This window comes from Asterias rubens, chromosome 11, assembly GCF_902459465.1.
Source record: "Asterias rubens chromosome 11, eAstRub1.3, whole genome shotgun sequence".
Classification (NCBI taxonomy): domain Eukaryota; kingdom Metazoa; phylum Echinodermata; class Asteroidea; order Forcipulatida; family Asteriidae; genus Asterias; species Asterias rubens.
In genome coordinates, this window is record NC_047072.1 from 5,730,460 (window position 1) to 5,802,548 (window position 72,089).

Sequence of the window (72,089 nt, forward strand, 5' to 3'; positions counted from 1 at the left end):
TATACTCTTATGTTTGAAAGAAAAAAAATTATATTTCCAGGTGACTTTAAATATTTATAAGCATTTTTCATTTAATGGTCCTTTCATCATTGCGAATAATGAAGCCTAATTAATTTTTAGCACCGAGCCGACGAATTATGACGTATGATGTCTCATCCATTGTATACAAAATAATGCCATTAATATTGTTTGATAGGTACATAATAATTATATTCATGATTATATAATAAGATTTGAACAATCGAGGTAACAATAATAATTATAATATACAAGGTTTGCGGTAACACCATGTGAGCCAGCCAACTGCAGGTCTCCTTTCAAGATAACCAATGTGAAACCCTGATAAATAGACCTTTATTATGGTGCAGCCATCTTGATTTTTTCCCCGTTGACATCACAATGTAACCGAACCGAGGCAGGAAGAACAAAAAGTCTGGTTCCATTTGCAATTATAAGCATACATTATTGTTATTAGATACAAGTAACATGACCAAGATGGAGACGGCCTGATAAAAGTCATAATAAGCCCACTTCTCTCACATTTCTCGAAACGGTGAGACCAATAAAGAACTGACTCCGCGGCAATGAAGTTTACTATCCTCTATAAGCTTAAGTAGTAGTCCCACCGATTTGTCTTCCTCTGCCCAGTTAGTAGTTAAACAGCAGGACAGTTCTTTTAGAACTGAGAAGCCTCTCGAAATCCTAAATGTGCTCAGCTATGGTATAATATAGTAAGAAGAAAAAGAACAAAACAACAAATTTTGGCAAGTAGACATACACATGGTGTTACCACAAAACCAAATGATTATGAGTCGTAGTTTTAACTTATCAATATTGTGATTGTCTTGCTATTCTCAACATCACAATAACGCTTCGGTAAGATCTCATTATATAAATAAACAATCCTATGATAAGATGAAGTGTCACAATGAAAAGGTGTACATTTTGTTTTTATTCTATTGAAACTTTTTAATGTTTTTTTTTTTAGTGGTGATCAGAATTTACGTTAAATCGTCTTATGTAAAGGAATTAACCGTGCTCGATACATTTCTGTGTAGCTTACTACAATACAGTCAGAATAAGAGCAAATCAAACTTGAGCATATCTCTCTTATGCAAAGAAGATTAGCCCTTATTTTGAATTTATTGTATATATTATATATAAAAAAAACTTTGGTGAATAAAACGTTTACACTCACATTTTAGTCGAGAAAATAGAAATTAGCTGGACTTCCGTTTTCCAACAAAAATGACCTAAAAAGGTTTCAATACAAACATAATGACACAAGGTTTCGACCCTACAGCGGATTCTTTATCGAGACCGAATCTCGACAGAATTCTCACGATTTTGAGAAATAATGAGAAGACAAGAACGTGTTGGTCAAGTACTTTTTGCTCACTGGGGCGTGAGATCGACTTTGAAGACTTCCCCCCCCCCCTTCTAGTAGCCTTGTCTCAAGGCTCTTCACGCTAGCACCCCGCTTTGAAACCGCAAAGTAGCATGATTCACCCGTTGGACGACTGCACGGTACTGCATGCAGTAATTGATACAGTATACCGTGGGGTCGAAGCAGGGTTTTTCAACCTCGTGCAACGAAGCTGTTCCTCTTTTCAAACGTCGTACGCCACAGTCCGAGGCCGAGTTCGGGGCGGTGTGTTCTTGGATGCTCGAGAACAAGACGGATCGCTGTTCTTGTTTCATCCGCTCAAACGACGATGTGATAAAAGCGCCACGAAAAGAGGTTCGGTACTGGTCATGTGACATAACGTGGTTCGTCAGTTAAATAGGATGTTTTTTAACAGTTGGAAACCCGACAGTAGAAAAGAGACCACACTTTCATTATTTTCTTTGGGATGACTATTAACTTTCAACTGATCAATAACAATCTATTTGAGAGTCATTTTGCATTACTTATTCTCTTGATGTTGTGCTGCCAATTTGTAAAGTGTTGTTCTCGAAACCCCCGATGAATGAAAGGTGGTGTGTGATCTTGTTCTGAGTGAATCATTCTTGGGTCATGCTCTCATCGTTCGGGCGTGAGAACAGCCCACTCGGGCCAAGAACACACCGCCCGAACTCGGCCCGATGGATAAAGATCCTTTTCGGTTTCGTCTTACGAGGTTGAACCATTATTCGACCCCACGGTCCTTTGGTGATGACTCTACTGTTTATTTTTTTGGGTAGGCCTACTTTCATCTGGACCCACCGTGCGGAACCACCGTGCCCCCCCCCCCCCACCCCACACACCACCACCACCAAAACAAATCATACGCCACTGCACATGGGGTAACAATTTTTTACATCTAAACCGGTTTCCATGGAAATCTGTCCCCGGAGATTTTGTTCCCCCTGATGGGAAAAATCGTGGGTTGAAGGAGGATGATTTAAAAGAGGGCGCTATCAGAAGAAGTTATAGGCTACGTACCAAACTTTGGAATTACAAACTTTGGGTTAGAAGCCTCCATAAGCTTTCGATAGAATACAGCCTTTGTGTGCAACAATTTACTTCCAATTATGGTTATACATGTATTGTAAGCAGATATCAGTTTTTATCTAAAAAAAAAAAAAATGAATATGAGAAGCGTTACTTGTCATTAATGTTTCTCAAATTTAATTTTAGTGATTATTCTTCATGTGCGTGGACATTCGCTTTGCGTTGGTGGAGATCCTGTCCCCCAACTGTGTACTTCTATAATATCGCCCCTTTTAAAAGCCTCCTCCTCCATCCAGCCCATTAAAAACTCCTGAAAGGAATTTTTTTCGCCAGAGAAGTAAATCACTCCTACCAGCCACACAACCAAGGATCGAGAAGTGGGTGGTTGGTGCGTCAACAAGGGAGATTCAAATGCATCGGGCTGAGAGGACGGCGCTATCAGAAGAAGTTTGTGCACATTTTGCCATTGGGGGTGGGGGTGGGGACTGAATTTGGGGGTGGGGGTGAGGACATTATTGCATATGCAATAATGTCCGCCGGACGGTTTTGCATATATGCAATCGTATCCGCCCGGACGTTGGTGCATAATGCAATTGTGTCCGCCCGACACATTTGCATAATATGCGCAGTTGTGTCCGCCCCCGTGCAAAACCGCCCTTGCAGTAAATTAATGCCCTTGATCGACGGAACACGTTCGCCATTTTTTTACAAGCTAAAGTAAGTGTCATGAACGACATGGGAATGGGTATTCGCTGCAATCATCGTGAATATCCATGCTGCATACACGTAGATTCAGTGCATGCACGCTCGCTTACGCGTGCACATGTACAGAGTCAGTACATGTCCACCGGACGGTTTTTGCAACGCCCCGGACACGATTGCATATGCAAAAGTGCCCGGAGCGGACAGTTTTGCATGGCGGACACAACTGCGTCTGACACTGGGGCGGATTGCAATAAAACGGTCTTAGTCAGCGGTCTAAGACCAGTCAGTTATAGCCGGCTATCTGCCTTAGACGGTCTTAGCTTGTCAGTCATATAAGACTGTTGCAATAAGCCGGTCTTAGATAAGTCGGCGAAAAGTAATGCAATACGAACAAATGTCCCATAATACTTAGCACATCTGCAGCACTGGCGTTACGGCATTGTTCTTATTGCTTAGGTTAAAATCATAGGATATCCAATCATTTTCACTCTTGGGAACATCAATACAATGTATCATCATCATAATGCCTCTCATGGGTGTAATATATCTCTAAATATTCGGTCTCGTCGTAGAGCTCGTCACATCAAATCGTCTACAACTAACAAATGCAGTGCCATCTTTAAAAAACAAACTAAGACCGATTATAGCCAGCTCAGAGCAGGCTTAAGATTTAAGACCGGCTATAATTATAGACCGCGCTATTGCAATCGGTCTACATTAGAGTCACCTGAAAGTGGTATTTTTTTCAAAATAAAGCTTTTGCCACTAATATATGTGTTCGAGTGGAATGTGAATAAACAGTCAACTAAGGTTTTACAAAATCAGTTCTAATGTTATTTACAAATTTAAGAGTAGACCCCGACCCGAGAGGGCGCTGTTCGTGACGTCAATCGAGGCAGACTTTGCCTGTAATGCGTAGAGTAAACACAATTGCAAAGTACATGTACGGACCAAGTCGTGAGTTTGTACGTTTAAAAAAAAATTTTGTTTTGTTTTTTTCCGGCAATGCCGACCAGGTGTATTGCTGCTGAATGCAGAAAAACACTTTTTGAAATGTACCAACTCACGACTTGGACGTACATGTACTTTGCACGTGTGTTTACTATACGCATTACAGGCAAAGTCTGCCTCGATTGACGTCACAAAAGGGGTAGGCGGAGTCAGCCCCCAAAACAACTTTATATATTTTTTTAACATATAAATCGTGACAAACAATTACTAAACAAATTGTATTATTGTTCGTAAGCATATACTCTTATGTTTGAAAGAAAAAACATTATATTTCCATGTGACTTTAAAGACTGTCTAAGCGCGTTTCAAGTTAGGCGGCTATTTATAGCGCATAGACCAGTTTAAGACCGCTTGGTGCAATCCGCCCTGAACACGGCCTTATTGTGAGCGCCCTCATGTGGTCAAAAATAACATTGGTCAAATCCACTACATGCGCGTGCGCACACAAGGGGCATGTGTAGCAAAAAGGAAGACAAGCCAAAGATCTTCTGCTTTCTGCCTGCGTCGTCTAACTACAAAGCTTTCTTCTGCCAGGAGCCAGGTTTCTACCAGCGAAGCCTCTTTAAGCAAGTAAGTAGCAAGGAAAATGTAGGAGGTTAATATTGTGAGATTTCTTCATCATATTTGCTGTTCTAAGCTATCTCTGGTGTTTGGTCTAAAGTCTAAAAAGTTGTCGACCAGCGTAAAAATATTTATTTTGAGTATGCCTAGTCCTCCAATGAGATGAGTAGTGTGAGTCATTTTCTGCAATGATGTGGAAATGGCGTGTTGTCGAACCATTTCGTAAACATCGGACTGGTTGTGATGGACCATGGAGGTAAAATTAGACCTCCATGGATGGACTTGTGTATATCGAGAGAAGGTGAATACATTCAGGATTGGTCTTGGAGTTGGAAGAAAACATTTTTACATTTTAATAATATTTTATGTGTTGTTGTTGCCTAGCGTCTGTACAACAAAAGGATTTTAAATTTCGTGTATTTTTATACTTCCTTGACTTGACGAATAAACCATTCATTCATAAATACCTCAGACAGTTTCGCTATTCCTATTGGTGGAGAGCGCGTCACCCGGGTGTGTATAAACCTTTGTTTATGACCAGTAAATAGTGTTGAAACATGGGCATGACACGCGAGGTTGCACCTGTGCTTATAAGACAGTTTCTTCATTCCTTTTGGATGAGAGCAATGGCTGGAACAGTTGTGCCACATCACGCGACGCGCACAGTATTCCCTTATAAGGAGTTGTTTACCCGAGGGCCTTACCATTTCATAGCTGGAGGGGTGTTGTGTTGAAAGAAATCATTCAACAATTATAATTTTTGACCAAAAAGTGTTGATGTTTTTTGACCGAAAAGGTATTTTATGAATGGGAATCAAAGTGTGTTGAATGGGTTTTCAACTAGCCTGGTTCTTGATAGTTTACCTCCACTTCGTCTCGGTAAAATTATTAAGAACCAGGCCTCGATGGGTTTTAACCAAGTGTTAAACCTCTTCACCACACATTGATTCCCTTAATTAAATTCAATTCAATTCCTGTATCCGGCTACCACTTACTAAGAAAATTATATATAAAAGTCAAATAAAGAGTCAGATAGGGCCTAGTATTTATTGGTTTGCAAAAGTTTTAATAAAATATATTTTAAAAATAATAAATTTGAGTGGAAATTGCATTGAACATTTCTACAGGCTCCAACCAGTCCATGATTCTATTCAATGATTAAAGACACTGGACACTATTGTTAATAGACCGATCCATTAAGCTCCGCCCCATTGCGTATTGACCAATCACAACGCAACGAAGGTCTGACACTAAGGCCCGACATGCATGCGCGTATCTTGGCGCGTGCGGCAGAGTGGTGCAGAAAGGCATTGGAGAGCACGTATTCTTGCACACACGTGCGTCGTGGGCGGAGCCTACTGGATCGGTCCATCGTCAAAGACATTCTCACTTAGTGTATCTCAACATATGCATAAAATAACAAACCTTTGAAAATTTGAGCTCAATTGGTCGTCGAAGTTGCGCGATAACAACAAAAGAAAAAACACCCTTGTCACACGCACTTGTGTGCTTTTAGATGGTTGATTTCGAAAAGCAATTGGGAAAGTACTGAGTATGCAGTGCTGACACTTACTGTGTATAACTTATGGGTAAAACCAAAATGAACAGTACAGAAACCTCGTTACACAATAACTTGTTTGAACATTAATAGTAGCTTTCACTAGTTATGCTGAGTGTCATCAGGGCACATACTTTTGCCAACTTTGTACCCTGGACACTTTGTATGTTTTGTTTCATGCTCCTTCGCTGCGCTCATATGCATGAAAAACAGTTTCACTTTATTGTAGGACACACAATGATACACACTTTGAAAACATTATTTAGTTTCAGAAGTTATTAAAACATGGGAGTGGGCCGTTGTTAAACTGCATACTACTTCTACTATCCTTGCTGCAGTTTGGCTGTCAGTGAACACTTTCAAGTAAGAGTGGGAAATAATAGGTAGAAATGAGCTAAAAGCAAAATCAATAGTATTCAGTTCTCTCCAAGTTCTAAACCTGAGGTCTCGAAATCAAATTCGTGGAAAATTACTTCTTTCTAAAAAAACTATGGCACTTCATAGGGAGCCATTTCTCGCAGTGTTTTATACCATCAACCTCTCCCTATTACTCGTCACCAAAAAAGGTTTTATGCTAATAATTATTTTGAGTAATTACCGATAGTGTCCACTGCCTTTAAATGTAGGGCCTACAAATTATAAATTTATGTATTACAGTTGTTAGTGAAAAATGTTCACCACAATCCTCCCACACTCTCACATGCTATTGTATGCCCCACTCTTTTGCTGGTACACAGAATACAATGTCCACTGCCATACCAATGTAGTTCACCAGTACACTTCGTAGTCTTGTCTAAACACTGTTTAACCAGTTATAGCTCCATGGTGCTAACCATGGGGGGTTTAACCAAACCTGAACACTGTGTGTTTGTTCTGCTTTGTGTGTTCCCTACTATAAAAGACTTGTTCTTCAAATACAAAAAACAAACAAACTTGCTCACTAGTGAGTAACCAAGGCCTATTTATTTATAATAGTTTCCACTGGATCCACAATTGCCAGATCATGATCCTGCAAACATGGCAAAAGGATAAGTCGCAGCTCCGAATTCTTAGGTAGCGTTCCCACTTGAGTATGATCGTGCATTGATCCACCTTTTGTGAACAGAAGTGGACCAAAAGTTCAATGACCAATAGTGTCCACTGCCTTTAAAGAAGCTGTTATAATCCACCTCTAAAGTAACTTAAAACTACGGGGCAACAAAAGTGACAGGAACGCCTAATATGGCATCCTCCACAAGGTTCCAATACAAACTAACATTTCCTCGATTAGCCTTTTTGAGATGTAGTGGACACTATATGAGTGCACTGTAGGATTTGGGTGTATTGACCCATCTCACCTGACGTCATCATCAGAAAAATCTTGAATGTGCCATACTGGTGGGCAAGTTCACTGTGCGTTTTCATATAACTCTATGCATAGAGTATGCTGTGCGTTATGCAGTGAAGTGCGCATTTTAGGCGACGCGGCGTTAATACACGTAAACCTAACTTGCCAACCAACATGGTGAGCGTGGCACCAGTCGCCGCGTGTGAGGCTCGTGCAAGGGGTCAATAGAGACAAATTTACCCCAACCAGATAGTGTTTTAAAATGTGTCCACCATGTATCTCAAAATGGCTTACACGCACGTCACGCGGCGACTGTGCCACGCTCACCATTATTTGGTTGGCAATTGATTTATGTGTAAATGCTGCTTCGCCTAAATGCACACTTCACTAAATAACGCACAGTGACATTGCGCAACAGTATGGCGCATACAAGAATATTCTTATGATGACGTCGGGTGAAATGGGTCAATATATAGAAGTGCACATAACCATGAGGAAATGGACCCTTCCCATGAAATATGCGAATTACATTCACGCATGCGTACAGACCCTGTTGGTTGGCAAACGCCATAGAGTTGTGCACTAAGCAGACGCGCAGTCGCGTCTGCGTCACCAACCATTAGCCGTGTACAAAACAGCCCGATGTTCCCTCATTTTGCCAACCAAAACGTTAGTGCGCACTCGCTACATGTACGTGCAATTTACATATTTCATGGGAAGGGTCTGTTGCTGTAGTCCTTCAAGAATGAAGTTGAAGGTCCTGAAGTTGAATACAAGCTAACTCTCCAGCTGTTAGTGTTTGTCTTTAGTTGATAATCAATAACCGTGCAGCTGCATTGTTTGTCTAGATTAGAATACAGCTGTATGTGTTTACCTTGTTTACTGTCTGGAATGTTTCAGTTCCACCCATACATGTAGAGTTATATATAGTGACTGGAGCGCTAACTTGCTCTGCGACTATAGAAGCCTCCGTGGTCGCAGACATGTCTAATGTGGTGCGTGACTATGAAACGATTTTTAATTTAAAGACTAACGTATACGTGCAAACCATATAATAATATTATATTAAATATGGTGCAAACACGCCTTTTAAACATGACGCATATAACACTTGAAGTTTTTACCCTCATCAACAGATTGTGCCCGACATTTGCTGCATATTAGATTGGTTAACACATAGAAAAGAAAAAACTATCACGCAAATACATGTAGCTGAACAATTGCTGTACAAACTTTCAAGCTTTGTATTGGTTTGTACGCACCCACACACCCACATCAAAACCTTTGTGTGTGTATAACGGGGAGTTAGGGCTCTAAGAGCTCTACAGTGTATGGTTTTAATGCATCCACATGTATAGGCCTAATTGCAGGCAGGCAGAGTTTTTCAAAGCCAGTGGGGAATATTGAACAGTCAGACAGTAAGAGGGTTGACTGTGTACTACTGGTTTCATGCACCACATGATATTATTGCAAATAACGTACGCTGGCAAACAAATAAGTCTTGAAAAGTCTCTTGAAAATCTTAAGAGAATCAGCTTGGATTTTACTCTGGGATGTTTGGATATATTTTATTTTACATCATGTACATGTAGCTTAAACGCAAGTTTGATTTTTAATAAAGCTATAATAATAATAAAAAAATTAAAGGCTCCTTAACCTTGAAATTTATTAGTGGAAAAAAAGTAGTCTTAAAATAAGGGAACGGTAGCTTTTCACTTTTTCGTTCTTGTCCCTTCATTCAAGGTCAAAATGAGTGCAGGATCCAGGCGGATTGTGTTTGCCCTGACAATAGGCGTGTGCATTGGACTCCTCCCATCGTTACTTCATCATATGAACGAAGAGGAGCAAGTGCAGAGGCAGCTTTGCATCAACAAACAGGCTCTGTACAGCCGAGAAAATATACAAGCAGCTTCCCAAGTCCAGTCGCTCAGCTCGGCCAAGTGAGTAAACAAAAAACAGGCCTGTTTTCTTTAACTATGAAAGGGCAAGGGCACCAAGGCATTTTCTCCACGACAAAAGGCACCCTTTGTGGAAATTGTAAATATCTACAGAGCATTTCAAGGGCACCAAGGCGATAACCAGGGGGCATCAAGGCAATTGCCTTTGTTGCCTTTGTGAAGTATCAGGCCTGGTTAGGCCGTTTCCGAATTCACGGCTACAGCTATGGCTACTTCATCATGCGTTGAGGTATAGGACGTCCTTAGCAACACCCTTGGCAACAGCCGTAGCCAGAGTTGTAGCCGCCATTTGGACGCGGCCTTACAATACCCGGGTTTTACTGTTATTTTCTCCCGACTCCCATGACCGATTGAGCCTAAGTTTTCACAGGTTTGTTATTTTATATAGACAGCCCTGATACTTCGGCTTTTAAGGGGCATGGCAGTTTTGCCTTGACTTTTTGTAAAAATTTAGGGCACCAAGGCAATTTTCAAAAATTTGGAAGGGCATCACGGCAATCATAAAAAGTTGCCTATAAAAAATAGTTCTTCCAATTTTTCCATTTTCTAACTGTTACCCAATGAAAAAAGAAAGCATTCATCTAACTAATTCAACAAAATAGAGAACAACTACTTACAATACACAATAAATAATTTTTGTTCAATACGTAATCCTACTATTGGTCATGCACGTTGTGTAGTTTTTCGTATAGACGCTAAAATTCCCACGTAGCTGCTCCATTTTGACACGATGTTGACAGAATAAATGCATGCGGTGCGCGACGACTATGCTGTACATGATGGTACATCACATGTACCAAGCATGGGGAAAACCACTATCCCAGCATGCACAGACACGTCGAGTCTTTTTCTCAAGGCGAGGGCGTTTAATCTCACGCTATCGCTCTCTTCCGAAAAGCCCTCTAGCGTTCGATGTTTCGAGTATTTTTTTGTCGCACGCAAAGAACAACGACTAACGGGCCTGAAATCTGCTGTTGTGCCTTACGTGCGTGAAATTGGGGTCTATTTCGTTGCGTGAAATTTACACAGACATCGGGACTTTTTGGCTTATTTTCGAACTTTGACAACGTTGAATATAATTTGTTTTCGGGAGGAAGGGCACGGCGGCAATGATGAGAAAAGGGCACGGCAATCATTGCTGTGAAAAATGGGGTTTTTGAAGGGCATTGCGGCAATCGGTAGGGGCAACGACGGCAATTGCCGTCGTTGTCGTCGTGAAGTATCAGGGCTGTATAGAAGTTGTGATAAACAAAGTGTGGGCCTTGGACATTACTGTTTACCGATAGTGGCCAATGGACACTATTGGTAATTACTCAAAATAATTATCATCATAAAACCTTACTTGATTACAAGTAATGGGGAAAGGTTGATGGTATAAAACATTGTGAGAAACAGCTCCCTCTGAAGTGACGTAGTTTTCAAAAAAGAAGTAATTTTCCACGAATTTGATTTCGAGACCTCAAGTTTAGAATTTGAGGTCTCGAAATCAAGCACACAACTTAGTAACACAAGGGTTTTTTCTTCTTTCATTATTATCTCACAAATTCGATGACTGATTGAGCTCAAATTTTCACAGGTTTGTTATTTTATGCAGATGTTGAGATACACTAACTGTGAAGACTAGTCTTTGACAATTACCAATAGTGTCCACTGTCTTTAAGCAGCTCTATGAAATTGGGCCCAGGGGTTAGTGACGAGAGGGTTCAATGCCGCAGTGCGCTGCCCTTGAAAGCACAAAAGGATGGGTGTGGATAGAGGCCATTTTTATGTAATTACCCCAGATGCCCATTGTAAAACAATTAGCCATTTGCAAGTTAGATAATGTCTGGTACAATGACTTGCTTAGTTACATTGTACCTCTTACATTTGAATTCTTCAGACTCTAAAGACAGTTGCTATGTCAGAATGGCTTGGGGCAAGCTTTTGTACAGCAACCTCCAGATGAGCAAACACTGGTACCACTCAATTTAAGTTTCAATTCAATTGTTTATTGTCACACATATACAGTGAAATTCACTTCGGCTTGCGAGCCTAAAAATATTAACAATTACAAAAATTACAAAAAATACAGAAAACCCTAAAACCACTTAGGCATACAATAACGAACAAATAAACAGTATGCGCACAATATGCATAGAGACAATAACATTGTGCCATACACATCCATTCAGAATCTTGTATGGGTTTTCACCGTCTGTTATGTAACTGAGCTCCCAATGAGCTCCCAATGTTCATAAGATCTGCTAAGTCGTTAGATGTTTTTAAAACTTTGCTAAAGACCCATCTTTTTATCTGTAATTAAAACCTGTTTCACTGACTGTGTATAGTTTCTGTGTAATTTTCAGCATTTACATGTAGGTATGTAATTTTAACTTTTTAGTGTAAAGAGTAATTTTTCAGATCCTTTAGTTGTTTGTAGTATTTTTAATGGTTTCATTTAATATACGTGTAGGTAACAGCTGGTCTGGCCTAATTTTTATAATTATTTGTTTTGGGATTTAATTGGGGTAATTAGGCCTGTAAGTTTTGTTTTCTTGTAATGCTTTTCAGTTTGCTGTTAAGCGCTTTGAGGAATGTAAATTCATATTGCGCTATATAAATACTGTTTATTATTATTACTATTATTATTAACTAAGCAAAAGCTCGCCCCAATCATGTGACATAGCAACTGTCTCGATAGTTTGAGGAATTCATATTTAAGTGGTAACTTAATTTAATGTTCACTGTATATTATTTTACATGTGAAATGCACTTGTTGTTTTCAAGGACTAATTTTGTTGTGTCTGTTTCTTTTTTTTTTTTCTTTTTTTCATTCTTTTTGGTTTTACTGCCCCTTGAACACCTAGCAGGGTGGATATGTGCGCATTACAAGTCTTAATATTAATAATAATAATAACTTGTGATCAAGCACGTCAATCAGGGATGAGATTTGTCAGACTTTTATCTGAATTCAGACTTTTTAAGTCAGCCTGGTGAAGAAAATCAGCTGTTACTTTGTCCATAATATAATAAAATCCTGCTCTTTGATCTACTTCTCTAGTGCTGAGAACACTGTTCCTAAAAGCTCAGTGGAATCTATAACTCCAGGGGTTACCATTCAGGTGGAAAAGCCATAATTTCAACATTACATCAGCAGAATTTGGATCCTACATAAAAAAGTGTAGTTTCAGACCTTTTTTTTGAGCAATGACTCTCATCCCTGGTCATTGTACCATGGAAAATTTTCAAATTTACTATACATATGTACATGTTGGCCTTACTCATACATATTCATGACCGAGAGTCGAGTTCTCATTGGTTCATTTATCACCACGTGCCAGGTGTTAATTTTGCTAGTTACCAAGCGCGCACATGAGTATTCACGCAAGTGGTAAATGCGCAAATATCGGCTAGTCACCCTCAAACCATGTTATATTTGTATACTTACACGCAAATGGCTTATTTACATGTTTCTATAGGAAAATTCTTTAGAATTAGGAGACTTAATTGTGTTCCATGTGATTGGAAATGAGGTTCCAAGAGGATTTGATCACATGTGTTAGAAACTTTTAAAGTACGAAGAATACATAATTTTGTACAACATTATAATTGTGTACTTGACATTTAACAGCAGGTGTGTTTGATGACTTTAATCATCTATAGGTTAAAAACAAAAATAGTCATTAAAAATACATAGTGGCCCTGAAACATGCATTGTGTGCAACAGTTAAAATCAACAATGCAAACCACTGATGCATGAAATTAACAATAAAGAATTATGGGATCCAAACATACGTAGCCAACCATGCATGCAAGAACATACAGCTGTTGCCACTGCCAAGGTGGCTCTAATGTTTAAAGGCACTAGACACTATTGGTAGTCACAGCTACATGTACAAACATACCTGTTAAAGGCAGTGGACACTACCGCTAAAGGTGTCCAATTTCTTTAAATCCTTTTTGGTATTACACGCAAACTTCCTCTTACTACATGTATGTTAAGTGGTGCGTGACTAACCCAAACATAAACGTCACTTTGATGTGCAAGTAAAATGATCAATTACATGTACTCTGACACAAGCAGACACTTTTCATGATTGTTGCAGAGATACCAACATACACGATTTGGGCGTAGCAAATACGATTTCGAGCCGTGACTACGACGCTACGATAATACTCAATAAAACACGCTAAACAAGCCGCCCAATATAATTTTATTAAATCGTACAATACATGCAAACAACGAATGAACTATTAAGTGGAAATACAAATTAAGAAAAATATCAAAACAATTGTAACAGAAAAGAAAACACACTTTTTATTTTAGAACGCAGTGTTGAATAATAGCGGCGAATTCACTCGAACAATGTACGTGTCTCGACGTAATGATTGTTGCGTGCCCTCCCCCGCTGGCTTGCCGGCTGAGTGTGCATTTTTTACGCTAGTGATTGCTGCTAGATCGTACCCATTGATCTCTATTACACGATGGGGAATAGTGCACACGTGCGTGGGGAATGAGGTTGTGTGCGAGCTAAACGTGTCACAGTAACCTCATTCCTCATGTACATGTATCCACTATTATTGTGCCCACGCTGTCTGTACATGTACTTCATCGAAGCTTGGCAAAAAAAGTACGAAATAATGGCGACAAAAAAAGGAGACCTTTTGAACAAAAATACCTTCAACTGAGTGGCCTGTGAGGTCTTAGCTAGGCAGTTTCCATGTTTTCCTACCAGTAATTGTAGCGCCGATGTCCAGACAATGCCCAAAATACGGACACGTATTTTTTGCCCAAAATCCGGACACGTTTTTTTTTTTGTTTTTTTTTTTTCTCTCTCTCCCAATAGCTTGTTGTTGCATTTCTGATCATTAAAACAAAAACATTTAAGTAAGGCCACCCTTTTTTATGTTACATTTAAGTAAGGCCACCCTTTTTTATGTTACATTTAAGTAAGGCCACCCTTTTTTATGTTACATTTATTTTTGAAACATAGTCAGAAGATGAGGGAAATCAGTTTTTTTGTCAAGTTTCTTTTCACTGGCCATTATAAACATTTGTAGCTGTTCTGTTGATGCATACAGGTAATTGTTATTTCACAACAATGCCTGAAAATGAGCTAATTAGCATTGTAGAGAGTAATAGAAAGATCGGTTTCGGGAGCCCAAGCTGCGCTCGCCCTTAACATTTGGGAGATGCTACTCTTTTTTAAAATTCAATGTTGGCATCTCTGTTGTTGGGTTAAAATCAAAGGAGATGGGTATTAGACCTCATTTTGTTTGGTTATGTGTTTATAATCTCTCCTCGCTATTTTTTCCCCCAGAATGCTTTGCATTTTTATGACCGCTGGGTGAAAAACGAAGACGGTCACTATTTATTTAACTTACAAAAATTGAACCTTTTTTCAGTGGTTACATAAATAATCTCGCTGTGCAATTTTTTTTTCCCAGAATGCCTTGCATTTTTATGACTGCTGGGTGAAAAACACAGAAGGTCGCTATACAGAAATCAAACCTTGATCTCAGTAGTATACTCACTGCACCGAGTCTTTTCAAATTTTAGTGATTGCTGGGTAAAAAAAAAAAAGAATTCTCTTAAAAACCATGTATAGGTCTTGTGTTAATTTTGAGCCCTGCTTACAGTAGTTTCAAACCTTTTTGTCCAATGACTCACACCCTGAATATGAAAACACACATTATGAAAAGGCGCGCCGTCGATTTATTTTATTCACGATACATGTATATCGCCGACAATATATCGCGATATTCGATATAATCGCGATTCATGAAATTTGACATCCTCAGTCTTAAAACTCCAAATGAAAGTTGTAGAAGAGACAGTCCTAGCATAAGAGAGGTGTTCTAATGACCTATTCTTCTGGTTTTACTCCAAACCTATGGGGTGCAAGATGTCTCAGTGCAAGATATCGCGATTATCGCAATATATCGCGATATATCGATATTTCGATTAAAACCAAATCCATCCGATATCGAAAACGTGTCCAAATTAATATCGCGATATTCGATAATATCGTGATATCGCCCAAGCTTACCGTCGATTTCACCAAACTTTTCCTAACTAAGGATTAATCTTCTAAGGACTTAGGACGAGTTCAGTTTCGTATCTGAAGACATACATGTACATAGGACGCATTGAACCCATCCTACAATGTAAGTTAGGACGGGTTACTCATCCTAACATGAGATAGGATTAATCAAGCGTTTTGTGAAAACGGCTGCTGGGCGACTAGTAAAATTAACTCCTCGACTAGTTGCACCTCAAATAATTTTTTATTCTCAAGATGCATTGTGGCAATGTGTTCTGCAATTATAGTAAAATTCAAGCTGAAAGGATTGAAGGATTTTGTCACTGATATCTGATTGTGTATTGTAAGTAAGTTTTGGTGTCATGAATAGTCGTGAGCAACACAATTTGTGTGCCGGGTAGTCGCGACTAGTTTTGAGACTATTTTTGTAGAAGTCGTGGCAGCATGATTAACCAAGTTGTTGAAAAACAGTAGTCCCGACTGGACTATTGATTTAATGGTTGCTACTTTGACGCTAGTTGACTAATCCACTAGGCCTGATACTTCATAGAGGTACAGGCCTGTATGCTTCGTTTTTGAAAAGGCAAGGGCACCAAGGCATTTTCTCTTTGGCAAAGGGCACCCTATGAGGAAATTGTAAATTTCTACTGGAGCATTTCAAGGGCACCAAGGCAATGACAAAGGGCAACGGAGGCAATTGCCTCCGTGAAGTATCAGGCCTGGAGGTACATGTAGTGAAGGTGATTGCCTCCATGCCCCCTGGTCATTGCCTTGGTGCCCTTGAAGTGCTGCAGTAGAAATATACAGTTTCCTCATGGTGCCCTTGCATGAAAAAACAAAGCATACGGGCCTGTAGGCCTAATTATGAACTGCTGTTTTGTTTCCATCCCTTGATTGTTTCTTTTTTTCTCTCGTCTAATCAGAGAAGTGGCTGTTGCATCCGGACCAAGGAAGATCCTTCTTGACTGTGGTGCCAACGTAGCGTCGACTGTACAGCTCTTCCAAGAGACCTACCCCAACGGACACGATTATACCATCCATTCGTTTGAGATCGACGACAGGCTCGCACCATATTTCAAACCATACAAGAACCACAATCTGCACTGCCCCGTTGGTGTTGCAGCAACAGATGGTGAGACTTTTGTTTGACCCGGTTGCAAAAAAGTATTTATCAAAACCGATGTTTACTTTTTGATTGAGTTTATCAGCATTCATATTTATTCAGTGATTCACATGCAGGAAACTGAAAATGTATTATTGGTAATTTTTTTCTGGTAAGGCCTTAATAATTTTTATTTTATTTGTTTCCTGTAACCTGACAGGATGTGCAACAAACTTTCAACAATTTTTGCAAAATATTTTTTTTCTTTCTAACCTCTGTTCAAAACCCCCGAATTAAAGACCCTGGACACTATTGGTATTTGTCAAAGACTAGTCTTCACTGTTAGTGTATCTCAACATATGCATAAAATAACAAACCTGTAAAAATTTGAGCTCACTCGGTTGTCGGTTTTTGAGATATTAATGGGGAAAAAAAACCGTACTTGTCGCACCATCGTCACACGAAGTTGTGTGCTTTCAGATGCTTGGTTTCGAGACCTCAAATTATATATCTGACCTCTCGAAAGCAAATTCGTGGAATTCAGAGGGAGCTGTTTCCCACAGTGTTTTATACCATCAACCTCTCCCCACTACTCGTAATCAAGAAAGGCTTTATGATCATAATTATTTTGAGTAATTACCAGTAGTGTCCACTGCCTTTAAAGGATGGATGAAAAGATGTAAATAAACAATTCAAAATTAAACAAAAAAATATAAAAATAAACACACAATGGTGCAAGGCAAAAAGACAAATTAAAACAGGAAAATGCAATTGGAACTCAGAACCAGAATAGACCAGACTGGGGTAGTTATATTAGTATAATTAGTATATCAGATAATTATATTAGTAAGGTGACATTGCCAAGTGGTTAAGAGCATACAATTCAAGTTCTGGTGCTAAGTCACCTGAGTGTGGGTTCGAATCCCGGTCGTGACACTTGTGTCCTTGAGCAAGATACTTTACTATAATTGCTTCTCTACACCCAGTGGTATAAATGGGTACCTGCGAGGGTACAGGTTGATATTGTGTATGAAAAAGCAGTCGGAGCGCCTCGGCAGCTCAGGGCTGTATACTCCGTGGGGAGCTGAGGAAGGTTAAAGGGTGGTTATTGGCCCATTGACCTGCAGCTGATTTCTCCAAACTCTTCGTCCGTTTCGTAACCATAGACGTTAGGACGCATTGAACCCATCTTAAGTTAGGATGCGTTACTCATCATAACTCGAGATGGGATTAATCCTAGCGTTTCGTGAAATCAGCTGCAGGGCACTAATAATGTTAAGTGCATTGAGACAGTTATTGTAAAATGCGCTATATAATTTTTTTATTTTATTATAATTATTAATATTATTATTATACTGTTGCAGGTAACATGACGGCGTACTCAGAGGCAGCGTGGGGTCCCAACAAGGGACTGAACAACGGTAAAGACATGCAGTGGGGAGGAGGCTCTCTCTTCGTCAACAAACAGGAAAAAGATGACGACAAAACAGGTAAGGGCCGCGTCCAAATCAGCGGTTACAGCTACGGCTAGATTTCCATTTATTTCCACCATGGATAATCACTATAGAAAAAACAAAACAATTGATACAATAAAACTAATAAGTGGAGGCATTACACAGGAAACTAAGCTTATAAACGGAATCCCTTCACACAAACAAAAAATATATTTAAACAAACAATAATGAACAAGGAAGACAAAATACAAAACAGAACAAAACAGTGAAACAGAAACAAACAAACAAACAAACAAACAGAGTGGACATAAACTTAGTAGACATCAGACCGACACATGAAACATACTAGTAAAACAATGAAATAGTTGATACAAGTGGTAAAGACCTTATCACAAATACTCTGCACACGCACAATAGACGTGGAATGAGGTGCATGCTGGTCTAGCTAGCTATCAAATTTGGTCACTAGCTAGACCAGCATGCACCTCATTCGACAGTTTGGGCTTGCGCAATGGTATTTGCAAAAAGGTCTATTATTGCAAGCAAAATAAAGCACAATGAAAGTGATTTCTGCGTCATCATGCGTCGAAGTATTGGATTTCATTAGCAACAGCCTTAGCAACGGTAGTAGCCGTAGCCTGTAGCCGTCAATACGGATATCGCCAAGGTTTCAGTTTTTGTAGTAATAACAATAAAACTTGGTTCTGTATTAGTTGGACTGGTTCCCTGTCTTTATCCGTAATGATAAAAAGACGGCCTTACCTGGTAAATAATTTCTCTTATCAATTCCTACCTCACAGTAAAATCACAGGGCACCACGGTAATTACTGTGTGTGCCGTTGGATGCAACAGAAACGTGAAGATAACATAATCCTGACATAAGAATTTAGTATAAACTAATAAAAAAATAAAAAAAATTAAGAAAAAACATTTATCAGACGCTTAATACAGCGAGTAAACTCAAGACGGGAGTCAACAAAATGATGTTCAAGTTTTGAGTCTGAGTCTCACAAATATCTTCAATTCTGCCGAGTATCACCAGAAGAGATCAATCTTCTCTCAATCTTTTAGTGTTTTGTTCAAATGAAACAGTTTAGACGATAAAACCGTGTTTTAATCTTGATTCTAGTCTGATCTCATTTTGCTCTGGTCTTGTTAATAAAATCCTGCTCAAGAAGAGATTGTGAGCTGAGCTACAAGTCCTATGGTCTTGTGGGTTTCCCCCCTCCCCCCAAATTTGAGCCCTGTATTAACAGGTGATGAGTTGATGCTGTTTCGTCTTATACAATGTCTTTGAACAGGTGGAGTTGTGTAATGCACATAAAGGATCCTAAGCGAAGGGGTTCGCCCCGGTGTTCCTGGCTGTGGCTGCTGAATGCGCCGTAGCACCTTGTAAACCCTTATAAGGTGCTACATAATTGGGTCTCAGAATTCATCACTGCAATAACCTCTCTTTCTGTAAAAATGCATACACCTTGGTGGTAGATACATGCGCCATATGATATATTATTATATTATTTATTTCTATCATTATTATAACACAATGTCTTTGAACAGGTGGAGTTCGTAAGCTGTCTTACCGGAAGCTCATCCCAACAGTTGACCTCGCTAGGTGGATAAAGGACTCCTTCACGAAAGAAGATTACGTCATCCTCAAACTGGATGTTGAGGGCGCCGAGTATGGAATTCTGCGCAACATGTTGGATCATGGGGCATTTGACTTTATTGACAAGTAAGGAAGGTTATGAGTTTTGTGTCTGGATGTTTTGCATTCTTCTGTGAGGACGGTTTTAATTTTTTCAATTGTTTGGTAATATTCATCCAATCTGATATTAGAATTGTCAAACAGCATACATGACCTGCCAAGTAATCTGATTTAGTTGCCATTTTGGGGCACGGGACTCAAGCTCCGGTGTTTCTGATCAGCAGAGTGTGGGTTCAAGACTTTTTTCTTCTTCTAGTACTAATTGAATTTTTTGGAAGAGTAGTATTGTAAGTTGCTTAGTCCTTTTTATTTCTATTTTAGACCCGTTGGTATGTTTGTCAAGGGCCATGAGCACAGGATGTGTGTGCTATAGAAATAAAGTTTGGTCGTATTTGTTATTGTTTCTAGATATTACGGTGAATACCACGATTCACAGCCGACCGGTTGGTCCCAGGCAGACAAAAACAAGATTCGAGCAGACATCAAGACAGCAGGGTTCACCATGATTGATTGGGTCGGAGAGCGCAGAACGTACACCGACTTCGAAGAGATCCACACAGCCAAGGTAATGTTTCAACTTCGAGTGTCATGCGGTCAGTTATATAGTGCTCATATCTGCCACACAGTGACGCTCAGTATTTTTTTCCGGCTAGGTATGTGAGGCTACGTTTCGAAGTATGAGACCTAATCCTTTTACATAGCACCATGTAACGGTTTACAAAAAGTACACAGACCCTTTAAAGGGCCTATGTACTTTTTGTAGGACAACAAGCATAATGTCCACAGATTTACATTAAACTTAGACAGTTTAAAGATAATGATGGTAGAAAGCTTCCCTAAAAATATAACTTGCTGAGGTGCTGTAGTTTTGGAGAAATGAGTCGAATAATGTCATGAAAATAATTTTTGTCTCAGTGATCATGAAACAGAAATTAATTTAGCATGTAAAAACGTATTTTCATGACATTGTTTTACTCATTTTTTGCAAAAACTGCAGCACCTCAGCAACTTATATTTTAAGGTACGCTTTCTACTATCATTATCTTCCAGCAGGGTGGATATGTGCGCATTACAAGTGTTATTATTATTGTTATTATTATTATTATTATTATTATTATTATTATTATTATTATTATTATTATTATTATTATTATTATTATTATTACTGTGTACGTTTGATGCAAATCTGTGGACGTTGTGTTTTGTGTTACAAAAAGTACCCAAATCCTTTAAAGCCATTGGACCCTTTCGGTAAACAGTATTGTCCAAGGCCCACACTTCGTGTATCACAACTTCTATAACAAACCTGTGAAAATTTGGGCTTAATCGGTCATCGGAGTCGGGAGAAAATAACGGGAAAACCCACCCTTGTATCCGCGTGTTTCGCCGTGTCATGACATGTGTTTAAAATAAATCCGTAATTCTCGTTAACGAGAATTGATATTGTTTTACTGTTTTCTCAAAAAGTAAAGCATTTCATGGAATAATATTTCAAGAGAAGTATTTCACCACTACCTTCTGTAAACCCTGTAAGTTGTTTGTAAATCTGTGATTTTTTTTTTTTTTTTTCTGTACCGAAAGGGTCCAATGGCTTTAAAAGGAAATCAAACTGTGTGATAAGGCTTAACCAATGTATGTTTTTGTTTTTAGTTACACTCCTAGCTTTTCGTACGACTTCTTCACTTATTGTTATTTATTATTATAATGATGTTACCCCCCCCCCCCCAGGGCTTATGGGGTTTGTTATAGTTTTGTAATAAAGTAAAACACAATACAATGCAATATATTCCTGTTGATAACATGCAGGTACCAGCTGACACACCAGGTGCCGCAGGTGTGACCTACACAACATGCGAGAGCAACAGGATCGCCCTCGTGGTCGCCATCGGCATGAACCTGAAGCGCGCCCACAAAGTGGTGTCCACCCTCGCCGGGTACCGCCTCGCCCTCCCCGTCACGCTGTTCGTCTACGGCGACTTTGTCCAGCAGAACCCCGAGGTGGTCAAGAACTGGGGCACGAAATTCCAGATCGGGATCAGGGAGGATGGCCATAATCCCGTGGGTCATTTAGAGATGATGCCCTGGGAGTGGGTCCGGATGGGGCTGGTCAGCGCTATCCTAAGGCTAGGGGAGATCGGGATCTCGACGGGGTACTATATGCCATCTGTACAAGGCACCATCGATGCTAAGTTCAACACGGCGGCAAAAGCACGTGGGTTACGAGTCATTAAGCCAGCCGTTGAATTCCCAGCAAAGTCGGGTAAGTTTTCTTTGATAGTAAGGATCATACATCCATAATAACAGTGTACTCTACAAAATTAATGACCATAACAAATTACTGGGTGAGAAGCACTGCAGCTGTTGATAGTATGAACTGTTTTGAGAAATGATTCCCATAAGTACAAATATCACCAAATGCCACCGCTCAAATGGTGATCAGGTTTCGCGGTTGTGATTGGTCAATGAGACAGTCAGACACATTAAAATGTGACTGTGTGTCACTGTTTGTCTCTGGATTATGGATGTTAATTTCGCACTGAAATGGTATGGAGTGGGATTGCAAAAAAGTTGTTTCATGATTGGTTTCATTAAACAACTGGTGAACTTTGTGTTCATTTTCTTGAGTACGTGTTCATTAAACTTGGGTTTTGTTAGCGAGAGCAAAACGCTCTCCTTAATTCATTTTCTTGAATTAAGGAGAGCGATTTACAGCTCTCCTCGGATTTATTAAAATGAAGGCCTGTTGTTCAATTGATATATTTCTGCTGTTGCTTGTGAATTATAAAGTCATGACGTGGCTTACTGAAACATCTGTTTCTATAATGACTATTAACAAAGCCATTAGAGGCAGTGGATACTATTGGTAATTACTCAAAATAATTATTAGCATAAAAACTGACCTGGTAATGGGCAATAGAGAGCTGTTGATAGTATAAAACATTGTGAGAAACGGCTCCCTCTGAAGTATACGTAGTTTTCAAAATTAGTTAAAATCTTTAGGCCTACATTTTAGGCCTACATAAACCAACAATAGGAATAGCTACATGTATCAAATTTATTGTCCGTCTGTATCAGTTTTCAAAAACAAAATAGCCATTCGAGGATGAATGCCATGAGATGGTCATTCAATGACCAATCTGAAAATCAATAACTTAGTATTCATCGTCAGTAATGGGGCGAACAGCTGTTTGGGATGTTTTTGTATTGTAATTTAGGCCAACATGTACATGCACAACAACTTACAATTAACTAGTTAGTATAATTGAATAGCTCTCAAATGTATTGTCTGTATCAGTTTCCATGAACAAAAAAGCCATTCGAGGAGCGTTGCCGTCAGAAAGGCACTGGACACTGTTGGTAATTACTCAAAATAATTATTAGCATAACAAAATTACTTGGTATCGAGCAATGGAGAGCTGTTGATAGTATAAAACTTTGTGAGAAACGGCTCCCTCTGAAGTAACGTAGCTTTTGAGAAAGAAGTAATTTCTCAGGATGCTTGAATTTGAGAATTCAATTTTCAAATATTTTAGTGAGAAATTACTTCTTTCTCAAAAGCTTCGTTACTTCAGAGAGAGCCGTTGCTCACAATGTTTTATACTATCAACAGCTCTCCATTGCTTGTTACCAAGTAAAATTTATGCTAAAAATTATTTTGAGTAATATTACCAATAGTGTCCAGTGCCTTTAACGATCAATCTCAAAAGTAAGTCTTTAAATAAAGAATTTAATTGAGTTGACTTATTCAAACGGCAGCGCACTGTGTTTGAGGAGATTCTAACCTCCCCCCCAGCATTCCAAGCCTTGAGCAGAATTACTATTATTATAACGTCAATTTTGTATCCTTTGACTCTCCCAAGTGCAGCTAGATTGACACGAGAGAACTACAAGTTTCGAGACGTCAAACTGAATGTCTAGTTTTTATTGTTATTACTTAATTTTTTTTCACCTTTTAACTCTTTTAGGTGCAGCTAGACTGACAGTGGATAACTACTACAAGTTCCGAGACGTGGAACGAGTTCCCAAGGCCCTGAGGTTGATCCACGATGAGTTGGTCCGTAACAACGGAGGCATCCTGAGCATAGACTCGGACCTCCCAGATACCTACATGAACTCTGTCTTTCTCATGGACTACCTGATTGAAAACTCCGGCTTCAAGTTGGTATACCTTAATGAATGCATCGGCGGGACTTAGTCCATTTTGTCTAAAGTTGTGTAGTTGTTTGTTTTAAAACCAGTTTATACTTACTGCGAATGCGCTACTAATAATAATAATACTGGGTTCTTATATAGCGCAATACAGATCCAAGACCCTAATAGAGTTGCTTAAAGGCATTGGACACCTTTGGTAATTTTTATGTCACAAACCAGTATTCTCAACATATGCATAAAATAACAAACCTGTGAAAATTTGAACTCAATTGTTCAGCGACTTTGCGAGAGAATACTGGAAGAAAAACACCCATGTCGCACAAGTTGTTGGCTTTCAGATGCTTGAATTCGAGATCTTAGCTGAGGTCTCGAATTACAAATCCGGCAAAACCTCTCGACCCCTCCATGCTCACACTGAGGGATCATCCACCGAGTAAGCTCATCGACACCACCGCCTTTTATTACTCGCACTATCTGTAAATACTTCCGCACATAACGGCACTTCACGTGAACACATGATTCACAAAACACAGTGCATCTTAATCTCATAATATCTAGATCTGCACTTCTACCCAGGAAGAAAGAGGGAATAACCCCCCCCTTGTTTTCCCACGGCCCCCTCCCCCAAAAAAAACACATCTTGTACATTAGTCTCCCCCCCCCCACCCCCCTAAAAACAAATCCCAGAACAAAATGAAGGCACATTAGGTCCCTTGTAATGGCCGCCATCAAAATGTAGACAAGACTTGAAGAATGGTACCTTTCATCACCTTCCACCTATAGGACCCCAGTTCGAATCCAGCCAGGGGAACTATTAAGACTGTTTTTTTTTTCCCCTACTGATTGCGTGGGTTTTCCCTGGAACATTTCTCTGGGGTTTTCCTCCCATGTATGTATCTAAAACTGAAATTTACTTTTTGTTTGTCTTCTCTCCATTGGGTTCTTGGTTAGTACAGTGATTAAATTTGCTTTTGCTGAGAGTTCTTGGCTTCAAAATCAGGGCCGAATTTCATGTCTCTGCTTTTTGAAAGCAAAATATCAGCGCTTGTGGAAGCAGGGAATTCTGCGCTTATGTCAAGCGTATTCCACTGGTTAGCAGGGATTTTTGGCTTGGTGCGCTTGCGTACTCCACGTAACTGGGCATTCACCGCTTTATACAGCTAGCGCAGAAATTCTGTGTTTCCATGTACAGTATAAGAGAGAATGGTGATGTTGAGTGCAGAATTCGGCGGTAACTTACCCATGCAATTGTCAAGACCATTGTAGATTTTGTTGGTTCTCTACTGTGCCACGAGGGTTTTCCAGACCATCCGGTTTTCCTCCCTCAAGAAAATCAAACACTTTTGATCTCTGGCTGTGCTCCGTGGTCATAATGGTTTGATGTGGCTGGCTGTCAAAGGCGCCCTTGCATGCCTGCTTCTCAAAAATGTTGTAGCCGTGTCCTTCGCAAATTCAGCTCTTAGCTGCGAGTAAGGACGATAAGCCCCCCCAAATTATATTATATTTAGTCTAATTGGATGAATCTCTTCATGTTTGAAGACACTTTAGGGGTGGTTAAACTCCCGCTCTTTCATTGATTTTCTCTATTTGATGCAACACTGTCTTGGATGTGTACATACTATTTGAAGGTAAAGCATTGATTAATTGCAATATTGTGCCGCGCCTACTCGTGACAGTATTATGTGTATGATTAATGAGCCAAGTTTCACATAGACCTTATGCACATGACGTCATTTCAGTACGGCGTCCTCACAAGGAGGTTGTTCATTGGACTAATCTGTGCGTTTTGATTGTTTCGTCACCGTTTGACCTCAAAGATGGCGGCTGGATGACGTCAATGCATAAGGTCTATAGAAAAGCGATCCAAAGGCACTGGACACCTTTGTTACTTGTCAAAGACCAGGGCCCAATTTCATGGCTCTGCTTATTGCCGAATTCTGCGCTTACGATCACGATTCCCCACTTATGTGCAAGCGCCGAATTTCCGCGCTAGCTTTGTAAGCCTAGAATGCCTAGTAACGGAGAGTACGCACGCGCAGAAGCCAAAATTTGTCGCTAACCGGTGAAATACGCTTGCCGTAAGCACAGAATTCCCTGCTTCTGTAAGCGCCGATTCTGTGCTTATGGTAAGCAGAGCCATGAAATTTGGCCCAGTATTCTCACGTGTTACAATAAGCATAAAATAACATCCTGTACAAATTTGGGCTCAATTAGTCATCGAAGTTGGAAGAAAATAAGGAAAGAAAAACGCCACTTCAGAGGGAGCCATTTCTCACAATGTTTTCTACTATCACCAACTCTACATTTTTATGCTAGAATGTTTTGAGTAATTACCACGTGAAGTGTATCAGACACTGTGATCTTTTTACACCATTTTATCATAATGTTGGAGACTTGTAATTTTGTTTCTGTTCTCATATGCACTTTTTCTATTAGAAAACTGAATTTGACTTTGGAGACATTCTGTGTCTAACAAAATGTGTTCTAGGGTGGATTTCACAAAGAGTTGGGACTAGTCCTACAACTTCAGACAAGTCCTAGGAGATACTAAAAACGTATGGCTAGTCCTAAGTTAGGACGAGTTACTCGTCCTAAGTCGAGTTAAGACTAGTCTTAACTCTTTGCGAAATCAACCCCAGGTATGTCACCTATACAACTGGGCCCTACTTCATGGCTTTGCTTTTAGCAAAGAATCAGCGCTTTCGGAAGCAGGGAATTCTTTGCTTATGTCAAGTGATTTCATGGGTAAGTAGGGAATTTTCACTTGTTCGGGTGCGTACTCTACATTACTAGGCATTCTTTGCTTACGCAGCTGGCAGAGAAATCCGGAGTTGCCCTGCAAGCGGAGAATGGTGATCGTCAGCGCAGAATTTGGCGATGCCATTATATTGGGCCCTGGTCTCCAGTTGATTGTCTGTTATGTAGAATTTGTAGCTGTAGTAGTTGAGAGTAGATAATGTCACCTATTGACGACAGTTTCTGGTGTATTTTAGGACTCGCATATTATTATTGTTATATTAATTTATTGTGTTATTACAAATATGAGCAGTGAATACATTTGTATATGATTGAAACTTGAACTGTACAACTTATCTATGCTGTGATAAGCATAATTTTTGATATAGATGTTTTAAATGTGAACCACTGAGTTGAGCCAAATTGAAAATGCCACGCCTTGGTAGGCCTTTTCTAAAATGAGGTGCTCTAGTTTTTGAGAAATTAGTAAAAGAAGCTCACAAAAATTTGTTTTACATGCTAAAATAACTTTCATTTTTTTGTGTGGGACTTGTTTTACCAATTTCTCCAAAAAGACAGCACTTCAGCAAATAATATTTCAAGGGAAGCTTTCTACTAACATAATTATTTTCAAACTGTGTGAGTTAGATGTAGATCTGTGGACATTGTGGTTTTTTTTCAAACAAAAAGTACCCAGTCCCTTCAAATTTATCATTTTGTGTGTGCAACGTTGAATTTGGAATTCACGCTCTACGGTATTAAAGAACCAATATTGTTTTAATTTGCCTTAAGTTCTAATTGTGTGTACAGAGTTTAATCTCTGCGTTTTATTGTACAGCCATCTCAACTTGTAACTTTATATATGGTTGTTTTAAGACTTTCTCTTCATTTTATTCTTTGTTCACTTGTCATTAATTTGCATAATCTTACATTAAAAATGTAACTGTTAAAGGGGAAGTGTACCTTTGGTTTTTGGAAATAATTGGTTGTTTGAATTCTACATAAATAAACATTTTACAACAAATTTCAAGAGATGGACACGTTTTTAAGATATCATCAGAAATCCTGAGCGCTTCTGGAGTGCGTTAAAGGCGACCCCAACCAGAAACATTGGTCATTGGTTGAGCGCTTTCGCGCTTTTGGTTGAGCGCGGTGACGATGCTGTTCAGACCAGCCGGTAACCGACTTGGTTGGGGTCGCCAAAACGCTCTGATGTCCACGCAGGAAAGTTGTAATTGAAATACACAATCTGAGAGATGTTACCGTCAGTAACACTTCTCAGATTCAAATTTTGTGGGATAAAAACTGATATGTTTCCCCTTACCACATTAGTTCAAAGTGAAATGACACTCAAATTACTTTATACTATCACAAGCTACTGTACTTCGAACCAAGTAAGTTTTGATTGGCATTAATTTATGAGTTGATTGACTTTTGATATGTTCAACAAGAAGTTGCATTAATGATGAGCTTGAAAAAGTAGTGACATTTTGTATTTCAACAGTGAAAGCCTTGGTACTTTTTTTAAAGGCAGTGGACACTATTGGTAATTATTTAAAATGATTATTAGCATAAAAACCTACTTGGTAACGAGTAATGGGGAGAGGTTGATAGTATAAAACATTGTGAGAACCGGCTCTGAAGTGACATAGTTTTCGAGAAAGAAGTAATTTTCTATGAATTTGCTTTTGAGACCTCAGAATTAGATTTTTAGGTCTCAAGATCAAGCATCTGTAGCACACAACTCCGTGTGACAAGGGATTTTTTTCTTTCATAGTTATCCTGTAACTTTTGCGACCAATTGAGCTCAAGTTTTCACAGGTTTGTTATTTTATGCATATATGTTGAGATACACGAAGTGAGCAGACTTACAATTACCAATAGTGTCAACTGTCTTTGATGGAGGTTTGCAAAAATGACGTCTGTAATGCAAAAGAAGGGTTAATTTATATATAAATGACATTGTTTCTTCGGCATTTTATTACATGGGATATGAATATTAAGGTTATAATTATTCAATTTGTTGATGTACTCATTTTCCAATAGATAGAGTCCTCATTGGTGAGTGGGAAAAATGATAAGTGTCTCACCTCGCATTAAAATGGTCTATATGGCCATTGCAGACACATTTATAGCAGCATTGTCACCTAATGTTTTTCATGTGGAAAAAAATTGCACTGGCAGGGTATCAAATGCATTATCTTCCAGTACGCGCTAATCCTCCAATCAGATTATATAAGACAGTTGAACCGGAGTGTGATATCAGACGATAACCTACTCCCAGTTTTTATATTGCACTCTGCGTATTGTGAGTGTCAATGCGTCACGTTCCGCATACGATCAGTGCAAAAATTACGTTCTAAACTTTGTGCGTGCGAAAACAAAAACAAAAACAACCTAACCTCATTGACTTAATAATGAGCCTGGAAGATAAATTCGTTATCACACTCGCGCTTATTGATTCAACCTCGTTGGCTATGGGACACTGAAGCGCTATAATTGTTCATATTCCACTCTCGCTTCTGTGATAATTTAAAATGACAATTTACAACATTTTAAGGTGAGGTATGTCAGACTTGAAATTTTGTCTCACTTACATGAGAACCCTATAGACCCCTTGTATGTAATGTCACCTGCTCAAAGAGCGCCCTCATCGGGGACAAAAAACACCCTCACTGGGTGAAACGGGGCCCTCACTGGGTGAAACAGCGCTCTCACTGGGGTCAAAAAGTACCCTCACTGGGTGAAACAGCGCCCTCACTAGGGTCAAAAAGCACCATCACTGGGGTCAAAGGAGGCAAATGATTCGATAGCTGTTCTTTGTGAGTAGAAATGGTTTCACATTATGCAGCGGGTCTACTGGAAAATGAGTACATCACACAAAACCCTTCCTCTTTTTGTGAGGTTAAAATAATTGCTCAAGTATTTTGTATACCCTATCATTTCATATTGAATAAAATCTAAATTGTCAAACTTTATTTTCCCTGTTCATGTATAGTTTCTTTCTGGAACCGAAGGCGTTTGGAAGGCCTACTCTTCACATGACACATCACGGTTTTTTAAAAAGGGGCGGCCTTCATTCATGTCACTGCACTTGTTTTCGTGGTAGTTGTAAACAAAATTCTCAAATCAATGTAAAATCCGATGTAAAGTGAATAGGACGTCACAACCCTCCTTTCGCAGCGATATTCGCAAGTGAATTGAGCAAAGTTCAACTGCTGCGAATTTTTCGTTGCGAATTTGTGACGTCAACATTCATATCGCATTCGCATTCGCAGGAAGTATGAACTGGGCTTAATATTGGAGCAATAAGCTAGTTTTCTCCATGGTCAAACTTGATAAACCTCTCCATGGTAAACTTTGAAGTATAGTTTTTGAAGAAGCAAAATTCCTCGGTCAAATAAAAGAATACTTCAGGCCTGAAGCCTTTTATTGGGCATCTAAAAGCACACAAATTTGTGCAACAAGGGTGTTTTTTCTTTCATTAATTCTCTTGCAAGTTAAAGACACTGGACACTATTGGTAATTGTTGGTGTATCTCAACATATGCATAAAATAACAAACCTGTTAAAATTTGAGCTCAATTGGTCGTCCAAGTTGTGAGATAATAACAAAAGAAAAAAACACCCTTGCCACACGAAGTTATGTGCATTTAGATGGTTGATTTCGAGACCTCAAATTCTAAATCTGGGGTCACGAAATCAAATTCGTGGAAAATTACTTCTTTCTCGAAAACTACGTCACTTCAGAGGGAGCCGTTTCTCACAATGTTTTATACCATCAACCTCTCCCTATTACTCGTTACCAAGTGAGGTTTTATTCTAATAATTATTTTGAGTAATTACCAATAGTGTCCACTGCCTTTAAATGACCAATTGAGTCTTAATGTTCGCAGATTTGTTTTATTATACAATTATGTTGTGATACACCAAGTGAGAAAAACTGGTTATTGACCATAACAAGTCAAGTGCCAAGATGAGATTTAAAAAGTCCACTTTCCGGAGGGGGGGGCATTAAATTTGTGCCTGCTACAATATTGTTGCAGTATACTGGTCTTTGCCAAAAGTGGAGGGGGCGTGACTCTCTTTGACCCAAGTAACTTTGACCGTTAAATGGCCAGCGGCACGGCAAACGTGACACTGGGCGTAGCCTTTCGTCAATAGCTTTGTTGCCACTCAATCGCCACCTCGACCTGCGCGCATGTTCTCCCGGTCCCGTTCCAGAAGTCGCTCTGCTGTTTACGCCACAAATGCCTTGAGAAAAGGCTAGCTTCAGCTGTACTGTGTACGTGTCGGTGCCTTGGTGTGAGCACATCGTCATCACAAGCACCACCCACCCACCACGCACACACCACATGTCCACACCCACCACCAACAACACGGGGACCGCATCAGAGAGCAGCTAGCATAAAGGGTAGGGATCGGGAAGGATCAACACAAATTTTTATTGATAATAAATAGTAAACACACAACCGCAAGTCCATGGAGCTGTTAAAAAGGGTTAATTGATTAGCTAGCTGGGCTAGAGACCTACTTTTACTGAATTTACGGTAGACGGACAGAGTTTACAAGAAGTAGAACTGAAAGTGACACCTGAAATTGAGTGGGAGCAACAGGTAACGTACATTTTTGGGGTTAATATTTTCTGGTGATGGCCATGGTATGGTGACAATACATACATACTGCACTGGGGATGTATACGATGTGCAAGGCGCATTGGTCAATGCATTTATCATGGAGGTGCATAATATATGCATGGATGGAGCTTGGAGGAATTGGTGGAGGTAGAAATATTCCTAAATACCAATAGTGTTGGTGCTTTGCAAATATTTCGTGGTAGTGTTCCACTGCAAACAATCTCTTATTTCATAAAAGAAATCGTCGGGTCTGTAACTTCCGGGTTTAATGTGTTTCTTTAACTTAAAAGAATTTCCAATATTGGACAAAAATGTGGGGGGGGGGGGGCTCTCAGAATGCTAGTGTAGTATGCAGCTCATGCATATTTAAATCTTACGTCAAACCTATTGCAGACAACACAGGATGCTGAGCGTACCTGGGGATGCGATGTATTAAACCATGGAGGTAGGATTATGACATCCGCCTTACGTCTCTCTTAATATTTAAATGCATGACGTCATAATTCTTACCCAAAATGAGGCTATTAAGCCTTTTTGAGGTATGGCGGATGTGATACGCACGTCACACGCGGCGACTGATGCCACGCTCACCATGAACGTTGGTGGTAAATAGGTTTGACCCGCGTCGCCTAAAAAAAGGCACACTTCACTGAATAACACACGTTCTATTTCTACGCACAAATTTACCCAAACCTCATATAGTGTTGTCACATAGCATTGTGTCCGCCATATCTCAAAAAGGCTATGGGCGCAAGTCCCCGATCACTTGCAGTGGCTGCGCCCATCGCCTAGTTTTGGGTTAGCATTGTGACGTACCTCATGCATAAATATTAAGAGAGGCGTATTGACCCATATATCGGGTCTTGTCTTTCTCGCGCATTAAGGTAATGAGTTGACCACGGGTTATTGTCTTTTGCGCGCATTATAGTGATGAGTTATTTGGCCCCACACTGATACTGCACACACAGCTCGGGCCAGGCGGGAAGGTAGCTTGGACAAGTAGCACGGCACAAATACAACAAAAATTAAACAATCATGAAAAAATGTTGTAGCCTAAATTCCTTCAAAGCCTTGATCAAGGCTGCCAAGGGACTGGTGCCCGCTTTATTAAAAAATAAATTAATTATTATTAAATTATTATTATCATTTTTTGCTAAGATGAAGTGAAGAATTTGTTTAAGCAGTATCTTCTGCTAAATATGTTGTTGTATAGTGGGCCCATAAACTGACTCTGGTCTTGTTAAAAACAGGAATGGTCTTGTGGATTCCCCCCCCCCCCCCAAAAAAAAAAAACCCAAAAGAGCCAGGGCTGTGTACAAAAATACATAACAAGTGGGCGGTGGTGTGTTGGCCTCTATACTGTTTGAAGCAAATTCTGAGCTGTACATGTAGGCTAGTCATGGGCGGTGGTGTGTTGGCCTCTATACTGTTTGAAGCAAATTCTGAGCTGTACATGTAGGCTAGTCATAGTGGAAGAAAAACCTTGGAAAATGTTAATCAAGAAGAAGAGAACAATGAAGGAGACAATACAGTGTGCACACACAACGCACCCGTGTGATTGTTCATTTCTTGCTCTTTAATGCCTCTGTTATGTGGTGTAGGCTACCCATCAAACAGGTGGAAAATAGAGCTATTTGAAACTTTGCAGTGTTGCACCACACCACAGACTCAAGGATCGATGTATTGGTGGGGATACAATATAGCTAGGTTTAGGTTTATAACTACCTTGGTGTAGTGTTCACGTGATCACACTGTAATACATGTAATGTTATACATTTATGCAAATGAGTTGGCCTCGTGTAAGAGTACATGGAAAGGGGTGGAAAACGGAGGAACGGAATAAAGACACATGTTGATGCACATAAGATTGAATTCGTCTATAGTATTGGTTTAATCCGTATGTCTAGTAAGACTCTACAATTGGCGACGAGGATAAACATCATAGCAACTTTTGGAAAAGTTTAAGTTGTTTTGAAACAGAGGAAAAGTGCGAAACACCGACGAAAATGGCGCAGAATATCCAGCTGAATGGAGTTGAGAAATTTGACCCTCATGGTGACCCCGCACAGTTGAGACAAATGTGGCGGCGATGGTTGCGTGGGTTTGAGTATTTTGCTGTTGGAAAGGGAGTCACAAATCAAGGACAGAAGAAAGCCCTTCTACTGCATTGTACCGGTCCTGACGTTCAGGATATTTTCTTTTCCCTGACGGAGGAGGAGGGAACAGACGAGTATGATAAAGCCGTGAAAACCTTGAACAAACATTTCGAAGTGAAAATCAACGTGCCGTACGAACGCTATGGTTTTCGCAACATGGAACAGGCGGCCGGGGAAACAGTTGATCAGTACATAGTGCGGCTCCGACAGAAGGCATTATTATGCGAGTTTGACAAGTCAGACGAGGAGATCAGGGACCAGGTGATTGCACAATGTAAGTCACATAAAATTCGTACCAAACTGTTAGAAAAGGGGCAATCATTAACACTTGACCGTTTGAGGATGATCGCAACAAATGTAGAATTGACTGAGAAACAGTCCAAGGATATGGAGGCGAAGAAACCAGACTATGGTCCACATGTAAATGCTGTAAGGCGACACAAGGCCTCTGACTACGAGCAAAGGAGAAAGAATGGTGAACATGGAGACGCCAGCAAGGGTTATAGAGGCGGCGCTGGGACAAGACAACATGCCAACGGTGATCAGTGTTTCCGTTGTGGACACAGAGGACATTATGCCCGTGATCAGGAGTGTCCAGCCCGAAATGCGGTGTGCAACAAATGCGGAAATCGCGGACATTATGGAGTTGCTTGCAAGACCCAGACGAGCAAAAACAGAAAAGACAATTACGAGCAAAAGGATGCCAAATGGAGAAATAACAAAGGACAAAAATGGAATGGAACCGAAGGAAATAAACCAAGAGGAAAAGTTCACACAGTGCAAGAAGACACTGAAACTGGTAGTGACACTGAATTTGCATTCCATGTAGGCATGGTGGGAAGTAATAAAGAGGAAAAGATCAAAGTAAGTTTGGGGCAGGGCATACCAGTAGATGTTATCATTGACAGTGGAGCTTCAGTAAATATCATTGACAAAAGTCTGTGGGAGGAATTGAAAGGTAAAAGAATTCAGTGTAAATCTGAAAGAAGTAATAAGAAGTTGTATGCATATGGATCAACAAATCCATTAAAGGTTCTTGGTAAATTTGTAACCAACATTAAAGTTGATGGTATGAGTCATGAAGACACTGAAGTAGAAGCAGATTTTTATGTCACAGAAAGTAAAGGGCCTGCACTTCTAGGTAAAGATACAAGTGTTGAACTGGGTGTGCTTAAGATTGGTGTAAACCTTGTGGCTGGAGAAGTGATAGATAGTTATCCAGAATGTTTTCAAGGGGTAGGAAAGTTGAAGGACCATAAGCTGAAGTTGCACATTGACAAAGAGGTTAGACCAGTGGCACAACACATGTACTGGGTACCATACACCTTAAGAGAGAAGGTCAGTGACAAACTAGATGAATTAGAGTCACTAAGTATAATAGAGAAAGTTAATCACCCAACTTCGTGGGTAAGCCCAGTGATTGTTGTACCCAAACCAAATGGCGATATTCGACTGTGTGTTGATATGCGACAAGCCAATAAGGCCATAATCAGAGAAAGGCATCCTATTCCTACTGTTGATGAGATTTTGTACAATATGAATGGTAGTGAAGTTTTCAGTAAGTTAGATATGAAGTATGGGTATCACCAGATAGAATTGGAAGAAGATTCACGAGAAATCACAACGTTTGTAACCCATAAAGGCCTGTATAGGTATACACGATTGATGTTTGGCATAAGTGCAGCACCAGAGAAGTACCAGCAAGTAATAGCTCAGGTACTACATGATTGTGAAGGAGTTCAAAACATATCAGATGATATTGTTGTTCATGGAAAAAACCAAGCAGAGCACGATGAAAGACTAGTGAAAGTCATGCAGAGACTGAAGGAAAAGAACTTGACCTTAAATAAGGAAAAGTGTCAGTTTGGTTTGACAAAGATTACGTTCATGGGTCATGTGTTATCCAAAAACGGAGTTGAGCCCACAGAGGGGAGAATCAAAGCCATGAAAGAGGCAAGACCCCCCAACAATGCAGCCGAAATCAAGAGTTTTCTGGGACTTGTGAATTTCTCAGCACGATACATTCCAAATTTGGCCACTGTGGCTGAACCATTGCGTAGGCTGACTAGAAAAAATGAGAAGTTCACATGGGGCAAAGAACAACAAAACAGTTTTGATGTGTTGAAGGATTGCCTAACTAAGACTGAGACATTAGGGTATTACCGTCTTGATGCTACACGTACACAACTTGTTACGGATGCAAGTAATGTTGGTTTAGGGGCTGTGTTACTTCAAGAATATGAAGGGGAAACTAGAGTCATTAGTTATGCCAGTAGGACATTAAGTGATGTGGAGACAAGGTACTCTACTACTGAGAAAGAAGCACTTGCCGTTGTGTGGGCATGTGAGAAATTTCAGATATATCTATATGGATTGAATTTCGAATTGATCACAGATCATAAACCACTAGAAGTGTTGTATGGGCCAAAGTCAAAACCAAATGCCAGAATTGAGAGATGGGTGTTAAGATTAATGCCATTCACATATACAATTCGATATGCACCTGGGCCACAAAACATTGCAGATGTGTTGTCAAGGTTGGTAAAAAGCAATGTAGCTGATAAACCAAACACACTAGCAAATAAAGCTGAGGAGTATGTTAAGTTTGTTGCAGAACAGGCAACACCCAAAGCTTTAACTACACGTGAAGTGGAAGAAGCATCAAAGGACGATGCAGAATTGATCAAAGTTAGAAAGTGTCTAGCGAAAGGTGATTTTGATAAATCCAGTGTTAATTATTTTCCAATCAGGAATGAGTTGAGTTCAATCGGTTACCTGGTGTTGAGAGGAACAAGATTAGTCATACCTAAGACGTTACGTACAAAATGTGTAGAATTAGCACATCGTGGTCATTTGGGCATAGTAGGCACAAAACAAAGGTTGAGAAGTAAAGTGTGGTGGCCAAACATGGATAAAGATGTTTTGAGATTAGTTCGATCATGTCATGGATGTCAACTAGTAAGTGCGATGCCCAACCCAGAACCATTGCATCCAACGCAAATGCCTACGGGTCCTTGGCAGGACTTGGTCATTGACCTACTGGGACCTCTCCCATCAAAACACTATGTGTTTGTTGTGGTAGACTATTACAGTAGATTTTATGAAGTAGAAATTATGAAAGATACTACAACAGCTAAGATTGTGAATGCACTGGAGAATATGTTCTCTCGTTATGGGCTACCAAGGTCAATTACCTCGGACAACGGCCCACAGTTCAGGTCAGAAGTGTTCAAGGAATACTTAAATGAAAATGGTATTAACCATAGATTAGTGACACCTCTGCACCCTGCAGCAAATGGTGAAGTTGAACGACAAAACAGATCGCTGATGAAGCGCATTAGAATAGCTCATGCTCAGTCACAGGACTGGAAAAGGGAAATCCGGTCATACATGTTTGCGTACAGAACAACTCCTCATAGCACTACAGGTGTGTCCCCAGCTGAGTTAATGTTTGGGCGAAAACTCAGAACAAAATTGCCACAAATAGAGGAGTTAGAGTACAGAAATGATGAGGAAGTTCAAGACAGAGATGCTCTGATGAAACACAAAAATAAGTTGTATGTAGATAACAAAAGAAGAGCAGAAGAAAGTGATCTGAAAAAGGGAGATGCTGTACTGGTGAAGCAAAGTCAACAAAACAAAATGAGTACACCATTTCATGCAGTGCCATACACATTAGTGGAGAAACAGGGTAACAGTTGCACTGTTGAATCTCCAGAGGGAGTGAAATACAAAAGAAATAGCACTCATGTAAAGAAATACCAGCAAACAGAGTCTGACACTAGTCAGGAGAGTATCGAAGATCCAATACAGAATGAGGATATTAGTGGAGACATTGTAGACCCACAAGTCTCCATCTCAAGTCCAATGCTAGGTTCACCAAGGGCAGTTCGTACAACGAGAAACTGTCTCCCTAAGCGTTTTGATGATTTTGTAATGGATGTTTAGATAAAACTTAAAGTATGTGTTATAAGCAGTAAGCACAGGATGTAAGGGTAAATATTGTTTACCAGAGGAGATACAAGATAAGTAACAAATGTTTTCTGGGATAGTTTTAAATATCTCACCAACATAAAATTTGCAATATCCCGGTCTAAGTCTAATATGATAAGTCATAGTATGGACTACTGTATTTTAAAAGAAACGCAATTGTTTTGTTAAATGGTTAACATTGTTTAAACTTGATGATGTTGTTAAAAGTTAAAGTTTGATACTGTGCGTTTACTTTCCAGTTTAACTAAGGGTTTGTTATTTTAAGAAAGGAGAGAATGTAGTGTTCACGTGATCACACTGTAATACATGTAATGTTATACATTTATGCAAATGAGTTGGCCTCGTGTAAGAGTACATGGAAAGGGGTGGAAAACGGAGGAACGGAATAAAGACACATGTTGATGCACATAAGATTGAATTCGTCTATAGTATTGGTTTAATCCGTATGTCTAGTAAGACTCTACACTTGGTACAATTTAAAGCATCAGCATTGGTTGCTATTGGTTACATCATGTAATTACAAAGTACATGCATGTACGTACCATAACAAAATAGCTTATTACATTACTTAGTACGCCCTCTCCATCTAAGGATGCACACAGGCACGTACAACTTACAAATTCCAATAAATAAATAAAAATATATAAGCAAATAGAATTATTTTACAATTTGAGCATATGATACAGCTGGAAAAGAAAAAACCCGCAACACATGCAGTGTTTTATATTGCACGCTTGCAAGGCCTATTGCTTAGAGTGCCCATTTTGTCTGTTTTTTGGGCTGATTCAACTCAAAATTTTAGATTTGGATGTTTAAGACTCAAGAAAGTTGCTAGCTACCATTATTATAATAATAATAATTATAATAATAATGATTATAATAATAATAATAATTACAGTACATGTATGTACCTCTTTCTCAAAAACTACGTTACTTCAGAGGGAGTCGTTCCCCACAATGTTTTATACTACCAACAGCTCTCCAATGCTATGTTACCAAGTCAGTTTTTAAGGTAATATTTGTTTTGAGTAATGACCAAACGTGTACCTTCTCTTTAAAACATATAATGAGTTAAGCAATATTTCTACCTGTGGCTGTAGGTTGTATCATCAAAATAAGGAATGCAACACAGCGAGTGGAAATCTGTCACTGGATCCAAAACCATTCCGCTGAATTTTTCATAATTTGCTGTATTCTGAAGAGGCAAAAATAACAAGAAAGTTAAACAAAGTACGACTCAAGGAAAATCAATTCAAGCTGAAACTGTTAAAAGTAAAGTCTTAAAATTTATTATGATAGATTAAAATCAGTTATTGAATTATATTGTGCTCTCTAGGACCAGCTGTTTGAGCGGGCTAGTAAAACAAAAATCAAATTAGGAGTTGACACAAGGAAAAGTTTGTGGAAAATGCAATTATACTGTTTTTGAAATGAACAACTTATCAACGAAACAAAAGGGAAACGTCACCGCAGGCTTTTTTAAACACACTTGTCATAAAACAAAATGACTGACATAAAACTTAAAACAGGCTGACCATTATTTCTTACAAACCACACAGTTTTACCTCACCGTTCGACAGCCAATGGTCATGAATACCAAACGTTCTCTAGTTCAAACACATCACCACATTCACCAATTAATAATATTAAGGATAGCCTTTATAACACTCGTTTTGAAAGCATTGATTTTCACGCAAAGCTTACCATTATCACCGTGTAGACTGCCGTTAATTCGGTCCAAAGCACCCTTCACTTTTGGGGACTGGTTGATCAATGTTACGTCTCTGCTTCTCTGTGTTTGATCAAAACACGACCAATGCCGTCTTTTTCTGCTTGTATTTTCTCACGTAATTAGAAATCTTACGAACCACTGAAGTAGGTGGCCATCTCAGCGTACCTTTGTCTTCAATTCCACCTTCACCATTATGCCATCTGAAGTGCAAAAAGGAAACAATTTGACGCAGAAAATTCAGTGGCATTCGTTTCCGTTGCGTAAGTTCTGCCATATTGTTATGTGCGTTGATCATCGGTAAAACTTGGCACCGCATCAATTCAGTGAATAATACGCACGGAGTCATAACAACAGCGTAAACAGACGACATTCTCATTACTGTTTCATTCATGCTGTATGTAGGCGCAATCCAACAGGCGTCGGCTATAGATTTGTTAAATCTTCAACTAATGTTTTGAACATGAAGTGAAGGTCAAAGTGGGGTCATGTCTGTGAAGCGTTCAAAGCTCTTTGCAAGACCTTTCCGATGATGTATTGATTGTAAGAATCCCTCATGTAGATCAAAAGTTATGATTTGTTTTAATAATAAACTTTGAATTAGTGTATCTTGTCAATTGATGACGTCTTCGTGACGTAACAACTTTTGTATCATCTACTGGTTATTGTCTACCTGTTTGCAAAGTTTCAACTTAATGCAAGCGTCGCATCTATGCTTTTTCTTGCAGACAATCGACTCGGAGAAGAATAGTAAAAACTAAAAAAAAAAAAAAAAAAAAAAAATTCAAAGAGTTGTTCGGGCTGTTGCCCGAACACCTAAAAAAAAAAAACGAACAAAATCAATGAGTTTAGTACAAAATTAATTCTACCTGTAGGCTGTATCGAGGAAATAAGGAATACAACACAGCGAGTGGAAATCTTTTACTGGATCCACGACCATTCCGGTGAATGTTTCAGAATTTGCTGTATTCTGAAGAAGCAAAAATAACAAGAAAATTAGACAAAGTTTGATTGAAGGAAAATCAATTCAACAAATGTGAAGGCTTATTATTTTGTTTATCAATTATTAATACTGTTGAATTTATATTGCACCCTCTTCAGGACCAGCGTGTTGAAAGGCGAGGGGGTAGTCATTGAAACGATTCAATGTAAGGAAATTGCACAAGTTACTGCTTTTGAAGTGATCAACTTAAAACCTACTTATGATGTATAAAGTTTGTAACATAGTTGTGCAATAAATAAACACGAGAAGGTCACCAACATATCCATTTTTGTGAAGTACGTAAAGCCCTTTCATATGATGTGTAGATTGTTAAAATAGCTTTTGTGGTTGAGGAAATCGGAACTTATGAATAATCACGACTGGAGAAGAGACTAACTAACCGGAAGGGAAACGTTTGTTAAAAACGCCTTGAAAATAGACTCTGTACGTAAAGCCCTTTCATATGATGTATAGATTGTCAAAATAGCTTTTGTGGTTGAGGACATAGGAACTTATGAATACTGCTGACTGGAGTAAGAGACTAACTAAACGAAAGGGAAATGTGTATTGAAAACGCCTTGAAAACAGACTATAAACGAAGCTGATATAATATTCCGAAAAAAAAAAAAATTGGCCAAGCGGGTCTCCCATCCAAGTACTGACCGGGCCCGATGATGCTTATCTTCACTGATCGGACGAGAACCGGTGTAATCAACGCAGTACGGTAATAGTCAAAACAAAAAATGTATTTTTGACGAAAATACACAAAAAATCTGATTTTAACCAGAAGACAAGGTAAAAATGGGGTCATGTGAGCTAGGCGTTTACAGAATTTTTAACGACCTTTCCGATTATGTATCGATTGTAAGAATCCATCTCGTGGATCAAAAATAATGATTGATGACGTCATCATGACGTAACTAACACATTATTCCACTCCTAATGCATATCTAACTATGTGCGAAGTTTCAAGTTCATATGAGTTTGGGAAGTGTGCTTTTGTTCGAGGACAAGGGACGAAGAGAAGAAGAAGATGAAGGAAAAAAAAAAAAAAAAATTAAATCTGGATTGTTTTATTTATTTGTTTGTACTAAAGTTTTGTTTGATCCGGCAGTTTATTTTAGCAAGACCACTCCTAATTGCTTGGGCCTTATACTTTAACCATTCTGTTTTCTTTGAATGTTTTGTATTGTAACATCCATGTCCGTGCATGGAGGTAGAAATAGATTAGTTTACGTAACATCCTTTCCTACTAGAGAAAGTTCAAAAGGGCTTATGTTATTCCAGAGATTTTTTTTCTTCAAAATATTTAACTCAGAATAACTTGGATGGTTGTTTTAACAAATAATCAAAACAGTTGATGATTATGCTAAGTTCAAGAAGTAATAGATATTGTAATACTGTCGTGAAATATCGTGGGTCCAAAACGCCCTTCTAGTTGGTAAGACACTGCTCTAGAATTGCAAGGGTCGTGGGTTTGAGTCCCACCTGAGTAACATGCCTGTGATATTTTTTTCACAGGACTCGGGAAAGTACTGAGTATACAGTGTATGGGTTAAAAAGAAAACAAAATCAATATTCTTTATCTCCGATGCAAATTTAACATCTCTTATACTTTTGTTACATTTAACAAAAATGGGTGACCTTGTAAATTCCAGGGCAATTCCTTGCTGGGAATTCTGGGAAATTTCCTTTTAGGAGTACAGGGGTGGATTTCACAAAGAGTTAAGACTAGTCTTATCTCGAGTTAGGGTTATTCGTCCTAACTAAGGAATAGCCATACGTTTTGTATATCTCTTAGGACTATGTAGTCCTAAGTAAGGATTAGTCCTAACTCTTTGTGAAATCGACCCCAAGACTCAAACTAACAGAAAAATACACAAGACTACACTGTGGCTTGTGTACATAGCTCAAACTGTTTTTACATGAGAAGAATCAATATGAGACGAACACTATCTACACAGCTAGCACTAAGACTAAGAGTTTGCATTAAACATTTTATCAAATTTTTCTTACTTCAATACTCAACAGATTTGAGGGATTTTGTATTTATAGGCATACCCTTAAAATATGACCATAAATTAAAGTTGTTGTATCATTAGTTTTTAAACACCAAGGGCTACTTAATTTAGAAATCGGATATCCCTATTAATAATTCATCTTGTCATTTTTTAGTAACGGTAGGAACATGTCAGGTGGGCGTTTTTTACCCAATTGGCGTTTTTAGTTACCCCAGTTTACCCTATCATTTTATTGTTGTCGGTCAAAAACACAAGACTGCTGTACTAATTGTATGTTTATAATAAGGGAATCAATGTGTGGTGAAGAGGTTTTTAACTAGTGGTTTAATCCCAACGAGGCCTGGGTCTCGATAATTTTACCGAGATGAAGTCGGTCAAAAACTAGATCAACACTTTTTGGTCAAAAAGTAAAATAAATGCAAAAATTATAATTGTTCAATGATTTCTTTCAATACAACACCCCCGAGCTATGAAATGGTAAGGCCCTCCGCCGCCCTCGGGTAAACAACTTCTTATAAGGGAATGCTGTGTGGCGTCGTTGTTTCAGCCGTTGCTCTCGACCAATAGGAATGAAGAAACTGTTTTATAATCACAGGTGCAAGCTCGCGTGTCACGCCCATGAATTTACACTTATTACTGGTCATAAACAAAGTTTTATACACACCCACGTGACGCGCTCTCCACCAATAGGAATAGCGAAACTGTCTGAGGTATTTATGAATGTAAGTTTTCTGGCCTGATGCTCAAATCACTGGCCTCAGGCCTGCGGTCCTTTGTCGAGCCCTGGGGTAAGAATGTCCACAAAAATGTTCAAAAGAATAACAGCTGAAAATGTTTCAGTTGGGCCTCGTTTCAGTCTTCATATATAATTTTGAAAGAACATCAGACATGCACTAGATCTACATTATAGCTCAATATAAAATAGATATTGAAGTGCTTTTTGAATTGGGCTACTATTGTAACAAATCATGCCATTCACAGAGATGCCAAGTAGTACGATTTTGTCGTATTTTGTACGATAAAAAAAGTAAAATACGATAATACGACCACCCATGGTGAAATACGATATTTTGAAAATTAATACTAACGTTTTTTCCTCTTTTTTTGACAACCAAACTTGCCTTTTCATCCACAAAATGTAAAATATTGTATTTACCGTTATTCAGGAAATGAAAACGAATTATTCAACCTTCAAATTTGAGTGCTTGTCGTTTATTTTGACTAACTGGAGCCGAAAGTCCAGCCGTGAAACTATAACAATGAATAATACACACATGCGTCCGTGCTTCATGCTGTGTGCAGTATTTGCCAAGTAGACTTGATTCAAGTCCTGCGAGGTCACTGTCCAATGTTGGTTGGTGGATGCAGCGTTAGGCAATGGAAAAAGGGCTTTGCACAGGACTTGATTAGGACTTGAGTCAAGTCTACTTGCCAAGGGTGGTTTCCAGACACGCTGATTGCATCATTACGGTTGAGATAACATGATACCAGTTATACATTTGACTGTCGCGTACCCAGTCTTGTCACGGTTAAGTACAATGAAAAAGTGAATCGCCAGACAAAGACCATTCCCTGTGTAGTGTGTGTTTGTTACGGCGTGTCTAGCTCGATGTTTGCACGAGTGAGAGTTTAGCGTGGGCAGGATCTTAATGAGTTTGTTTTGTGCGGGATGGATTTTTGGCGTTGATATTGGCGTAAGTCTTTTTCTTTTTTTTATGTAATTGCCGTTTTCAAAAAATACTATTTTTGTCTTGAAAATACTATTTTTTGTTCTTTGGAGTACTATTTTTTGGAGACAGAGGTTGGCATCTCTGCATTCAGTAAAAGTCCAGGCTCTGTATTGGGTTGTTCAGAAAGTATTACAGTCGGTTTAACTCATGGTTCAACCCGATTGAGTTCAACTCTGTGTGTCTGAATGGTTCTAAAGTTAGACCGAATCGGGTTCAATCCATAAAAGATAGAGCTACATGTAGGGGGATGGCTCTTATAAATGTGTACATGTGAAGTCACTGCAGGGCACATCACAGAGCTGCTTTTATTGTAATGTCAGCTATTTAATGTAGGCCTACATGACAACAAAAACCATCCCAACCAGGGCCCAATTTCATAGAGCTGCTTAGCGAAACAAAAATATGCTTACCAGAATAAGGTTACCAGCCAAACTACTATTATGACTGGCCCTGCTCATCATTTCTGCTTAGCAGAAAATTGCTAAGCAATACTTTCTGCTTAAGCGACTTTATGAAGTTGGGCCCAGCGGCTGTTTGAACTAAGCATGATTATCTAAATTTGAATAATTCACTGAAACAAGCTAAAGGCAACATTCATGATGTGATGGTGGAAACACAACACCCAAGGAACCGTTCCACGGTTGTTTTAGAGCATGATCAGTCAACTGATGAAGTTGAGTTCCATCTGCTTGGTATATTATTGGTGTGTATCCTCCTTCCCTTCTCACAGGTACAATGAGGGTTTCTACACTGTCAGCACTAGTGGGGTTGACTGTTGGGTTCTGCCTTGGCTTCAGTGTCTCCATCCTAATGGGTGGACATACGGGTGGCGACCTCTTTCAACCCAGTTCTCATCGCGCCGTCGACATCTTCAATGCTGCTGCAGACAGAGTCGAAACTATCTTAAGAAGATCTCCGACGGAACAGGGAGCTGTTGTTTTAAAACACGAGCCAAAGTAAGTGATTCCAGTACGTATGTACACTAATCCACCAATCAGATACTTGAACTGGAGGTTGATATAAAAACCTAGATAACCTACTCCCAGTTTTTATAATGCACACTGCGTATTTTGCAAAAATTACATTCTAAACTTTGTGCGCGTGCATGCTTTTCGTCGCGAAATAACATTCTGAAATTTTAAACTTTGCACATTGCCTTCGGCCTCGTTGGATATGGGACGCAGAAACGCTACATTTTTCCATATTCTACTCGCGCTTGTGTGATAGCTTATAATAAACAAAGAGTGTTAATAGTAATATCGAAGTCTCTGTATAGCGCACTTATCTACCAAACCAGGTCACATGCTCAAGGCGCTTAGTATTAACACTTTTATTGTTCTCTTGTAACTTCGATGACCAATTGAGTCAAAATTTTCACTTTGTTATTTTATTGGATAGTCAAAGTGAAAGCACTGGCCAGTTTTTAACAATTATCAAAGGTGTCCAGAATGGAACCGTCGATTGTTTGAATCCCGTTAAATGTAGATACACAATAAAACTAACATCTGAAAGATCTCATTTCAAAGGTGTTTTTGAGATATTGCTAAAAATCAAGAGCCACAAAATACTTTAAAGCCATTATACACTTTCGGTAAACAGTATTGTCCAAGTCCCACACTTCGTGTATCACAACTTATATATAAAATAACAAACCTGTCAAAATTTAGGCTCAATCGGTCATCGGAGTCGGGAGAAAATAATGGGAAAACCCACTCTTGTTTCCGCACGTTTCGCCGTGTAGCGTGACACAAAACACCTGTTGATGATAACTTAGTCTACTGTTAAAGGCACTGGACACTATTGGTAATTACTCAAAATAATTGTCAGCATAAAAACTTGGAGGAGAGCTAATGATAGTATAAAACATTGTGAGAAATATCTGCCTCTGAAGTAACGCAGTTTTTGAGAAAGAGGTAAATTTCCACGAATTTGATTTCAAGACCTCAAAATCTAATTCTGAGGTCTCAAAACCAAGCATCTGAAAGCACACAACTTCGTGTGACAAGGGCATATTTTTCTTTCATAGTTATCTCGCAACTTCAACGACCAATTGAGCTCAAATTTTCACAGGTTTGTTATTTTATGCATAATATTGAGATACACCAAGTGAGGAGACTGGTCTTGGACAATAAGGGAATCAATGTGTGGTGAAGAGGTTTTCAACTAGTGGTTTAGACAAAGAGGCCTGGTTCTTGATTATTTTACCGAGACGAAGTCAAGGTAAATTATCAAGAACCAGGCCTCGGCGGGTTTAAACCACTAGTTGAAAACCGATTCAACACACTTTGATTCCCGTTCATAAATATCTTTTCGGTCAAAAAACATCAACCTTTTTGGTCAACAAGTAAAATAAATGCAAAAATTATAATTGTTTAATGATTTCTTTCAACACAACACAATGAAATGGTAAGGCCCTCCGCCGCCCTCGGGTAAACAACTCCTTATAAGGGAATGCTGTGCACGTCGCGCGTATCGCGTGATTTGGCACAACTGTCCCAGCCGTTGCTCTCGACCAATAGGAATGAAAAAACTGTCTTATAAGGACAGGTGCAAGTTCGCGTGTCACGCCCATGTTTCAACACTTTTTACTGGTCATAAACAAAGGTTTATACACACCCACGTGACGTGCTCTCCACCAATAGGAATAGCGAAACTGTCTGAGGTATAAAGAATTACCAATAGTGTCCAGTGTCTTGGGAGATAGTAAATTTGCAATGAGGTTACAGAATATTTATCATCCTTTAAATCGTTTTGGCATTCGCTGCTAAAATATAGGATTATAGCGTTTTATTATGCATCTGAAAGCCCTCAAAGTAATGTAAGATTAATGGCTGAATAAATAATAATAATAATAATAATAACTAGGTTTTTTTCCCCATTATTTTGGCAAATTTTATGACTACTTGAGCACAAATTTTCACAGGTTTGTTATGTTAAATGCATGTTTAGATACACCAAGTGAGAATACTGGTCTTTGACAATTACCAATTCTGTCCAACAGCCGGTTTTAGGAATCGCTAGGATTAATCCTATCTCGAGTAACATATGACGAGTAACTTGGGATTAATCTTAAGGTTTACATGTTACAGTGAAGGCTGGGACTCGTCCTAAGTCCTTAGATTAATCCTTAGTTATGAAGATTTTTGTGAAATCGACAGCAGTGCCTTCAAAATGTGGAAGCTGGCAATCAATAATTTCCATACATGCTGATGAGTGTTCACTGACCCATATAGCTTCAATTATTGTCAGGTGGTGATAATCCCTTCCAGGGTAGAACCATACATGTTTATATGTAGATATAGAATATAGTTTCTAGATTGGCCGCGCGTACATACGCGGGTTATGGCATGGGACCGCCATTGGCCTATCTCTCATGTTCATCTTCCACCAGCATGTTGTGACTTTTTAGCGCGTCCACAGTGGTGTAAGGCATATCTCCCATGTCCATTTTCTGTGTGTTAATACCACCAGCACGTGACTTTTCAGTCGTCCATGAAGAACCAAGAATGGTTGTGTACGGCTTATGGCGCATTTGTACGCGCGGCCGATCTAGGTATTTCATATATGGGTGGAACATCATTTTAATGAGAGATTCCCTAAAATCACAAGACCTGTGATACTAATAATGTGACGCAAATTAAACCAGGAACTCTGGGGCGAACCCCTTCTCTTTTCAATTTAAGTGCACTAGGTTATTTTATAAGCCGTGTTCGCACTGGATTAATATTTTTTGTAACTGAACCATGACGCTGGGTGTAACATTCCCAACAGGTTAACTTTCTACCCATGCGACGTGGATAAGTTACCTGTCAGGAAAGCTACCCGGGCTGTTCACACTGGACTTGAAATGGGTAAGTTACCCATTGGTTCGGTTAGTTTGCCCAATTTAAGTCTAGTGCGAACGCGGCTTTAGACAACACACATGATAGTTTTATGACCCTTTTTCTTTTAAGCAATTACTGTTTATAAAATTTGTAGTTGGAGTGGTGAAGGAGAATTTTGACTTACATACTGTGTACATGTAGTGCAAAGTAGGCTAGTTTTTTTAATGTCCAATTGAACTCAAAGCGATTTTTTTCCACAACAATTTGTTCAGTTTCCCATGGTTTATATGTTTAAATAACATGATATTTGAGATAAAAATGTTGCATCCCCTTAAGGTGTTCCCCTTACTGCTGCTTTCAAGGTTGTATCATAATTTGGATGTGACACACGGCTGATGGTATGGCTTCTGACTGGCACCGCCGAACATAGACATTGACAACATTGGGTTTGTATAGATCAGTTGATAGAGCGCCGGCACGTTACATCATAAGTCGTTTTCGTTAAAACAGAACTTGTTGGTGCAAATCCCGCACTAGTCAATTCTGTCCTTTTTCAAATTCTAACATGTGTTTGTTATTCTGTTCTTATACATGAACCTAGTCTTGAGGTAGAAAAAGCTGATGAATCCAACGCTAAAAAGCCGAGAAAAATCCTCTTAGATTGCGGAGCAAACGTGGCCTCAACCGTTCTGCTGTTTCGGGAGACGTATCCCGACGGAGCGGACTACATCATCCACTCGTTTGAAATTGACGACCGACTGGCCCCGTACTTTAGTCCCTATGAAAAACACCACCTTCACTGCCCTGTTGGTGTCGCTGGAAAAGACGGTACTTATACTATACAATATAATCTCAATCAGTTTTAAAGGCACTTTACACGTTTGGTAATTACCTCAAAATATATATTAGCATAAAACCTTTACTTGGTGACGAGCAATGGAGAGCTGTTGATCATATAAAACATTGTGAGAAATGACTCCCTCTGAAGTAGCATGTATTTTGAGAAAGAGGTAATTTCTGGACAGAAGTCTTTTATTCCTATCTGAAAGCACACTATTTTGTACAACCAGGGGATTTTTCTTTCATCATTTTCTTGCAATTGAGTCCAAATTTCCATAGGCTTGTTATTTTATGCATGTTGAGATACACCAAGTGAGAATACTGGTCTTTGACAATTACCAACCATGTTCATTGCCTTTAAAGGAACATTACAGAATCTACTTGACGAAAACTCGTCTAAGATCACAGGTTTACATAAAACCTATACGGTCTAATGATGATGATAGTAGAAAACATCCCTTGAAATATATCTGTCTGAAATGTCATATTTGATGAGAAATATATAAAACTAATTTCTCGTTGGAATTTATCGTTCAGTGAGAATTTTTTATTGATTTTATTTAAAAAAAAAGATATCATGCAAAAAGTGTAATCGGTTTTTCACTATTTTCTCGTGACCCAGATGGTCATACAACCTCAAACTTCTACAGGTTTGTCAGCTTATATAGATGGTCGATTACACAAATAGATTACACTGCCAGCTGGTCGATTACACAAATAGATTACACTGCCAGCAACTGTTTTGTTAGAAAAAACTGATTCTGTAATGTTCCTTTAAATGGCACAACCAAGATTATTGTGATGTATCAGTATATACTTCAAAATACTTTTTTCTATTTTTTTCTACAGGTAACATGACGGCCTTTTCGGAGATGGTTTGGGGTCCTAATAAGGGCAAGAACAACGGAGCTGACATGCAATGGGGAGGGGGGTCACTATTTGTCGGCAAATCGGAATTGAAAGATGAAAAAACAGGTGAGTATTAATCTTTGTTCAATTTGCATCGGGGATAAAGAATATTCATTTTGGTTTGACCCATATAAATACGTACAAAATATGTTAACAGTAGAATAAAGCAAGACAGTTCCCTAAGAACAACTCTACCTGGCAAGTAGATACACACATGGTGTTACCGCAAACCAAATATACATTGATACCTCACCATGCAATGCCTCAAATCCTATATATGTTAACAATGTTATAACATCCAGAACACAAAGCCCACAACATTTTTAATATCATCACTTCAAAGCCTTGGGTGTCAAGTACAAATCAGTCTATAAACTTATTGGAAAGAATATCTCGCATAGAATTACTAGCACCAAGATCAAGAAATGACACAGAAAAGTGTAATACGACTAACCATGGAATTTCCCCAAGGGTTAGAAAGCTCAGCTATAGATAGACTGTGCCCCTGTTTTTATCCGCAAGGATAAAGACAGGTACCTGCTGGCAGATCCAGTGATTCCATTGGATACAATTATATTGGATAAACGTGCATCCATTGTGCCCAAACAGTACACTGCTGTCACGTCCGCAATAGAATTTGACTGCATATCTCTATGTGAAATTAATGAGGTCGAAGGTTAAAACACACAGAAGTTTTTGATGCCGGTCTCTGGCGTTATTCACAAGCCTTGAAGTGTGACAACAGTTGTTCTGGCTCATCTATAGACCTGCTACGGGAAAATGAGTCAGGTGTTGACAATTTCAAGAATTGAGTTGTTTGCATGGCTGGAAAGAACACACCAGCAGCAGTAATTTGGTATAAGTCTAAGCTTTGGGGTGTGTCGCGTTGCTGAGTTACTCCCGTTTTAAATTAGCAACTACATCATTTTTTCTGAAAAACGAATCACAAGTAAATTGATGTTTTAAAACACCATTGCGCACGAGAGGATACCAATAAGACATAAGTATGATCACAAAATTAATGTTTTCATAGCTTTATAGCCTAAAGGTAAGTGTTCTCAAGGTTAACCATGCAAATACAGATCTTAAAAAGTAAAAAAAAAAAGAAAAAAGTTTTTGTTGTTTTACTGTCCATTTTTATGCATTGGACGACTACTGACTCATTTCCACGTAGCAGTTCACGTATGGTTGGCAGGCCTGCCAGATGTTGGGACACATCAATAAATGAAATGGTGAAGCGTGTCATGTTGAAACATGTGCACGGCAAACTAATCAACATTTACACAGGATTGCTGGCACACAATAATTGATTTTATATTCGTGATTTAATCAACCAGTAATACCTCACTGTGTCTTTTTAAAGCAACAAAAGAACTAAAATAAAATAAAGATGTTTAAATCTGGTTTGGTCCAAAAAAAAACTGTAAAAATTTTTGAGTGGCCGTGTAAGAGCTTGTCGCCACCCTTTTAATCCGGTGTGGCGGTTTCAGTCTTCCGCCGTGTTCAGTTTTCCGGGTGACGTAGCCGGACATTTCACCACATTGTTGGAACGGTTTAAGCTTTCCGGCGTGTTCAGTTTTCCGGGTGACGTAGCCAGACAAAAATACAGCCGCGAGTACCCTGGCGAGTACTGTAGGTCTCTCAGTGACCCCAAATTGTTTATTACGATTCTTTTCTGTTTAGTCACATTCTCTTGCCCCATCTTTACACGTATTCATGCGTACAACTGTAAGCAGGTCACACTGCTTGTGCCACACCAAATTCTCTCATACGATCCACGCGTTCGCCGCTCATTGTACTCGTGGGCGCCGCCATGACTACAGCTACCGGAGAGTACCACGGATGACTCAATACAGCACTAAAAATTGACTACTTTTGCTTGCTGTGCGCAGGCATCGCATGGCGTAATGTTACCGTATTTGGTCATTCGGAAAACTGAACACGGCGGAAAGTTGAAACCGCCACACCGGTACATGCCTTAGTTTATTATTGTATAAATGTTTTTTTTAATCGGAATAAAAAACAAACAAAAAGGTTGACAAAGAACAAACTCTACCTTGCAATATAATACACATGGTGTTACCTCAAACTGTTTTGACACCTTACCGTGTAACCTCAAATCATATATTATAAATACTCTATTTTACTGTATTTACTATTGGGCTTTGTTAATTTAAAGACGGTGGACACTATTGGTAATTGTCAAAGACCAGTCGTCTCACTTGCTGTATCTAAACATACGCATGAAATTACAAACCTGTGAAAATTTGAGCTCAATCGGTCAACGAACTTGCGAGATAACAATGAAAGAAGAAAACACCCTTTTCACACGAAGTTGTGTGCTTTCTGATGCTTGATTTCGAGACCTCAAATTCTAAATCTGAGGTCTCGAAATCAAATTCGTGGAAAACTACTTCGTTCTCGAAAACTACTCCACTTCAGAGGGAGCTGTTTCTCATAATGTTTTATACTATCAACCTCTCCCCATTGCTTGTCACCAAGTAAGGTTTCATGCTAATAATTATTTTGAGTAATTACCAATAGTGTCCACTGCCTTCAACAGGAGGAGGGCGGAAACTTTCCTATCGGAAGACCATCCCGGTCATCGACCTCTCTAAGTGGATCATGGAAACCTTTACCATGGAAGACTACATCATCTTCAAATTGGACGTTGAGGGCGCCGAGTACGAAATCCTGCGAAAGATGATCAGCGACAAAGCCTTTCAATATATTGACAAGTAATTCTTTTAACTCTTTTTTTTGTGTGTGACTCATTTCAACTGTTTTTGCATTGTCAGTTTTTTGATAATATTTATTACTCTAAGGTCGTTTTAGATGAATTGGACAGAGTTCAAAATTTACAAAATAGTGCAGCTCGATTAATGTTCCACACCCTTGAGAGAAAAAATTACTCCATCACTTAGGGAACTTCATTGGCTACTGATTAAGGAACGAATCAATTTTAAAATTCCTTCTTGTTTTTAAATGCTTGAACAAAACTGCTCCTCGATTTATTTCCACTTAACTGTCACATTACACTCCTCCCTGAGTTCTTCGGTCCACACTTGACATCACTCGCTTGAATGTTCCCAGAGCAAACAAAGTTCTAGGTCAAAAAACTTTCAGTGTAGCTGGGCCAATGATTTGGAACAATGACCTAACTGTCATTAGGGAATCTGTTACTCTATCTGCATTTCTTAACTCCTAAAGACTCACCTCGTTTTCTAGTGCGCTATGATCTTGATGGAATACAGGTAGTGCCTTATAAATGTTATTATGTTTTCCATGAAAGTCCTGTAAAAAAATCAACCAAGATCTGGCCACTGGTGTAAATCGCAACAAAAAGCTGCACAAAAAGACAGGCTCGCTAAAAGTATAGAATTGGTTTGATTAAAATGGGTAAATAAGCAGATCCATGAAACTCGGTCCTGCTTGAATGCTTACTCCCAATGGAAAACAGATTGCATTGACTGAACGTGTCTTTCCCGATTGTGTGTACAGATTCTATGGGGAGTATCACGACTGGCAACCGACAGGCTGGGCTCAGAAAGACAAGGATCAGATTCGAACGGACGTCAAAACAGCCGGCTTTTCATTGGTGACCTGGGTTGGTGAGAGACGGACGTATAGCGACATTACCACCATGAATCCAGTCAATGTAAGAATTAATGTCTGTAGTTAGTTCCTTGTGCGGGAATTGGTTTCAAATGTAGATTTGAAATGAAATGGGCACAACAAATGAGATAGTCAGCAGGGCAGCCATGTTTTTAATTATAGTAATATAATAATAACCCTAATGGGTTTATATTTAGAGCTATACACACCTGAAGGGCGCCTTAAATTGCTTCCAGCATTATTACCCCTGGTCACTGATAATGGGCGTTCAATTAATTCCTTAAACCATCTCAGCTCCCTGGTAAGTATGCAACCTGTGCAACAAATATGCGCTACTAAGCCAAATTAATCACAAGAACCATCTCTGCTCTCACAGGTACCCAATTACTCCTAGTTGGAGAGAAGCTTCTGGTTAAATGTCTTGCTCAAGGATACAAGTGTCATGACCGGGACTCGAACCAAAACCACGGGGATAACCATGGGGATAACCCCGGGGATAACCCCGGGGATAACCCCGGGGATAACCCCGGGGATAACCTTGGGGAAACCCTAGGTCTAACCCTGGGGCTAACCCTGGGGCTAACCCTGGGGCTAACCCTGGGGCTAACCCTGGGGAAACCCTAGGTCTAACCCTGGGGCTAACCCTGGGGCTAACCCTGGGGCTAACCCTGGGGCTAACCCTGGGGCTAACCCTGGGGCTAACTCTGGGGCTAACCCTGGGGAAACCCTAGGTCTAACCCTGGGGCTAACCCTGGGGCTAACCCTGGGGCTAACCCTGGGGCTAACCCTGGGGCTAACCCTGGGGCTAACCCTGGGGAAACCCTAGGTCTAACCCTGGGGCTAACCCTAGGTCTAACCCTGGGGCTAACCCTGGAGAGAACCCTGGGGTTTAACTTGGGGGAACTTTCTAGACGTTTTGTGTACCGCCCTCAATATATGTTGAATCACATTTGGTGGCAGCGGTGGGATCCATTCAACCAAGTTGTAATTTGGCAGACCTCTACTAGATACCTTTCATATGGCTGGCACTGCCAAATCACTTTTTCATTTGAACTTTTACTTACTAAAATCCCATCTGGAATGTTGATTTTTCTGACACAGGTACCTCAAGATACGCCAGGCGTAGATGGTGCAATCTACTCCAACTGTGAAAAGGGCTCAATATCTCTAGTAGTAGCTGTTGGTATGAACTATAAACGCGCAAACCGTGTAGTGGCCACACTAGCAGCCTACAGGATACCGCTGCCCGTCACGCTGTTCGTCTACGGAGATTTCGCGCAGACATTTCCTGAGATGGTTAAGTCTTGGGCCAAGCACTTTACTATCGGGATACGGGAGGACGGACACAATCCTCCTGGTCACATCGACCTCATGCCCGGTAACTGGATCCGTATGGCGCTGATTAGTGCTTCACGACGTCTCGAGGAATTGGGGTTGAAGGCGTCTTATTACCTACCAACCGTTGAGGGCAGTGTTAGTAAGGCGATCAGCAACGAAGCGAAGGGGAGAGGACTGCGGATTGTTAAACCAGCTGTCGAATTTCCGGCTGCAAAAGGTAAGTTTTAACGATTCTAAGATTAAGAAATATTGTTGATTTTCGGAAAAATTGCTGGTGAAGTATGAACAGTGTTAAAATTACCAATATTTCTCAAACTATGGCTAATTTACCACTTCAAAACAACGGGATTGTCATCAGGAGCTGGGTTGAAGCTACACCAATTTTAGTGGTGGGCAATAAATCCAACTTTTTCAAAGCCGCCAAGGGTGAGCAGATCAACAAAATTATTCATTTTTAATTTATATGGTGCCCTTATTGCTAAAGAAGTGCAAGCTTTAGGCATGATTTCAGGTTTTCAAACTGTTTGTGTTATGGAGGCCATGCAATTAGTTGAATGACTTTTTGACTTTGTTCTTTCTCTGTGACATTTGAGGCTGTGTCTCAGATCAATGCATGCTCTGGGAGAAATCTGTGCTGGGCAGGTTTCAATGTATGTCGCTCAGAGTGCTGTGCAAAATATTGCGAGTCCTAGGAAGGCCCGCCCAGCACCGCCCACCACTACAACACTGGTCAGGAGCTTGCACTGTATCGTTTGAAACCATAAAATTTCAGAAAATTTGTTGCCCCCCAATTTTTATTTATTTTTATTTAAAGGCAGTGGACACTATTGGTAATTACTAAAAATATTTATTTGCATAAAACCTTACTGGTAACAAGTAATGGGGAAAGGTTGGTATAAAACATTGTGAAAAACGGCTCCCTCTGAAAGGGAGTACTTTTCGAGAAAGAAATAATTTTCCACGAATTTGATTCCGAGACCTTAGATTTAGAATTTGAGGTCTCAAAATCAAGCAACTGAATGCACACAACTTCGTGTGACAAGGGTGTTTTTGCTTTCATTATTATCTCGCAACTTCGATGAAGGATTGAGCCAACATTTTTACAGGTTTGTTATTTTATGCATAATGTTGAGATACAGCAAGTGAGAAGACTGGTCTTTGACAATTACCAATAGTGTCCAGTGTCTTAAAAATATATGAAATTGTCATTATGATTGTTTGTGTTAAATTAGTTTTACTCATATACACCGATGTGTGTTAGCACTGTAACTCAACAGCTTCAACTGTAACTCAATGAGCCCTGTGAACAAGATCAGAGGCATATTACTCGGGTGGGATTCGAACACATTACCATTGCAATTCTAAAGCAGTGTCTTACCAACTAGACTACCAAGAATGCCAGGTAGCTAAAGGCAGTTCAAGTTTTATATTTGAGCAGCGGGTACTGCAAATGATGCAGGGCGAACACAAAATTATCAATGTTTCTCAAACTATGGCTAATTTACCGCGTCTGAACAAATGACTTGTCATCAGGAGTTTGTACTGTATCATTTGAAGCCATCAAATTTCAGAAAATTGTTCAACCCAATATAAACGTTAAATTTTGTTTTAATGTTATATAAATATTGTTTGTGTTCATGTGTTTGCGTACAGGCTCATCAGCGCAGCTAACTGTGGACAACTATTACAGGTTCCGCGATGTGGAGCGTGTGCCCAAAGCACTTCGTCTCATCCACGAGGCTCTTGTCAAGAATAATGGTGGAATACTCAGTCTTGATACGGATCTACCTGATACCTACATGAACTCTGTCTTTATGATGGACTACCTTGTTGAGACCTCAGGGTTCAAGATGGTACCTATCAATGAGTGTGTTGCAAAATCATACTAGACAAGAAAAGTTTTTTTTTTATGTAAGTGTCAGTGCTGTTTTTGATATGTGCACTGTCTTTAAATCAAGATAAGGTACAACAGTGGTGAGGTTTTTCAAACAACAGCCACTGGTGTACTTACAGCTTCTGTGAGTCAATCTGTGGTTGAACCTCACCACTGCTAAAGATGAGCAGGGCACCGGTGGCAAAAACTTCAACTTTATGGAATGTTGGCTGGTAACCTATTTCTGCTAAGCAGGATAGTTCTGTGCTTAGCAAGATTGTGTGCTGACCGGCTTCATGAAATCGTGCCCTGTAAGACTCATTGTGATGCGATCAAGCAAACTATTTCTTATTTTTTTGATACAGTTGAAAAGAGCATATTTTATGTTTTTAGGCTGTCAAAGTCCCAATTTGATACCTTCGTTGGTTAAAAAGTTGTGAAATTATAAACACTGAGAGATAAGAAAGAATGACACTGAGGAAAAGGAGTATAAAACTGAGTTGTTTACGAAACAAACCAAGGCACATTTTTTTTCATTGCCAATTTGTACCACTTGTTGATGTTTAGCATTATAAAATAAGATGTATTTTGTCATTTGTTTCTTCATAATGATAATTCTGACAAACGACTCAGTTAGTTTGATCGCATCACATACCTCTGTGAAAAGTTTACTTTCTTTTTTAAAGCTCTTGTCACATTTTTACAAGATTAATTTGTTAAAGTACTTTTGTTTTAATAGCTTTAGACACAGTTTGCATTATTGTTGGATCGATTGTTGCTGATGATTGTAATTTTCACGTTTGTAGAGGGAAGGGCTAGTTTAGAGATTGTAAAGGAAAGGGTAGGGTGGGGGTTGGGAAAAATCTTTGACTTGCTCTATGTTTTACTTCTATCTGGTCCCACTTTCTTGTTTACCATTTCATTTATTTACTTTTAAAAGATGTAGACTAACTATTCTGCACTTCTGGACCAATAGTGTCTGTATAATAATTGCACAACCATTTATATTTTAAAAGATTTTAAAACAACAACCTTTAAAGCCATTGGACCCTTTCGGTAAACAGTATTGTCCAAGACCCACACTTCGTGTATCACAACTTATATATGAAATAACAGACCTGTGAAAATTTAGGCTCAATCGGTCATCGGAGTCGGGAGAAAACCCACTCCAGTTTTCGTGCGTTTCGCCATGTCATGACATGTGTTTAAAATAAATCCGTAATTCTCGCTATCGAGAATTGATATTGTTTTACTGTTTCCTCAAAAAGTAAAGCATTTCATGGAATAATATTTCAAGAGAAGTCTTTCACTACTACCTTCTGTAAACCCTGTAAGTTATTTGTAAATCTGTGAACTTTTATTTTTTTTCTGTACCGAAAGGGTCCAATGGCTTTAAAGCCATTGGACCCTTTGTAAGTACTGTTTACCGAGAGGGCTTTTAAAAAAAGTGCCTTTAAAAAAAGACCATTAAAAATAAAGTGCCTTTAAAAACTTCTGACCTGTTATTAAAGAGGGATTCCAAGGTCAAATTCAGTTTGATGATTTATTCTTTTTCCAGTAGACAGAATGCACTTATGAAAAAAGAAACAAAGTTTAACCTCGCATTTTACATTCCAAGTTTATGGTCTGTACATTTTTCTTCCTGAATTTTGATGATATGCTATAAGCCTTTTTGAGGTATGGCGGACGTGAAACGCGGACGCGTCACACGCGGCGCAACTTATTATGCCACGCTCACCATGTTGGTGGTCATTAGGTTTACGTGTAGAACTTCCGCGTCGCCTAACACATTCTATTTCTATGGTCATAACGCACAAATTTACCCACACCTCATAGTGTTGTAGCATTGTGTCCGCCATATTTCAAAAAGGCTTATAGAAACAGGGGTCGCTTTCACAAAGAGTTAGGACTAGTCATAGAATATATTAAAAACTTAAGGCTAGTCTTAAGTTAGGCGAAAACTCGCCCTTACTCTTTGTGAAATCCACTGCAAAATTGCATTTGACGTTTTGACGGGCACCAACTTTCCTTTTTGCTGTGAACAAGGCCCCAAAGCTGCTTAGCAGAAAATATTTCTCAAAAAATTTCTTTGCTAAGCAAAAAATGGGTGGGGCACCAGTCGCAACAATGGAAACTTTATGGAATGCAGGCTGGTAAACTGTTCTTGCTAAGGAAGATTTTCCTTGGCTAAGCAGGTTTTTGTGCTTACAAATTTGGCCCTGGCCTAGTTGTTTGCTGTCCAATGACATCTTGCTGCAAATTTGTCTTTTCAAGAAAATAAATTACAATGACATTTGAAAAATGGGGGTGTCACAAAGCTTAATTTGACCATAGGGTACCTCTTTAATTGTTGTTATAATCTTTATATTTCTAACATAAATATAAATAAACACATTGGATTGTATTTATTTTGTAGGTCTTTAATAGATGGGTTGCAAAACGCCTGATTGACTGCCATCTTTGATGTATTAATAATGGAAAAGTGCATGCGTGTATGCATTGCGCGTCATTCTCAGCCAATGGTAGCTCTTCATGCGTGCTCAATATTTATCAAATATGGCGACCGATGACGCGTATTGCAATCCATTTATAGATGTTAGACACAGTATGCATTATATTTGCATTTGGGTTAAACCAAAATTAATATTTGTAGATCTTATTTATTTATCAAACAATGCGTCTTCATGTGTGGGTCTCTAATTTTGGAAAATCACCTTCGCAGTGTGTTTCCTATCTGTGTTTTTCAAGGAATCTTTAACACTTTGTGATGTTGACTCCCAATCTAAGCTTAAAAAGCACTCGGCACTATTGGTAATGACTCAAAATAATTGTGAGAAACGACTCCCTCTGAAGTAAAACACATGGAGTTTTTGAGAAAGAGGTAATTTCTCACTAAAATATTAAAAACACTTTAACTGAAGCCTTTTATTATGCATCTGAAAGCACACAAAGTTGTGCAAAAAAAAAGGGTATTTTTTCTGTCATTATTCTTTTGCAACTTTGATGACCAATTGAGTATTTTTACACATCACAAAGTGAGAATACTGGTCTTTGAGAATTACCAAAGTTGTTCAGTGCCTTTGATGAGTGAATGTAAAAAAAAAAATCTATGAACAAATTAACTGCAGGATTTAACAACCGATGTGCAGTTTATTTGCTTTGGTCATGTGACAGAGCTCAGCCAAATTAGTCCTGCAATACAACACATGAAAACGTATTGTAAAAGGTACTCGCCAAAAGAAACAATGCCAGATTTGATAATTAATTGTATTTTTATTTCACTTTTTGGAGTAATGTGTGAAGTTTGGTTGTTATTGTTTTCAGATCACTCCTTAATAATTTAGTCAGAGTAGTGTGTTGCTCTCCCTGTCTTTCTTAAAGACAAAGTATACCTTTGGATTTTTAGATCGTTCAATTGTTTTAATCCTCGATAAGTATATATTATTGCCATTTCAGACCCAATAATTTTGAAGGATGCTTAAGTTGGCTTTCGGATAGAAATTATACCAAAAATATTTGAGGTCATTACCAGAGCATGACACTACCTTTAAGCTTCTCTAGTACTATAATAAGGGAATAAAAGGGTAGCGACGAGTTCTTACACGGCTGTTTAAAGTCGGCAGGGTCGAATTGCCGTGTGATAAAGGCCCAAGGTTTAAGAACGAGTCACTACTCTTTTATTCCCATTCATAAATGCCCTTTTGTTAAAAACCGTTAAAAAAATCCAATTACAGACACTTTGACAGTTGAAATTTTGAGGTTCGAAATATTTTTTGTTGAAACTTAGTAAAGAGTCTGTTGCGCGTTGGTTGTGTGTACGAGCGCGCGCTTAGAAATAGATTACGCGCGCGCGCGTAGAAGTAGATTATGCGCTGTTACTAATAGCTATTAATTGCGTTCCGCGTGATAATCTTGCGCACCTGACACGCAGAAGCCAGCTGGTTATAAACAGTGGTCATTATCAACCGTTTAAACACCTCCACGTGACGAGCTCTCCACTAATAGGAGTAGAGAAACTGTCTGGGGTATTTATGAATGTAATATCATTAATAATTATTACAATCAAGAACGCCATCCTAATGTGCAATAATTGTTATTATTTTAATAAGAGTGGAATGTAATACACTAATAACAGTCCAATAAACAAATTCAGTACTTCAAATGAGCGGTGCGCATGTGTGTTTGTAAGTTTGATGTAATTAGAATCTAGCTTTTCTTTGTTATTATTATTATTATTATTATTATTATTATTATTATTATTATTATTATTATTATTATTATTATTATTTTATTCGCCATAACAGTACAAAACAAAATACATTGACAACATTATACTCCAAGATGGGCAAGGGACAGCAAAAGCAAATACATATTATGATCCGTAGATCTGTTGCCCCACACCTGGGGTACACAATAAAATTAATATAGATTTAACATAATATAGTACACAAAGCAATAATAAAAGCAGAAAATTAAAAATCAATAGAAAATGCTAAATATATATTAAGAATAAAAAATAAATTAAATTAAAAATAAATAAATAAGTAAAAATAACAGAAGGGGTAAGGATAAACAATAAAGGGAAATAAATAAAACCTAAACTTGTAGATAAATTAAAACGACTTAAAATATTGCACAAGTGATAGGGCTAAAGCTACTATTCAGTAGATTCATGAGCTTGACAGACAGAAAATCTAAGTGATTTGAGAAAGCTGTGGAAGGGCAAGAGCAGTAGTGAATTACGAATGTTTTCTGGCAAACTAGACCAAAGTCTGGGAAAAAGATGAGGAGCAGATAAGTGCAGAGCAACGGTTCTAGCATTGCTCTGTAATGATGAAGGAACGGACACCTAATCGCAGTCCGGCAAGCAAATATGGCTTGTTTTCAATGTGGTTTTGCTGGACTGGAAGTGAGGTGTGTCGACCCTGGCGGAGGTGGGCTAATGTAATTAGGGCGAGCCACACAGTGGTGAGGGGTTGGGCCCACGGCAGTGTTCGGGAGGCCCGAAGGGCCGAAACGTGTGTGGGGGGGGGGGGGGGTGTTAACATGATGCATGGCATTATGTTGAGTGGTGTTTGAAAAAAAAACCGCAGTAGTTGTCTCACGACAGTGTAACTGAGTGCAAACCGTTATTGTTTGTACTCAGTTCGCGGTGCGTTAGTGATTTATTTAAATCACGAAGCGCTGCAGAACAAAAACACGCAGCACAAACGAGACGTGTACGTCTTGGTTGTATTTTCACGAAGTGAAAACAAAGCGGATGATTCCACGACGTATGACAAGCCGTCGTGGAAGAATAAAAAGGGTTGGTCGAGGATTAGAATGTGTTTATGTATATGTGTGTTTGCAGATTCAAATGTTTTAATCTTGCCCTTTGTCTCTAGTGCTACCCCGTCTATGTAGCCGGTGTCACCCTTGCATTTGGTGTTATGTATTACGAAGGAAGTCGCTTATGTCTGCACTTATTAAATGATTAAATTCAACGGCTGTGTGTCATGTGTTTGTGTAATTAAGATTAAATTCAACGTCTGTGTGACCAAAATAGTGGACGGAAAAGTGTCATGTGTTTGTGTAATTACGACGGAAGCGGCTGATGTTCGCACAGATTTTAATAAATTCGACGGCTGTGTGACAAGGGGACGGAGTAGTGTCATGTGTTTGTTGTTATTTTCACTGATTGATATTTGCTGTAACCTTTTCATAGATTTTTGTTATTTGCTGGAACTTTTTAATGGACTGCTGGAACTTTTTAATGGATTGTTGATGTAATTACGCATTTGGTTGTTTTTGTATAGATTAATTTTCATAATAATAAAGCGCAATAATAAGTTCAATAAATTACTATCATTATAAGGTGATGGAGTACTTTGTATGACGTCACATCCCATTCCCGAACATGTCTGGACAAGTTTCTTATTCGTCCAACTGACGTCATATCCTATTTCCGAACACGTCTGGACAAGTTTCTCATACGTGCTCGTATACTCGTTCTGGTTATTTGATTGTTCTAGGACGCCACACCCCTTTCCCGAACATGTCTGGACAAGTTTCTCATACGTGCTCGTATACCCATTCTGATTAGTTGATTGGTCTATGACGTCACATCGCATTCCCGAACGCGTCTGGACAAGTTTCTCATACGTGCCCGTATAATCGTTCTGATTAGTTGATTAGTAGATTGGTCTGTGACGTCACATCCAATTCCTGAACGCGTCTGGACAAGTTTCCCATACGTGTCCGTGTGCCCGTTCCGATTAGTTGATTGGTCAATGACACCACATCCCAGTACCGAACACGGTTGGACAAGAAACTCAAAATGAAAAGAAACGGGATTTCAAAGTGATCGTCTTTACTGTTCAAATTCAAAACATATCATTTGTTTAGACAAATGCTTTAACAGACCATATAATGTACATTATAATAGTTGCTTAACAAAGCTTAATCAACCAGGGTACTTTTTTTGTATTAATATTATTAACTGATGTGAGCTTATTATTAATCAAATCATCAAAACGTGTGATCACTTCAAACGCATCAATATGTGCGATGAAACTATGTGTATAATATGATTTAAATATTATTAATTAATTTATATAATTTCTAGAGAAAAAAAAATAAAAATATCACTTTTACCGAAACAGTACGGTATGGTGTCTTATGTGAAGCTTTTATATACGGTGGAAAGATTACGTTGACAATACGGTTCTGTTTTCACCCCCACCCCACACCAAAGAAGCGTCTTGACACTTTTCTTAGACCCGTGCAGTTAAAGGTATTATGTCCGGTTTGTGGGAAGAAAATTGAAATTGAAATAAATTGAATAACAGAGGCCCAAGAACACTTCCTTGAGGAACACCAGAGCTAACTACGGACCATGAGGAGTTCATACCAACAAATGTGACTCTTTGTTGACGATCAACCAGAAAATCTTTTATCCAGCTCCAGAGAGATCCACGGATGTTAAAGTTACTGGCAAGTTTACGAACAAGTATATGGTGGGGCATACGATCAAAGGCTTTGCTCATATCCAAGAAAACTGCATCAATCCTTGGGGGACTACGCTTATCTAAAGTTGTAGCCCATGAATGATACACATTCATAAGTTGGGTGACACAAGATTTGTAAGGAACAAAACCATGCTGCTTATCAGACAATAAACAATTAGAATTTAAATGATCTTTAACAGCATTAGCTAACAGTCTCTCCATGATCTTGCTAACGAGAGAAGTGAGAGCAATAGGCCTATAGTTGCTAAGAAGGGAACGGTCACCAGATTTAAACACAGGGGTGATGTTGGCAAGCTTCCAACCACGGGGAAGGCGTCCACAGGCAATGGAATCATTGAAGATTCTACAGAGAACCGGAGAGATTGTAGAAACTGTGTTACGCAAGAATTTAGCGTTGATTCCATCTGGCCCAGGAGCCTTCCCCAGAGGTAAGGAAGATAAGGTACGCTGAATCATGGGGGTTGACTAGTGTTTGGGCTCCATGTTTAAAAGACAATGGGGTAGGTGATCGTTTTCTACTACGAACAAAGGACCAAAACCGTTTTTTGTTATCCTTAGATGAAAACATGTTGTCAACAAAGTGTTTATAAGCCTTGCGGGAGCAATATTTTAGCTGATTACGTACAAGTTTGTAAGTGTTCCAATCAACAAGAGATCCAGAGCGCTTAGCCTTGGAAAACAGTTTACGCTTTACAGAGCACAAATGTTTCAGGTCAGCATCAACCCATGGCGAATTGTTTCTTTTCCTTGTCCGCTTCCTAGAACCAGGAATGGCGTCTTTGACAGCAACATTAATCAGATCCAAAACACCTTCCCATGAAGAGTTGATGTCATCTTTGTCAAAAACAAGATCCCAGGGTGCATATTGGAGGAGAGCGTTGAGATGAGAGATAGAATCAGGATTGTAAGACAAAAACTGTCTAACAACAGAGGGATGCGGAGGAGAAGTGTTCAGACGAGTGACGAACTGAACGGCAAGGTGATCGCTGGTAACAGGGTTGGGAACAGTCTCAACGGATACAAAGTTATGTGGAGAACTACTGAAGACCAAGTCGATAGTGGACCCAGAAGAAATGGTATCATCACTACAAGGGGGATGAGTGATGTCGGTGACAAGCTGAAATAGGTTCAACGAGTCGGCAAGTTCAAACAAACGAGAACGGTTCGGGGAGTCGGCTACCGCAGGATTACAGTCAATGTTGAAATCTCCCATGAAAATAATACAGTCAAATTTGGGAAGAAAGTGATCCATTCTTGAGACCACGGCGTTGAGATCATCCCAAAACGATGATGATTTTTGCCAGAAAGTTCTTCTCAAAATGTTGTATTTCTTAAGAAATGCTTTTGAATGATGGGTAATTTTGTGGGGGGGGGGGGCGGGGGTGAGGGGAATATTCAGTAGGATAGACTCAGGAAACCAGGATAACTTTTTAAAAATTTGGTTTCACATTTTTTCTGCAAAGCTAATATACTTTTTTAGACAGTGTGGAAAGAAATACAAATTTTAAATATGTTTTTATGTTAATTAGTATGCGGCTACACTGTAAAACTGAAGTATTTTTGTGCACAAGAAAGTGTTTGGAATGGAAATTCATGAGACATACTGCCTTAGGGGCATATATTATAGACCAAGCAAAAACGCATCACCGGAACTGTACGGTTTTCTGAGAATCCGCAACAGTTACAAATTGAGCAAACACGAGGCTTGCTTCAAACAATAGAGCCTTAAATCCGGGATTGCGGTGGTTTTGGAAATCAGTAGGCCTACATTTGGAAAGAACCCCCCAAAACTGTTGATCTGTTCTTATTCATTGGCCTTCATTATATTTTATGTGTGGTCTTTTTAATTAAGTGAGTGGTTGATTAAATTTCATTCCTCAGTTTATTTTGTGTCCGTTCATAAAAACAATTCTTTCATTATTATCTCGGAAGTTCGATGACCGATTGAGCTCAAATTTTCACAGGTTTGTTATTTTATGCATATTATGTTGAGATACAACAAGTGAGAAGACTGGTCTTTGACAATTACCAATAGTGTCCACTGCCTTTAAATATCATGTTCTATATTACCAATTATTTTCATTTTAAAAATTTCATATAATTTATCTCATTTTGAAGACGTCTCCATAATCGTCTTCAACCAAAGTTAGTCTAAGAGGTAGGCCAAAAGGTCATGATGCAGTCAGTCAATCACAATATTCTCATTACCCTAGGTTTGCAATTTTACTTCAGTTTGAAGATTTCTTTGGAGGGTAGTTCAATCATGGAGGAATAAACTAAATTGTTTATTCCTCCATGGTTCAATAGTCCAAGAAGCTTCACCCGTTTTGATGTTTGTTGTCATCTTGCGAAACGACGTAAACACATTTTGATGACTTTATAGGGTCATTCAGTAGGACTTTCTAGGTGATGAAAAATGTGGGCAGGGACAAAATTGTTAACGTTAACATTCTTAGATTATCAATAAAAAGAAAGCAGCAGTCCTGGTATAATAATCCCAGTTAGTGCCAAACAAGGTGTTTTGTTTATCGTGGCGCCAATTATGAATGAAGACGCGTGTAAAGCGTGGTGGCTGTCAATCACGAGAGGGCGTGCTTGTTGCTGAGTGGCAAGAGCACGCGAGAGGCAGCGAGGCAGAGCTTGGAGGAACCATGTGTTGTTGTTTTGCGTTGGATCCCGGAGTTCAGGCGAAATAATTCGTGTATTCCTTCGGTTACGTCTTTGTTGATGTATATAACTTCGATAAATAACCATCAAGTCGTTACTGGGATAGACTGTAGACTCACCATGCTTTTACTAAAGAGAGAAATGGACAGAATTCCGTTGGGTAAGTTCGAAACAATATTCAAGTTTTGTGCTTCATCAACATTGGTTGGTACCTAGCCGTCCCGTGCACATAAAGGTATTATTATCAGGGCGATTGGTGGGCAACAGTCTATTAGGAAATTTGTAAACACAACTTGCAACAAGGGCTACAGCAATGGAAATTCAAACTGCCAGGTATTATAATTTATTTATTGAACAAGTAAAAAAGTTATTGAATGAAGTCGGCATATTATCCCATCATCTTGGATATTTTAAAACTATTTCTTGTCAAAATTTCCTCACCACACCGAATATCTTGTGACTTGTTGTAATTGTACCACCCATACTCCATAGATGCTAGCCCCATAAATCGGTCCAATCCACTCCGTATCCTTGGCCCCGGCACCACTGATATAAAAATCTTTCGCTTCCTTGAAAAACCATCTGCAACGATCTGCATCATGAAACTAATGCTTCAGAAGTTGCAGATAGCCCTACACTTGGAATTGTTCTCATAGGTATCACAGGTTTTGAGTAAAAATCAAATGAATTTTGTGTGTGAATTTTCTTAACTACCGCTATTTTACCGGGTAGTTTCAAATGACCATTACAAATGACCCGGAATCCGGGTCAAAACATTTTGACCTGGAATCCGAGTCGTTTCAAATGACCCCTAATCCGAGTCGTTTCAAATGACCCGGATTCCGGGTCATTTGAAATGACCTGGATTCCAGGTCATTACAAATGACCCGGATTATGACCCGGAATCCGGGTCATTTCAAATTTGACGCGGAATCCGGGTCATTTCAAATTTGACCCGGAATCCGGGTCATTTCAAATTTGACCCGGAATCCGGGTCATTTCAAGTTTGACCCGGAATCCGGGTCATTTCAAATGACCCGGAATCCGGGTCATTTCAAATGACCTGGAATCCGGGTCAAATTGTTTTGACCCGGATTCCGGGTCTTCTGTTTTATCTATGAAGTCATGCTGAGCCTTTTTGTTTTTGGGCCCTGATCGGCCATAAGCCACTGTAAAGCCTTTACGGGAGATCAAAGTTTATAATAACAATAATGGGCCTAGCCTATTTTTTTAATAGAGCAAAAGGTTAACGCTGGGGCGGGCTGTGACAATTTGAAAGAGATTACGACATATGTGTCATTGCTATTTTAGTTGCAGTTGGGCCGATCAGGGCCCCCCCCCCCCAAAAAAAAATGGCTCAGCGTGACTTCATAGATAAAAACAGATGACGCGGAATCTGGGTCAACAAAATTTGACCCCGAATCCGGGTCGTTGTAAATAACCCGGATTCCGGGTCATTCCAAATGACCCGGAATCCAGGTCAAAACATTTTGACCCGGAATCTGGGTCGTTACAAATGACCCGGAATCCGGGTCATTTAAATGACCCGGATTCTAGGTGAAAACATTTTGACCCGTAACCTGTAAACCAATGTTTTGACCTGGGTTATTTGCATTAGGAAGCCCTTAGTTACGTTAGGAAGCCCTTTACTATACACAGTTACGTTTAAACATGGCAAAGCTTAGCCTTCACAAATTTCACAATGATACCCAAGATATCCAGCAAACAACAACAATATTTTGTTTTTAACAATTTTTTTTATAGATAAACCTTTTAGGCAAACAATAATCAACTTTTTAGGCAAACAATAATACACTTTTTAGAGCAAACAATAGTCAATGGCTGCATGCATTTCAAAGGGCTTTTAGTGAATAACTCTTAGCTTGAATAAAACCCAGTAAAATTACTTTAAAGTTACTCACAATGCCTTTGGCTTCGACGCCGCTAATCCTCGGGTCCGAGATTCCCCGGAGGATTTGCATTGCTGATGGGTCTTAAAACACCCGCCAGACCCCTACCTGTGCTAGACGGGTCGACACGACACAGCCTCAACGCTGGCCTAGTTGTCCGATGGGTCACACCCAAACAGTACCCTTCTCAGCACCCCGCAACGCAAATCTCAACCACATAAACAAATTCCTCTGGTTTTATACGGTCGCCATGCGAAACCCATGACAAAAGTCTGTGGCCCAAATGCCTGAAGGGACATCCCAACTATAGAAATTCAAACAACAATGCAATTTAACTATTAGCCATTTAAAGGAGTAATTTTCCCAAATATTGTTACACAAGGGGACATAAGTGGGGTCTTATTATTTTCTCTGTCATTGTGATCCCTCTTCCTTGCTTTGCCCTTGTTTTGTCTGCTTTTTGCTCCTCTCCAGTTGCTCTATACTTGTATGCTTCGTAATTGAAGGGCACCAAGGCATTTTCTCCATGTTAAAGGCCACCCTATGAGGGCATTGTAAATTTCTACGGGAGTGTTTCAAGGGCACCAAGGCAATGACCAGGGGGCATGGAGGCAATCGCCTTTTGACGCCTTTGTTGCCTCTGAGAACTTCTGAGAAGTATCAGGCCTGTCTATGGATGTTGAAGCATGGCTCATGCATACATTTTCCTAGAGTTTTATACTTGGTGTTGAACGTCCCCCTTGTTGGTGTACATTCCCATAGGTCCTTAGCACTACCTGCTCTTAGAGGAACTGTCCGTCCATTTCCAACTATTGTTTTCTTCATTTTGGGTGTGGATACAATCTGAATTGGCATCCTCTGTAGTCATCCGTTTTTTATTTTAGAGTTTAAAGAGGGAAGGATGAAATGGTACGCCAAAATCATTTTATCCTCAGTGTTTGTTTCCTCGATCCCATTAGAAAACAATTGAGTGTTTCTTGCTGGGATGCAAACATCCATTTTGCATCTTCTTTATTTTGTTACATCTTTTCAGATTGTTAATCTTGTTAGCCATTTTAACATGCTACATAAATTGGTTTCAAACTTCACAAACTGTCTTTAAAAATGTCTCTGAAAGTGCCTTGAGCACCCTTCATGGTGGATAATTGTGCTACTATAAACTCAAATATTAGGCCTACATGGACTTTCTTTCTTACGCACAGTTTTTTCTTCAATTCTGATGGAGGATGGCTTTATTTCTTTCTACCTTCTTCTCTACTTGTAATGTACTGTCAATTATAGTTTTTCTCTTTCCTGTGATCATCTTACACTGAGAGGTTCTTTATCTCTTTCATTCTCAAGGATGACTCATTTATTCTGATTTGACCTGAATAACAATTTGGGAAAATGAAGACATTTCAACATTAAATCAAAACTCATTTATTTGTTTAATCCAGGCATTTTGTTTTTGCTTGTACTGTTTTTTGTACTTTTGTCATTGCATTGTTTGTTTGTATGTAAATTGAAAAGCGCTCCGATCTTTGTGGGGTGCTATATAAATTCTTACATTATTATTATTATTATTAATCAAAAGATTACAAAATAATGTGCAATTGATAAAATCCTAGTATGCATATTTTCCATTACCGAATACATTCATATCTCCACACCTATTTCAGTAATTATCATTCTACACTTCTGCCTCCTCAGCAAGTTTAATCATTGTTAACTAAAAGAAATTCAGAGGGACACCTGGGCCTGTAGCTGCTTACAAAAAATTCTGCGCTGACAACACCCTGTTAAGCCCATACTTGTATGAGCTTTTGCAGGGAGTATAAAAAAACAGAACTCCACAGTAAGAAGTGCCACTAAATAAGGCCATGATCACAAGTTGGTTTCAAACTTCACAAACTGTCTTTAAAACTGTCTTTGAAAGTCACTCGAGCACCTTTTTGGTGTATAAATGTTCCATATAAAACTATGAGGCGTAATGTATTTTCTTTCTTATACACAACTTTTTTTCTTCAATTCTGGGATTTTTACTCACATTGAAGATGGCTTAAATTCTTTGTACCTTCTCTACTTGCAGTGTACTGTCAATTTCATCTTTTCAATTTCCTGTAACATCTTACACTGAGAGGTTCTTAATCTCTGCCCTGGATGCCAATAGAATGACAATTGTTCTGATTTAAAGCTTTTATGACTTACGATTCGGAAAATGTTAGACATTACAATTATAACAAAAGCCTAAAAAAAATCTGTGAATTTGCAATTAGTGTGCACTTTTTCCATTTACAACGTTTAGGTCTACATTTCATACACCTACATTTTACAATGTACACTTTTGCCTCCTCAGTAATAATTGTAACTGAAAACATTTGCAAGACGTATCTTGGCCTGTGGCTGCTTACCAAAATCTCTGTCATGGACGCTAATAAAATGAAAATACATGTAGTTCTGATTTGAAGCTTTCATGAATAGACAGTTCGGAAAATGTTAGACATAACAATTATAACAAAAGCCTACAAAAATCTGTGAATCTGCAATCTTGCATACATTCAGATCTCCACACCTTTTTTTACTTCTGCTTCCTCAGTAGCTAAATGATTTAACTGAGAACTCTGACAAAAATTCTGTGCTGACAACGCCCTGTAAAGTACAATCTTTATGAGCTTTGGCAGGGAGTATGAGCACAGAATTCCACAGTAAGAAGTGCCACTAAATAGGGCCATAATCACAAGTTTGTTTTATATTACTACTAGTTTTGTTTTATACCATTTCAATTAACTTCAACATCATGTATAGTCAGGTGATAACTGTCCATCCGTTTCCAACTAGTATTTTCTGAACATTACTAGAACAATCTACTATCAAACCAGACTAATTTCAACAAAGAATTACTGCGCCTTGAACACCCAGCAGGGTGGATATGTGCGCATTACAAGTCTTATTTTATTATTATTGATTTATTATTAACAAACCTCATCAAACAAACAAACAAACAAACAAACATCCCAGCAAACAAGGGCAAGACATTACTGAGAAACACACACCAGACAAACGGGGAAGACTGAGACAAAATCAAATATTAAAAAAGGCAAGAGAAAAAAAACGAAAAAAAAAACACTATTAGACATTACAATAAAACAAGGCCTACACAAATCTGTGAATCTGCAATGATGCACTTTTCTCATTTTCATGTTCATTCATATCTTCACACCTATCAGAACTGATATTCTCATCTCTGTCTCCTCAATTCATCAACACTTCTGTCTCCTCAACTCATCAATTTAATCATTATTTAACTGAAAACATTTCCAAGACATACTTTGGCCTGTGGCTGCTTACCAAAAATTCTGCGCTGACAACGCCCTTTAAAGTGCATGCTTTTATGAGCTTTAACAGGTACATGTAGTATAAGCACAGAATTCCACAGTAAGAAGTGCCACTAAATAGGGCCATTCACAAGTTTGATTCAAACTTCACAGACTTCGTAACAAACTGTTTTGAAAACTGCCTCTTCAAGCGCCTTTAGCAACTTATTGGTGGATAAATGTGCTATGTAAAAATAACTTATTATAGGCCAATCTTCTTTCTTATATACACAGCTTTTTTCTTCAATTCTGTGATTTTAATCTGATGGAGGACGGCTGTACATGTAGGCCTACATTCATATATCTACACCCACATTTCAAATTGTACACTTTTGTCTCCTCAGCAATAATTGTAACTGAAAACATTTCCTAAGACGAATTTTGGCCTGTGGCTGCTTACCAAAAATTCTGTGCTGACAACGCCCTGTAAAGTACAATCTTTATGAGCTTTGGCAGGGAGTATGAGCACAGAATTCCACAGTAAGAAGTGCCACTAAATAGGGCCATGATCACAAGTTTGATTCAAACTTCACAGACTTCACAAACTGTCTTGAAAACTACCTCTTTAAGCGTTTTTAGCAACTTATTGGTGGATAAATTTACTATACAAAAATATATACACAGTGATTCTGTGATTTAATTCTGTGATTTAATTCTGTGATTTAACTCTGATGACGGATGGCTTTAATTATTTCCATCTTCTTTACTTGCAGTGTACTGTCAGTTTCATCTTTTCTCTTGAAATCTTGTAATCATCTTACACTGCAGAGGTTCTTAATC

The 72,089-nt window shown here is 39.1% G+C and overlaps 3 protein-coding genes across 4 annotated transcripts; all 3 read left to right on the forward strand.

Annotated features, from left to right (window-relative positions):
• The first annotated feature begins 4,616 nt into the window (after positions 1–4,616).
• Positions 4,617–24,173, forward strand: LOC117296813. The gene is made up of 8 exons (XM_033779878.1): positions 4,617–4,720; positions 9,340–9,536; positions 16,501–16,709; positions 18,044–18,169; positions 19,691–19,865; positions 20,247–20,403; positions 21,645–22,098; positions 23,804–24,173. The coding sequence occupies exons 2-8, from the start codon at positions 9,346–9,348 to the stop codon at positions 24,031–24,033; spliced, it is 1,542 nt and encodes a 513-aa protein (XP_033635769.1). The 5' UTR covers positions 4,617–4,720; positions 9,340–9,345; the 3' UTR covers positions 24,034–24,173.
• A 6,899-nt stretch (positions 24,174–31,072) lies between these two features.
• On the forward strand, positions 31,073–57,446 carry LOC117296814. Of its 2 annotated transcripts, none has more exons than XM_033779879.1 (8): positions 31,073–31,341; positions 44,704–44,929; positions 48,399–48,625; positions 49,487–49,612; positions 52,110–52,284; positions 53,048–53,204; positions 54,263–54,716; positions 56,153–57,446. In XM_033779879.1, exons 2-8 carry the CDS (start codon positions 44,709–44,711, stop codon positions 56,386–56,388), a joined length of 1,596 nt encoding a protein of 531 aa, XP_033635770.1. In that variant the 5' UTR covers positions 31,073–31,341; positions 44,704–44,708; the 3' UTR covers positions 56,389–57,446. The 2 variants fall into 2 exon arrangements, with proteins under 2 accessions (XP_033635770.1, XP_033635771.1); XM_033779880.1 differs by lacking the exon at positions 31,073–31,341 and adding an exon at positions 43,839–43,937.
• Positions 33,369–37,466, forward strand: LOC117296651 (uncharacterized protein K02A2.6-like). Its single transcript, XM_033779677.1, has one exon. The coding sequence runs from the start codon at positions 33,369–33,371 to the stop codon at positions 37,464–37,466; it is 4,098 nt and encodes a 1,365-aa protein (XP_033635568.1).
• Positions 57,447–72,089: the final 14,643 nt, after the last annotated feature.

Excerpts from the sequence above, each read along its gene's own strand:
- LOC117296813 (XM_033779878.1), top strand. The coding sequence starts at position 9,346 with ATGAGTGCAGGATCCAGGCGGATTGTGTTTGCCCTGACAATAGGCGTG. Across the intron at positions 20,404-21,644 it reads AAGAGATCCACACAGCCAAG|GTACCAGCTGACACACCAGG; the intron begins GTAATGTTTCAA and ends GATAACATGCAG. Across the intron at positions 22,099-23,803 it reads TGAATTCCCAGCAAAGTCGG|GTGCAGCTAGACTGACAGTG; the intron begins GTAAGTTTTCTT and ends TAACTCTTTTAG.
- LOC117296651 (XM_033779677.1), top strand. The coding sequence starts at position 33,369 with ATGGCGCAGAATATCCAGCTGAATGGAGTTGAGAAATTTGACCCTCAT.
- LOC117296814 (XM_033779879.1), top strand. The coding sequence starts at position 44,709 with ATGAGGGTTTCTACACTGTCAGCACTAGTGGGGTTGACTGTTGGGTTC. Across the intron at positions 49,613-52,109 it reads ATTGAAAGATGAAAAAACAG|GAGGAGGGCGGAAACTTTCC; the intron begins GTGAGTATTAAT and ends TGCCTTCAACAG. Across the intron at positions 54,717-56,152 it reads CGAATTTCCGGCTGCAAAAG|GCTCATCAGCGCAGCTAACT; the intron begins GTAAGTTTTAAC and ends GTTTGCGTACAG.